We start from the raw sequence: 72,089 nt of genomic DNA, 5'->3' as shown, positions 1-72,089 counted from the left end.
CTTAAATCTGCAATTGCCTCAAACAAATTACAGTAGAAGCAGCATCTGGTGGAGTATAGCACACATGGCTGCCAACACTGTGAGGCCTTCCTTCACCACTTTGACCACACGTGGCTCCCCTATAGCTCTTCTGGCACAGAAACATAACAGTATGGCATATCACTTTTTCACATGATATATCCACCACTGTCCTCTTGCACAATCCACAAGGTCTTTATTTGGATTTGGAGTGATAGTGGGTTGATTCTAGACATAATACTCTTTCCATGAGGGTCGTGGTGGTGCACCTGTATATCTAAAACCCAGAGAATGTCAGAGCTACTGTGGTAGAAAGATGCCTTGTCTTTTCGAGTCAGAGCGAGTGTCAGTGAGTGTCTGAGACATCTCATTGCTTCGCCAAAATTGCAGAGCAGAGTTTTTCTCTCCACACGAAAACATGCCCTGTTGGTTTCATGTGATATCTGATCACAGATTATGTTCCCCAGTCATAATTAGGAAATATCTCTTTCAAACATTTTGTGCCAGCTACATTATATTATGGTTAAAAGAAAGCATTCCTGCAATGTTGAAACAGCAGCGCTGAAACAAATACGTCACTTTTAAAAAATGTGCTCAAGTGTTCTCTTGTATTGGAGGCTTGTGTTTTTTTCTATGAGCACCTAAATTAGTTTAACCAGCACTTGTCAACAGCCAAACCATCAAATAACTTAACATGCAACATATTTGAAACCAAATGTGAGAGAGCTACCACAACAACCCTAACAAAACCAAGCTCTTTGCAGGCAGGGGGCCGTAAATGAGTACAAATAATGACACAACGCCACCCATAAACAGCTGTTAGGGAATGATGGGAAAGGAAAGTGGACTGACAGAGGGGACGCACACAGGGCAGTGGGGACGCATGTGGGGTCCTTTTCATGGCTGAGGAGGAGGAACCTGTAAAAGGGCCTGCCACAGGGGAGAAAGGAGCCTCTTATGGCCCATTGTGCATGAATGCTCCAACCTCTAGACCTGTCTCTCCAGCTCCAGCGATTAGCCTCCCTCCTGACCCATTCTCATTACCCGGGCTTGCCTGCTCTCACCCAGTAGGAATGTGTGTTTATGTTTGTGTACCTCTTTAACTTTCTTTCACCTCGGTTGTGATCCTTTTGACACTTCATATCTGCAAACCTTTCCATATCACCACACATTGCTTTTTATTGGTAAAGAAAAACGTTAAATCACATGCACACAGGATAATTCCAGTTTGTCACAACGTGGGTCTTCTTATTCATGGTTTTGTCCATCATTCCTATTGATAATAATAGCATTCTACTAACTAACTGGAATTAAATGTTATTCTTCTTCTACAGCATACATACAGTATCTGCTCTATAAATCACTTGTCCTGTGTTCCCCTTTTTCTTCCTTCCTAAAAAATTTTTTTAAAATACATTTCAAACACATCCTCATACCTAAACAGTTGTGCAAAAAGTGGGTATGCGCTATATGCGGCGCATAGGGGCGCAGCACCATATACATTTTAGAGGCCTACAGGATAGACTAGGCGCCCTGTCTAATAAGATTGCATCATAGAATGTTGACATAGAAGAGGGGGGAGGGTGGAGGGGGGGGTGTGGAGCGGGTGAGCGCCGTGAGCGCAGAGCAAGCAGGTACGAGTAGTGAAGTAGAGTAGTATGGAAAAAGAAAAAGAACAAAGCAAAACAGCTGTTGGGGCTAAACATAGAAAAAGAAAGAAGGAAAAGGAGATGACATGTCAAGGGACGTGACAGCAGTTAAATAAGTGGATGGTGAGAGGCAACAGGTAGGATTTAAAGTGTGACGTCTGTGCTTGGAGGCTTGCAAACAGGGGCAGATCTAGAAAAATATTCATGGGGTAGTGAGAGGGGGGCAGGAATTTTTGAGGGGTGGCAACATATGGCAGACGTATATAAACTGAATTGTATCACAGTTTGATGAGAAATAGTATGTACACACTACAAAAGGGCACAGGCTGCCATTTACAAACTCATACAGACAAACTTAATCTCATGCAATCAATATCTTGCATTTGAGGTTTCATTTGAAACAGTTCATATTAGGAATAAGTGACCATACAATGTGATCTCACTTAATAGGAGATAGAAGTATGACAGAAGTAAGGGGCATTATCACAGGAAAGGCATTAAGGTAAGACACAGGTGATGAGTGGCAGATGTGTGAGAGGGGAAGCAAACAGTTTTTGACTGTGTCAGAGAGGCAGCGTTTCAGGTAGCATTTGTACAAGATTAGGAACTGTCATTGATTAGTTATAACCATCAGACTGTGTTAACACACACTAACATTTTAGCCTGGGAGAGTATTTTTAGGTTAATTTGTTTAATTTTTTAATTTAATCTGAGCAATAGATCTAAAATATATTCTACACAAAATATAAAAACTCATTTTCACACTGACAACTTTCCATAATTATTCATATTTAAGCACATTTTTATATTTATTTGATGTCTAAGCAATGTCTCTTACATTTTATAAAAATGTCCATCTTTGTCATTTGTTGTTCTTATTCATATGTAACTTAGTATATATGCAGCAACAGTTTCCATACCATGTGGACCAGCTCGACTGGAGATCGTTGGTGATGGCCCAGGCACTCTGCTTTCCCTTTCACTGTCTGAGCCCTGCACGTTATCTTGTCTCTCGCTTTCTCCCTCCTCATCTTGGTGATGCTCTCCCTCCATATGTTCACCGCTGTGGTGTTCTCCCGCCTCCTCCTGTCCCTGGTCACCTTGGCCTTGTATTCTAACTCTGTCACGTTTCTGTTGCCCTTTTCTCTCCACCTCGTCTTCGTCTTCTCTCTCTCCTTCCACCTCTTTTCTCTCTCCTTCCACCTCATCTTCTCCGTCTACCTTGCTCAGTTGTTCATTTTCTATTTCTCTCGCCTTTCTCTTTGGTGAGAAAAAAACTATATTCTACCTTTCCTCTTCATTTCTGTAAGATTAAAAGCAATTTTACAATGTTTTCCTTGATAGACGTTGAATCGATATTAGCTTTTGTAGCCTACTTTACACAGAACAAACGTCAGACCTACGTAACATTATATGTATAGTTAGCAAAATAATGTTCTTCAACCTGTTTTCTATCATCTCAGAATCAGCATCGCAACTATGCTAGCACTGTGCTTTCGTTATAATTTCATTTCTTGATAGATAGTTAATCCGTTTTGACCTCTTTCCTCCTGTGTCTCCTTTCCTCATGACCAGTGTTGTTGCCAACTCTTTTCCAATGAAAGTTGCTAGCACCAGCTCCAAAAGTCGCTAAAAGTCGCTAGATGACGTCATACGCTCATTTGCATATTTTTGACGTCATTACGCAATCATTTCTTTAAAGCTTAGTGGTTGTGTCAGCAAGGTAGATAGAAAGAAATAGAACTCTTTATCCAAATAATCACAAATTCAATACAGGAATTTATTTTACCTTATAATTATTACTTAGGTAGTCTATCTTTGAAGTAAAAAAAAATTAATTCTACAAAGGGAGGGAAAAAGATCGATAAAGAATTCTCAAAGAAGGCTGGCTTGCTCCCGTCGCGTCCTGCTGTTTCTCCTATCTACACCAGCACCCGCACACCCTGTCCCCCTTCTACCTGCCTGCGCACTGTGCTCAGTGCTGCTGCACATGAGAGAGGGGAGAGGCTGCTCCGCTGCTCCTCAGTCACAGAACAGAAGACTGTTTTGGCGTCTACAGGAGAGAAATACCTTGCGTGCTCGCTGGACAATACTGGTGACTTTTCTACAGAAAGTCGCCAGATTTGTCGCTAGTCACTTTTTTGAAAAAAAGTCGCTAAGGGGGTCTGAAAAGTCGCTAAATCTAGCGACAGAGTCGCTAAATTGGCAACACTGCTCACGACTCCTGGCTCCCTCGCTTTGCGCCACTCAGTTTTCCAAACAAATCAGGCTCTTGCCGCTCTGGCGTCATCTCATGCTGCATTCACCGCAGTCGGACATTAATTTTAATAATTAACGCTCATAAATTGTCAAATTGGCCATAACTTTTAATTCGTTGCTGCCAACTGGGGTGGCAGCAGGGGTGGCAAGGCTTTCTTTTAGGGTGGCATTTGCCACCCTATGCCACCCCGGTAGATCCGCCCCTGCTTGCAAATATTAATGTTAACAGACTAGCTAGCGTTTGCTAACACTGGGAATGTAGCAGCCAAATGGGGGTTTACAGCTAGCTTAGAATGTGCAAAACCGAGGTTGCTGAGCTGAAAACTGGTAAATATAAGGTAGCATGTACAATAAATGACAATAATCTGGAAAACATAACTAATGCTATAACTCTGGTTTACCATGGAATCAGGCATAGATTTGCTACCAAACTTGGAGGTTTGCAAATATCCATGTTAACAGACTGGCTAGTGTTTGCTAACTTAATGCAAACCAATGTTGCTGATAGCTACATTTAGATTTTGGTTAAACCCCATGGTACCAATCCCATGGATGACATATCTCAATTTTATTAAGGTCAAATAACAACTGGTAAATATAAGGTAGCATGCACAATAAATGACAAGAAGAAAAATAAATAAATATGAAAAAAAAATATATATATATATATATTTAAAATACAAAATGTGAATGTAATTTCAACAGCAGCACAACCTTACTGCATAATAGTTGTCTTATCTGATGCCATCACTAGGTTGATTTAAGAATTGAATTTAGGCTGCTATATTTAACAGTGAGCTCATTTCATTCAGGTGTGAGGATGGTGGATCAGGAAAGACAGGGGGAGGCAACAGGTAGGTCTAAGATTAGGTGGAAGTGTAGGGGGGGGGGCACTTGATACCAACAGATTCATTTCTTAATATTATTAATATGGAAAAACTAATTAAAAATCTATTACATAATATTTGTTTGACAATATGTCTATATCTATAAGATTAGTGGAGAAGAACACAGGCAAGGAGTCAATGAGACGGACATGAGGTCGGCGATAGCATCACGCAGAGATGAGATCAGTGATGACATCAGGTAGGAGTTCTATTAGACCACACAAAACTAAATGTCCGGTATGGTTTGAAGTCCTGTTGACCAACCTATTCACTGTATCCTTTTTTGGGGGAAAATAGTGCAGACATAGATGGAAAGCCCCTCACCACTCAAATCAACTAGGGGTTGCTGATTTTTTTGGCCAATTGTCACAATTAGGTTGCCAAGGGCAACCGGGCAACCGTTAACGTCGCTGATGTACTTTGAAAGATAAACCTTTATTATTTAAAGCCCATACATGATGATGTCTGGCACACTTTTTTTTTTTTTGGGGGGGAGGGGGCACCAAAATTGTTGCTGCATACCCCTCTGACACTGGGTAGTTGCGCTGCATGGTGGTCATTTTAAACATGTGACCATAACATGTAACCACGGTGGAAATTTGAATCATGTGACCGTTAGTTAGTTAGGGTTAGTAAAACAGCAAGGATTGGCTTAAAATTAGTCACATATAGCGTAAGTGACATCACAGACGTCGTTGCGTTACGGATTAAGGCCGTAAAATTTGGTTAATTTCTAAAAGTGAAAGTTTACTTATTATTTTGCATGGCAGCTGGATTCTCACAATATCACGAGATCACGCAAGAATCACGGGGCTACTAGCAGATACGGGCGTGGTTTAGGTGTTTGTGACGGCCGCGACTGTTTGTTCAAAACAACAATGCCGAACATGATAGACAAGTTCATATACAGTAATCACCTGTCAAGTATTTTTTTTAAAGTGCTTGCCCTTTTCCAAACAGTTTCCATTGACGGCTTATTGATGATGGTTCTGTGTAACAAACTGTCTGGCGCGTCAGGTTAGTTGACTTATGGTTTCACACAGGACACGTACCCCAGTCTCCTGAATAAAAGTCCTGCATTTGTTTGATCCATCTGCACCCCAACCTCCCTCCTTACGCGGAATTTGGTGCTCATATACTTTGTCACCTTGCGTCCTTGTTTGCTGTCATGATAATTACTACAGCCACAAGAGGTTGCCGCCTAAAAAGAAACGTACTTATGAATCATTATGAGCTGCTTAAACAATCAACCTATACAGTCGGACGGTCTAATTTTCAAACATGTTGACATTATTTTTGACGATGAAATGGGATGACTAAATGTGATTTCAGTTGGACTTTAATTGATGATATCGCTAATATCAGGTCAGTGCATCCCTATTTTTTGGGTGTGCTCAACTTCAGTTTTCAAATAAGGTGGTTTAGATAACTTTGCTAAACCGTCGTATGGTGCTTAAACAGTAACAAGTATTTGCAAATTGTAAAACACAATTCACAAATGAATACAGAGTGTATTCGTAATTTGTATTCGTAAATCTGTGTTGTATCTGTGCCTCTAATTTGTGACTTGTGAAACACAATGCAGAAATGAATGCAGAGCGAATTGTATCCGCAAATGCGTATCTGTGTCTGTGCGTCTAATTTGTAACTCGTATTTCAACATTAGTAAATGAACTTGGTGTTTTTCAATGTGAATATATTTGTAAATCTCCTATTTGTGTGAGACTGTTTTTCCGCGCCGTTGTTGTCACAACGCAATTCTTGTCTCAAGTGACGATCCCAGCACTCTCCAGTAGATGGCAGTAATGCAACACTTATGGATGCCAACCGCTGTTAAACTACATGAACAAGCCTTGTCAAATGTTTCGGAGCCGGTTGGCAGAAACTACTTAATATTTACCTCCACCATCAATTCCAAGTATTCCTTTTGGCTTGAAATTTTACATTTGCATTCGCATGAACTGGGGTAGATCCTTCATATTCATGCGCCATCTTGAAATACGTTAGCCGGTAAGGGACATACAGGACATACTGCTCCGCCTTTCGCGTAGAGACCAAAAGAGCAAGAGACCGGCTTTTTGAAGCGTGAAGGCTACCGTAGCTGTAATACGTACTTTGAACTGCGTGGTGTGAGGGAAGTTGATTGCGATATATGATCTCAACGCTAGATGGGAGAAATTCCTACACATTGGACCTTTAAGTGTTATATAACATGTTTTTCACAAAGACTGTAATTGCATTGTTTATACAGGTGATATGACTGATTTAATGAATGTAGAAGGGTCAAACACTAAGTCCATTTAACATCCTGACTATAAAAATGTAATCCTTTAAGACAGGTAATAGTGACAGTAAGCAACAAAAACAAACTCACTGCTGCTATAACAACATAAAGCAAATTGTAAATGCACTGCAACAATGATGATGAAAACATAAATGTAATGTATTTGACGACAAAGTCCTAATAATATCAACTTACCCAGAGGAACGTCAAATAGTTTCCATAGATAGTAAAATTAATGGACAAAGCGCCAAAGCACTTTTCCGGTGATGGCTGAGTGTTACTGCAAACTGAGCTTGACGACGTAAATGTGCCGTGAGCAACCTGTCTGAAAGTTGTAAGTCTTCTGGTAGCTGTGCAAGAGAAATCCCTATACATAGGTATATGTAAGGAGATAACATAGGCACAGGCTAATTATTGCTAACTAAAATGCTAGTTAACATTAGTAATTAAACGTAAACAGCTAATGTAAGTCGAAACAGCCTGCGAGCTTTTCCTGACTATACGGTGATTTGTCTACTATGCGACAGAAAGTCACGTAGTTATGACACAATCGTTAGCCTATTTTTATAAAAATGTCTGCTACGGAGCCATAACATGAGATACAAGGTAATGGAGCCTTTTATACATTGTCGTGTTTCTTTTCAGTCATGACCGAAAGAACAAGATCCAGGGTACAAGCGGCCGAAATGGGTTTCCTCAGGAGGGTAGCTGGCGTCTCCCTTAGAGATAGGGTGAGAAGCTCAGTTATCCGTGAGGAGCTCGAGTAGAGCCGCTGCTCCTTTGCGTCGAAAGGAGCCAGTTGAGGTGGTTCGGGCATCTGGTAAGGATGCCCCCTGGGCGCCTCCCCTAGGGAGGTGTTCCAGGCACGTCCAGCTGGGAGGAGGCCTCGGGGAGACCCAGGACTAGGTGGAGGGATTATATCTCTAACCTGGCCTGGGAACGCTCGGGATCCCCCAGTCGGAGCTGGTTAATGTGGCCCGGAAAGGGAAGTTTGGGGTCCCCTGCTGGAGCTGCTACCCCCGCGACCCGACCCGGATAAGCGGATGAAGATGGATGGATGGATGGATGGGTGTTTCTTTTGAAATAAACAATGGGCAAATAAAGTCTTTAAATGCTTCAGATGTAAAGTTATTTGCTGTCAAAGTGGCGCCAAAATGAATGGCAGTCAATGGAATGCTAACGGCAGGGAATGGCTGATTAGCATCAAAATGACTCCCTAGGAAGTACGCTTTGCGGAGGCTCGCTTACCCCCTTGGTAGTTTCTGCCAACCGTCTCTGAAACATTTGACAAGGCTTCTTCATGTAGTTTAACAGCGGTTGGCATCCATATGTGTTGCATTACCGTCATCTACTGGAGAGTGCTGGGATCGTCACTTGAGACACGAATTGTGTCGTGACAACAACGGCGCGGAAAAACTGTCTCAAAAGTACCCACATAAATAGGAGCTTTACAAAGATATTCACATTGAAAAATACTAAGTTCATTTACAAATGATGAAATATGAGTTACAAGTTAGACGCACGGACACAGATACGCATTTGCGGATACAAATCACTTGGCATTCATTTATGAATTGTGTTTCACAAGTCACAAATTAGAGACACAAATACAACACAGATTTACGGATACAAATCACTCTGTATTCATTTGTGAATTGTGTTTTACAAGTTGCAAATACTTATGAGACTGTTTTAGCACCATACCGTCAGCTTGTCTGGTTGTCTGACCGCTTGTGTTTCTTGCCATTTGAACAATGTCCCTGTGTTCCCAGATCTCACATTACATTCCAGAGTACAATGCAATCATATCTGACAGAAATATTGGCTAAAACTGTAAAAATAAGAACTAAGTTCTAAAAAAAATTATTTATCCTTTAAGTTAAGGTTGTGTAGTGCATGACTGCAGTGATTCACAGAGCTTAGTGAGCCACATATCGCATTGGATTGTACAGACTTGACAATCTGAAATTTAAAGTTGAGCTGAACACCAAGCTTGTGTTCCTTTGCCATTATATCAGCATGTAAAGTTAAAATGCAAAATTCTTGGATTTGAAATTACATAATATACATATGTCAATAATTCAATATCACATGGAAAACATGGAACTCTGCACTGGTTCTTTGACTGCATATGGCCACCACCTACCTATTTTATGAATCTACATTCACCAGCTTATTTCATGCAGACTCAGCTTGACAGTGATAATTGAGTCTTCCATGCCATGTCTTTATATTGCGGCTATCCAGCACTGCCATCACGGGGCCTCTAAAGTACCAAGTGTTGAGCTTGCAGATTGTTTTGCTTATACATCCAGCCTCTAATCTGCAAGATTTATACTTTGTCCCACCCCTGTAATTAACAGACTTCCTAATAACTCACCTCATACATTTATAACATTTACTATCCCCACATATCAGGACACAACGGGATCTATTGAGATGTCGGCTTTAAACTGAAAACATTAGGTGGTTGCCATAGTGACAGTCATCACTCATATTCCTCTCAAACCAGCTCTGCTTCAAGCTGTGTTCGCTGTTTATTCTTCAGCCAGATCAAAAGATCTCTCTGAGGGAACTTCAAGTGGCATATTTTAGGAAAGATAAAAGAAGAACAGCATTACTGTGGGTCACAAATCACAGTTTGTTTAGCTGTGAAGTTACTTAGCCGACTTATATAAGCTCAATCAAAAAAAGATGAATACACATGTAAAAGAAGTCCAGACATCTACTGTCAGAATCAGCCAATCCTGATGCGACAAAGCTCACCCAGAAAGTCCAGGTCATCCACACTGTCGAGTTTCATCCATGCTGTCACAACCACAGCACGTCAACCAGGAGTCTGAGGCAGGCTTTGGGGTCAACTCTCTGCCTGTGGCTCAGCATAGCAGCACAAGTGTCTGGTCAGTCCCGCTGGTCAGGCACCACACCCTGCCAACAACCACCGTCTGACAGCTGCTGTTGCTTCACCAACCTGTGCACATGGGAAAAGTCCACAGAAAGACAAACAGGCGGTTGGGACATGACAGGACAGGAGTGCCCTATCACTGACTCCATGTGGAGCAGGCAGTATTCTTAAATGATCCAAGTGATGAGAGGTGTAACTGCAGGTTGCAGGTCAAAAAACTGGCAGGAGTTAAAAATATATTTTACTGCTGCTCCAAGACAGACCTAATAGCACTTCCCAATGAGGTCTAATGCGTTTATGTATTTGGGGATTACATTTTATTACAATTCAGCTCAATAAAACAGAGAAATGTAAGGGTAGAAGTTTTCTTTGGAAGGATGATATACAGGTCCATATGCAGAAACCATGATACTCCGAATTAGAAACATATTAATTTTGCCTCTGCTTTCTGCCCAAGCCCGCTAATTGATAGAACATATCCGAATACTGGTAAGGTGATCCTAAAATGAACATACAGAGCAACTACTCTTTCAAACCACATTTCATTTCATATGTTGTGAATGGCTAATGAAAGTCATCACTGAGCAAATTCAAAGTAAGGAATTTATTTTACTAATCTTTCAGCAACATAAAACACAGATTTTGTTTTTGCTAATGTGAGAACATAAATTTGATTTGTTGTGTTTACAGAACTCAAAGAGAAAGATCTGATTAACACCATACAATGAGCCAGTTCGCTCTGTTATGCTCTTATGAGATTTACAACACATATGGCACTTCGTAGTTATGTGATAATCTCCCACCCACAGAAGTTAATTGGATAAAAAAACAAGAGTTGAAAATATTATTGAGATGAACTATAAACAATTCTAAACACCAAGTTCTAGCTTTAAGCAAAACCTGCGCCCTGTTTCTTAGAAGCAATATTGAATTAAATTCATTTGTGGTAGCACGCAACAGCATTCTGCCTCCCAAAACCATTCTGTTGTTTTGGTGCCAGTACGATTTCTGCTGAACAAGCTGACACCAGTACTGTAAATAAATGATGCTCACATTGCTAACTGCTAGGAACACATCACATTGCTAGGAACTGACTGATGGAACTTAGCTTTAAATGTGTCTTTCCAATGCAGTGCTTATGCAGTGCTCAAGCATTATTGGGACCATAGGTATATGGTCAGTTGTATAACAGTTGTAAAAGCTTTTAAAGTGTGAAGCAAACGTAAACGTTAATTCCAAATGATTGGAGTTCATTCAAATAATGTAAGAAATGCAATGTTTAAACCCTTTGCAGGGCAAAATGTTGATGTTGATATTACATTTAGTATAATAGTTGGACTTTTTGGGAAGTACAGTATGCATATTCACTTTCTAGCTGTTACTAGAAATATGTATTAGTAGGTGGACTTTATTACCTTCAGACAGAGCTAGGCTAGCCGTTTCCAGTCTTTATGTTAAGCTACATTAAGCTAACTGGCTGCTGGCTACTGGACAGATATGACAGTGGTATCGATTTATAATAAATGTATGTCACAAAATGTCTAACGGTTGCTTTCTGTTGGTTTAGCAGTATTGTTGACTTAACACATTCTCATGAACGGGTTTGTCTGATATCATACGAAAACCCATGCACAACAATTCAGATGATATCCAACGAAATTACGAGTGCCGGTTGGACAGGTGACAACCATTCTCATGAGAGTTAAGTTTAGCGATCTTTACAGTTAAATTTAGCCAAGAAAAGGTCACTGTGAGCCGGCTACAGAGCACCATAAGGCCCCAGTCATTTAAGCAGCCATTGCAGTTAAGTTTAGCTGACAAAAGGTGACTGTCATGTGGCGATGACAGTTAAGTTAGGGCAGCACAAGGACTAGTTACGTTTAGAAAAAAATTGTGGTTTGGGTTAAAACACTGGTCCCCTTAAGTAGTACTCCTGGGACACGAACACCCGTTTCCTGGGTAAAGGTTTTGTGTTTTCCCCTTGAGTTCTTCAGGATACAAACTTTGCTCCCCCGCTTTAAAGCCCTGTGTTTTATGATCCACCCATCCTCCCCGACTTCCTTCCTATGCTTATACATCAGCAGTCATTTGCTGCATACATGCAGTTATACATACGATTTCTAGTGCATTACTTTTCGTAGCTATACATATGAATGGTTCGTGAGAACAGCCTGGTTGACTGAGCAGCTAGACATGTCATTTGGAAAAAAAAGAAGCAGGTTTTCGCATAGACTACAGGCTGGATCTCCTCTCTAGATCTTCTCCCTGGTAACTCTGGTGGGGTATTAAGAGAAGGAAAGGAGCTTGGAAGAGGACTGTCAGTGCCAGAGCTTTGCCTTAAACAAAGACATGTGTTACCAAAGGGATGTCAGCCTGCCCGCTCCCCAGCACTGTGTAACTCAATCTCCCCACATTCTCATCCACTGAGGGGGGTTTTTAGGAAGAAAGGGTTAAGTATGTTGATCAAAGGCTCAATGATGGACCAAAGGACTTCTCTAGATCATCAGTGTGACCTCGGTGCATCCATCAGCCATTAGGACGTCAGGACTGCGGCGAGGCAAGGCCCAGTTGGTGTGGAGGCAGTGGGGGGGGGGGGGGTGCAGGGGGGAGCTGAGGGTCTTTTGGAGCTAGGGTGCTGACGGGCCTATGTGGTAGACAGGGAGGTGGTGGGGGGAAACAGGACCCACAGAGACAAGAAAAAGAGGGAAAAAACTGGGAGGAGGGTTTGGCGGATTAAAGCCCCAACCAGCCTTTAACTTATCCCAAACCACATGGAGCTGGTGTCCAATGCCCTACATATTCAAAGGCATGTACACTAGCCCACTTCCAGCCGGTGACACAGATGGAGACAGAAATATACAAGTGCTGGGCAACCAGTTTCTCTGATGTTGCTTTCCATGCGGTGCGCTCTGCTGACAGACTGAGTTAGCCATCAACTCTCTGAGCGGGAGATGGACAAGTTCACTTGTGTTAAGCAAACTTTGTCACCATGCTGCTCATCATTACCTGCCACAAACGCTTAAAATCTGTAGTACTTGTTGGGGTTTGACACAGCTGAAAAAGTCATTAAAAGTAGTAAGATAATTTGTTTGAACAACAGGCCCTAGTGTTTCTTGCAGCACACTAAGCTACATGTTGAGTTGGAGCTGTTTGTGTGTTGTTCCGGTGACCTTCCATCCCCATGGAAAAGCAAAGATTCAGCAGAACTTTCCATGTATATGACCCACATCATGGAACCTCTTCACCTCCACCACTGCTCTTTCCACAGGCTAGACAGGGAAGGATGATACACTGGCATTGAATCTCACTGGCACTGACTGTGTGCTGGGGTAAACTATTCCTGGACTATTCTCTGGACCTGACCCTAAACTGTCGCTCTTTAGTGGAGCAAAAGAGTGATTGACTTGTTGCTGGTACAGCTTGTTGATTTTCAGTAGCAAACTGCCTCTCGATTGGCGTAGAGATGAAGTGAAGTTGCTTGAGGTGAGTAGGTAAGTTCAATCTATTATTTGCAGCATTAAAATGAAATGCCAAACTCAATTAGCTAAATATGAATCATGGTCTAGAAAAACAAATTGCTAAGCAATTACCTGTAAAAATTCATGCTGTGTCCTTGGAAATACTGTACCTCAGTATATATTAAAAGCAACAGGCCATGGAAAATGTATTTCCAAGACATGATTTGCAATCATCTTCATGAAAATTGTTTGTCTTCTGCTTTGTCTCACAGAGGGTGAGGGGTGAAGCGCTAAGAAAAGGGCCTTTAAGGGTCTTGTAGCTTTTCGCTAGGTGGAGTCTGCTTTTAGAACCCCGACCTCACTTCATGAAAACAAAACGTGAGGAGAAAAATAACCTCAAGGAGAAGCCGTGGCCTACCCAACCACTGGACATTGAGCAGCACAAAAGCGCGTGTGGGCTGTCCTCGAACTCACTCCGCCAAATGTCTCCACGTAGAAACCCACTTCCCATAGGGATGTGTCTGTCTTACACTCAAGCAGGCAGATGCAGACACACACATACACACACAGTGCATTTCACTATCTTTGTGGGGACCCATCGTTGACATAATGCATTCCCTAGCCCCTTACCCTAATCTTAACCATCACAACTAAATGCTGAACCCTTAACCCTTACCTTAACCCTAACCATAACCTAATTCTAACCCTAATCTTACAACCACGTTTTAAACCTCAAACAGCCCTTTAAAGTTGTGGGGTCCAGCATTTTGGCCCCACAAAGCTGTCTGGACCCCACAAGTACACTGTATACCACGAATATAGTTAAACAAGAAGACACACACACACACACACACACACACACACACACACACACACACACACACACATATTGAAGTTGTATGCAGACAGAAACACATGGTAAGGTGAGCAGGCAAATAAATGCTTACAGAATGAGCTTTACACACACATGAACACAGACACAAATACAGCAGCGCCTGGGGTTAGACCCATCCCATCGTCTCAGACTGCTGATGCTGTCCTTAGTGTAGCTGTGAGGCCTGAGGGCGTCACCGCATAAGTATTAACCTCGCTCATATTTTACAAGCACCGCTTACTGCCCAAGTCCAACATAAACAGGTGTGCACGCCAAATTGGGCGTCATTACTCCCCAGGCTAATGTCTTGTCTGCTTATATATATAGTCGGAATTTTCACTTTAATATCTGTAAATCTAAAGTTATTTACAGTGTTTGTGACAGACATTTTTGAACCTGTTCAGTCAGAGCATTGGAGAGAAGCTGCTTTTGTCTTTATGCAGCTGTTTGGTTCGGGGATTCCCATCTAAACTCTTCAGTTAAAACTGTTGCATTTTGCCTATTTTTTTCTTTTCATTGACTCACTGTGTCTTTGCTATTAAGTTTGACTGTTGATTACAGTCCAGTTGCTATTTTAATATGAGACTGAAGATATTCTGAAAAATGCCTCTGAGAGCTCTACTGTGTAGAAGAGATAACACACAGTTTTTCAAAAACCATAGTATGCATCAGAAACAGAGACCAACATTGGCACATTTTTTGGACAATACAGATGGATGAAGGCAATCAGGTAGCGTTCAGAGTCCTCAGTCTGGGGTCTTGACGATCTCCACTTTTCCTTGTGGTCTATGATGTCACACAGGGCTCTGCCTTTGAATGGCCATGTGTTCCTTGCCACTAATATCAAACAGATGATGAGAAACCTCCAAATGATGGTCTTTTACTAAGACAAGCAGTCAAAACAAAGTTAAAGGAACACAGAAAAACACCAAGCGATCACATGAAAAAGAGAAAAAATATACGTTCTTAATTGCTGCAGGCTGTGTTGTGGGCAGCGTTAAACTGTATTGTGTGCTCTTCTGCTTTGTTGACAATTTTAACATTTTAAATAAGCGCATTGATGGTGCAAAGACTGATTGCATTTCTCTCCACGAGGGCTGCCAAGAGATGTTTTCAGCACAGTAGTACTTCCATGTTTTCCCAGGTTGTATCACCTTAACCAAAGCCTTCACATCCTGGAATAACAAACACGACTTAAAGGATTGCCCCAGAATAATCCATCATCCATGGGACTGTTAAACATCCCTTTCCTCAACTGAGGAGAGGTCTGTAATTGAAGTGTGGCGTCTGGAAGACAACAATCCTTTTCTTCTCAGTTGGTATCTGGCTAATCTCAAGCACCAGCTCAGAAGACCTCTGACTCCTCGATTTTTAATTTAATCCCTTCATTTGGGCAATTTATTTTTTTGCCACCCTTGCTTCTCTTCCCCCACACTTGCAGATGTGTCTTATCTCTGAGAGGCCAAGCCTCTGATCTGAACGATCCTATCTCACTTTGCCAGTTACAAATTACAAGGAGGCATAGTGTTGGAGCGAATTCAAAGGAATTTGGGAGGGCTTCTCTCACTTCACAAAACAGGGGAACAAAATAAAAAATAAAAAAAAGATTTTTGCATAAAGCAATGTTGCTATCAACAATAAAAAATATAAATTGAAATGTGTATGCCTTTGGCTATGATACATTTAATTACCTAGACAGCCATTATACATTTCCTTTAAAGCAGATAGTAAAAGGTTTTGTCAGCTAAACAAGGAAATAACTCTGCAGGATTGACCTGTTCTGAACTACTTTATTGGCTTAAAATCATTTAAGTTTAGTTCAGTTGTTTGTCTTTTATGTTCTCTTCAATTTGTGTAAATTAATAGGGACTCCTTTGCATCTTCTTCTTTCCTAAAGCACTACAGACCCTGATATGACTTGCCAGTGAACTCTGAATAGCAGGATCATAGGATACATTTGCATACAGTTAATTCATGGCTTTGGCAGACATATGCAATATCCTTTTCAGTGATGTCAGTGGTAACCTCGCGACTGCCTTTCCTCCCAACTGGGCCCTGAATTGGAAAAGTGGGTGCGTCGCTCCCAGTGTGAATTAGACCAGAAGCATTAGCTTGCAGAATATATCCCAATGAACTAATGATCCTGACACCCAAACAATAGCTGCTTTAGAAGAAAGCACACACAGCAGACTCTGTTTTTCTATCTCATATTTTTAATGACAAAATGTTTGTCAGAAACAAATGGATTTATTTTTCTCAATCCAGGGAATAGTATGGGGAGCTTATGTGGTTCCGGTCCCCAGGGCTTCAGACTACTAACAAAACACATCTTACTTCTGCTCTGCTGCCTGCCTACAATGCTTTTCACATACAGGAGGACGAGTGGGAGCGTCAGGCAAATGAATTAAATAGCATGGCTTTCTTTCACCGAGCCACTTCATAGAAAGAGCTGGATGAATGTCCAAAATGGTAATTTATGAATGATGTAAATTATCCCTCACTGCCTTAAAAAATACACTACTTTGAAGGCTAGAAAGAGTCAAAATAATGAATTAACTATCATGAAATTATTCCTAGGCTGGAAAAAAACTATTTTACCTTATCTTTTTACCATGCTTTGCACTTGGTCCCTAACTTGGTTCGACAGCTGCTCCTACTTATATAGTGTACCCACTCTTTCTCCAAACCACTCTCAATTAGCTCCTCTCCTAAATAACCACTCTTTTCACTTGCAGTTTCCGGCTACACATGCACCTCCTTGTTTCATCAAGCCATCCCATCCATCTCAAAAACACCCTCACAAAAGAACTACACTCTTGTTTGTGTGTCTAAAAACAAGAGGCACACTGAGCCACTTCCTATTCACATCAGGTAATTTGCATAGAAGTCCTCTTCCCCATTTAGTGACTCCGAATGGCTCTGCCAACACAGAAAGCATGAGGAGAGGATCAAGTGTTAAGCCAGTTATCCTGTCCGTCCTAAATCCTCAATCAGTTCATCCTGAGTATCATGAATCGTTCCACATCATGCTTTGAGAATACACTGCTAATGTCATCTGCCATTTCAACCACAACAGAAAATAAAGTGGTGAAGGAAAGAGTAGTCTGGATCAACTACGGTTCACTTACCGGATAGTTCCGACACTGCCAGACGTTCCACCGGATGTCCCTCACCTTCCACTTTTTTTTGCGTTGCTGTTCTAAACTCTGATTGCCTCGGTAAACAACAACCAGAACCTGCGAGCCAGCAAGCTAGAAGCTTGAAGAAAATTTGGATCGTGCAACAAGGCAGGCCTGCTTGGTTCTTTCAGGGAATGATTGTAAAGATTTACAAATAACATGTTTACAGCATTTACTCTAACAGGGACGTTTTGGGACCAATTGGTGGGGATTGCTATGCACAAAGTACACACAGCAGTACACTGGTAATAGCAAATTAACCATGTATCCAGCCAATTTAAATACATCACGTTACTGTATTGTGTAAACGGTTAACTTCATTTAATACTGTATGTGACGTTTTCTTTAAAACATATTCCTTTCCGAGACCATTTTCCAGATCCACCGTTTTTGCGACCGGAGATTAGCGCCGCCCATGACATTTGTGATTGGTTTCAAGAAATGCACACAATCCTGCTATCCAGGAGTGTATGTGTGGAGGGGCCAGACCTTACTTCACAGCGCTGTGGAGATAGGTCTGGCAATGCGAGACTAAGGAAAGAGTAACTGTGGGTGTCACAGGTTGCTGTGACCACCCAAGTCAGAGAGCCTCAATTGCCCTGAAGAAAGCAGCATGTGGGTTTTTCATCCCTACACAACAATTCCAACTTGATGAATTGCAGGATTATTACAAATATATTTTGTGGGGGGCAATGTTTTGTAATTTTTAATGGAAAACAACAGTTTTCCATAATCCTTCTTGCTTTTTTTTTCTTTCTCTTTCTGTGTTTCTGATCACATTTCTGCTTGACATAGACATGGAGAAGACGCTCCTTTCCATGCTGGAAGAGATAATTGACTTCTGTTCCGTGCGTGCCACAATCAAGACAGAAGACCACAGCATATTATGAAAATGCGCTGTGTACAAAATAACATCAGCAAGTCAGCACACTGCTTGATTTATTTATTTTTAATTTTTAATGGTTTATGCTACCTAATGCATTTGCCAGTGACTATATTAAGCGTGGTTGGAATGTTTGAATAACAGACTTCTACATAAAGTTTGGCTTCATACCTGGACACACTCAATGACCAGATTTAATGTGTATGTTTTACAGGGAGAGAAGTTATGAAAATAATAGCTTAGGATATTTGTTGGAACAGTCAATATGGGCAACTAATCACACTGAGTGGAACCTTTCTTGTACCAACATGCGTTGAACAATAAAATGAAGAATGTGAATTCCTTACTCAGGGTTCAAGGATAACCTTTCTTGTATGTTTCATTATACAACTCGTCATTAAATTAAAGACACATCAGCTCTTTATGTGTGGAAATGTATTTGCATCCTTGTCAAAGAAAACATGATTTTTTGAATTGCCTCCAGATTATTATTATTATTATTTTGTCATATTTCAGAAAAATATATACATTTCCAGAATTAGGCTATATGCTGTTATATTAATAAGTTACTTTAATTGAGTAAATATGCAAATCTATTCACATGACAACTGTGTTTGATCCATCTGAGTAGCCCCTCTACGGAAATAAAATAACTTAAAGACTGATGCACACAAAATTCTAATCATGCAAAGTGCAAGACTAGGCTATGTCAGTCTCTAAATCTCTATAATATGTGGGTATTATTAATGCGCAAAAGTTAATACATTCTAAACCTATCAATGAATACGTAAACCAAAAGATAAACTGGCCTGTATAGTCCGTAAACCTCACATGACCTTTAAAATATGGTATTATAGATGAAAGCTGAATAGACGGCAACAACATGAATATTTCAACAAAACAAAAAGTGGTTATAACATAAAGTGCCACAGAGCACTGCACATTCTCAGCCCAAAGCCAAGTGTTAGCATATGGTTCATTTAGCCTCTTTCACACTGCATGAATTAAAGGAATCATTTGCCATATTTAGAAATCCGCTTATTCACTTTCAGATGAGAAGATTGATACCTCTTTCATGTCTGTGTCAAGTTTGGAACTAGAGCCAGGAGGCAATAAGCCTAGCTTAGCATTGTGGAAGAGCTAGCTTGACTCTCTCTAAAATTCAATTTAATAATAATAAATGGTTCTACGGGGAGTACAATTCTGAAACAATTTCTTGGAGAACAACATCAGGGTGCACTGACTTTCTGGATTCTTATTATCACCAGCAACCAGCGGAGACGCTGCACAGAGGTAATGTTGTTCTTTAAGAAATAGTTGGAGCACCTTACTTATTTTCATAGTTTTGGCCCTCATTCCTTTCTAATAACTTTGTACTTACCAAGTAAATATCAATGATCTGGGAATACTAAGACATCACTAAAAAGTAGGTTGGCTAAAGTTTTTGTGCAAAACATTTTTTGGTTGCGGTCACTATTGTCTTTACCAGCAAAGTGGATTCGATAATCTGGGTCTGTCCGATGTCATTGTATCACTGTATTCCCAGATCTCATCAATTACTTTGGTGAGTACAAGGTTACTATAACTGAAAGAGATAATCCAAACTCCTAAAAGACCATCCTTATTGTAATAAAGTGGAATTATCCCACTAAAATAAAGTTGTAGCAGAGTAGAGCTAATCTAGCCAGGAGCAAACTTTCCCTATAGCCCTAATGAGAACAAGTGAGTGAGAATCATCACACCAAAGTTAGCCTTGTGTTAATTGAAAAATTGATACTTTAAACTATCAACGTTTGTCGGGCAGCATATCTGGCAAATAATATTAATCTCTTCTATAGTTATTGTTAACTTTGTGCTATTACATGCATGGGTGTGTAGTTCTAACTAATCACTCCACTGACCACAGCTTTATTATATTTATAAAATGTATTAATCAGTATCTCTCTTTAAATTTAAGGCAGACTGTTCAACTCCAACTCATATTTTAGCAATGAACTGCCAAACTGAGTCAAATAGGAGTTTATTTAGTTCTCATGAGTCGTATCTGAATAGCAAATATCAGTGCAGCACTCGACAACACATCCAGCAACATATCAGCGTCATGTTTAATGAATTGAGGAAGAATCTCTGCACGTAAATTAGTTTTTTTACTAACTGTATATTAATTGAAACTGCAAAAGCATCCAAATAGATGTTACTGCTTGGGGAAAAAGACTACAAACAAACTACAGTATGCTACAGTAAAATAGAACCAAGGTGTTTGAATGTGAAACACACTGTAATGATGTTGTTGTTTTTTTCCCAATGAGGTGTTGTAGGGATTGGGGGGTAATTTTCTAATAGACACACATTTTCAGTCAGAGTTTCTAAAAAGTATTTTTCTTTACACTTAGTACAAAAAAGACATCTCTACCCGTTAGTGCTTCGTTTTAAGATACTATAACATAAATAAACAATTTATTTTCAGTGTTCAGAACAGACAGTTCCAGTGTGACTGGAAAACTAACATACTCCACCATATTCCAGTTGGCAGCAGAGGGTTTAACAGAGTTCTCCACTCAGATTTTGGCGCACCCCAACGCACCATACTTACAAAATGTTCTTCATTTCTACAAACCTCCAACATAAACCCCAGCCAATTTGGGGGGTTATTCATGTCAAGATTCACTTTTTCTCCCCTTTAGTGAAAATACGACAAAACCCTTAAAAGTTTTCAATCAAAGACTTGACAAATCTCTCCCAGTCACCGCAGCTGCTGTCACTTTGATCAACTCCCAGGTTACTGTGTTTCCTCTCCATGCACGAGTCTCTTGTGAATTTAACAATTACAAATCCCAGAGTGCAAAGCACAGTTTCCACGAGAACCTCATTCATTACCTGTAGTCCCATCTTCACTGCGGATACATCAGTACATGAGCACAACCTCTATGTGACAGAAAAGTTCTGGGGAATAACCTACTGATATTTAGCATTTACTTTCTGAAAAGAAATAGATAGATAGATTCTGCTGTGCAAAACGATGCCATGAAGAGCTGATAGTGTAAATTCCATTCCTTTATTTCAAAATCTCTCATTGGTCCATGTCACACTTTTATCTCGCTTGAGTCTTCCTCATTCAGTTAGTCCTTGGCGCCTCACTTCCTGGCACTGAGTTCCTTGCGTCCTTATTTGCAGGTAAACACCTCCGTCCTCTCACTGCACGTGTTGCACTTGACAAAGCAGCACCATTGGAACTTACAATTGCACTGCCACACTTTGGTGTACTGGTGTGTATTGTAGCCCCGCCCGCAGCACATAAGGTCGCAGCCGTCTGTATGTTGCGAAGTGCGGTTGCACAGGCGTCCCTGGGTGCCCACGCTCCCCGTGGCTGCGTCCTCCTCGCAGTAGTTGGGCGACCTCTCGATGTAGACGAGGTCTGTCTCCATGGGCTTGCGGTAGCCCTGAGTCTGCTTCACCTTGAGGTGGGTGGGCTGGCGCAGTCGGCTAGCCCGGACTACCTCCACGTGCACAGCTTCGTTGTACTTGTCCTTGAGTACGTAGCCAATCTCTCGGAATTTGGGGAGTGTAGTCCAACAGGTCTTGGTGGTGCAGGAGCCCGAGACGCCGTGGCACTTGCACTCTAGCTTCATCCTTTCTTCTAGTACCTGGAGAGTAAAATAGAAAACAAGAGTTGTAGAACTGCAGCCACTATAGACATGATTATAGACAACCTCAAATTAATAAAAGGACAGAGAACAAACCCCATGTCTCTCTTAAAAGGTTGTTTCACCCAAATTACAAAAAAAAACGTTCTCAATAATCAGTGGTATCTGCAGGGCTAGATAGTTTTGGTTTTATTCATCTAGGTTTTCAGACATCCCAACACAAAGGGGGCAAGCTTACGTTTGTGTAGATTAAAAAAATGAGACAAATTCAAGAGAAATGTGTCTTTACAGACACAATGTCTCGGTTACTCTAGATAATCTATAGAACATGACGCCCACAGCAACTATCTGCATGTCTGCTGTATATATGACTAGAGGTAAGCGAAAAAAATACCATAGTGAACCAACTCAATTTCAGTTCCACTTACATTGTCCAAGATGAAATACATGTTAACATCACTCTATATATACGCTTGTATTGGTGTATGAACTGTTGAAAGCTCTCTATTCTTTATTTCTGCATTCCATAAACATTGATGAATACATTGTTTGAGTGAAGAGGACAGTAAACATTAATGAATAAACGTTTAGCTTTGTGTTGTGCCACTATGTAAGTGGAAACAAATCAAAATATTAGATTCTTTTGTGTGTAAGAACTGTATCTGCCTCCATGCTTCTAGTAAGTGGTGAATGTGCTAGTGACTTACACTGTAAGTTCAATGCATTTATGGCACAGGTACTTAAATCAAATCAAAACCTGGCTTGAGTGCAGAGCGACAGCTCTCTGTGAAGAAGACAAATCCAGACATATCTGAATTTCTAGTCATGGATGACATGCAATTGCATGTCCTGAGGGAGGGAAAATTGCACTTACTGGTAATATTCCATCCTGTAATTTTGTCTACCTTCCCTAAACCACATCAATGACGGAGAATAATAAACATGGCTCTAATAGAACTATCAATCATCTTAGATAATTTGAATCCAGATTCTTGTGTTATTGATTGTTGCACATGCAGTACAAAACAAAGACAAACTCAATTAATTGTTTACAGCTGGACAAGAGACTTTGACTACCTAAACATTGTGATAAATAGAAAAAAAGAAATGTTGACACAAGCATGAAAGTGGATCACAGTTATGTATTAAGATGCTTTTAGTCAAAGAGTCATTTCAAATGCAATAATGTCACATTTGTTTAGGTTATTCCCTTACTCAGACATGGACTTAATTTCTCTTTGAGGTTATGTCCAACATATGGTACAAAGGGCAGAATGTCTTCTCCTTGAGGCCTAATCCTGTGTGTCATCAGTATGTAAGTGTCAATCCTCGTGGGACTTAGAAACTACAAAACCTTAAAATAAAAACTGTGCCCTCTTTGGTTACTGCTAAGTTCTCAAAGGCAAAGGGACAGAGAAAAGAGAGGGTGGAGTTCAAATGGGTCATATTAACACAACAGTAATAGTCCTGTCATGACTCCTTTTACCAAATTAGGAACCCCCGACTTGCTTGAACGAAGCGTGTGTCTTTGTTGTATAAGATGTAAGTTTGGTTGGCAGGGCATTTTTCCAGTGTAGCTTTTTTCCTGGCACCTCGCCTCGCCAGAAGCACAAGTCATCATTTCTATCAGATACTTACAAAATGTACACAAGTTGTTCAATATCTCTGTCTGTCTTGTTCATGGGCTCATGTGGTCATAGTTCCACGATTTGGAACCTTTTTGAACATTTGATTAAAAAAAACATGAGCTCCATCGACTTCATAAAAGCTGGGGTCAGCTGTCAATCTCGCTTCACATGTTGATTCAGATTAAGGATTTCCAAAAATGTATAGCGCAAAACCCACAAGGAATGCCTGGCATAAGAAGTCTGACAGATGCATGGAAACATTTACTTAAACTATGTCCATCAAAGCCTCTGATCTGTTACTAATTAGTCCAATATGACCAGATTCCCATCTAAAGATCACTTGTCAAACACATAGCCCCAACGCAAGATGAAAGATCTGGTGATTTACTGGGTGTTCTTTTACATTCGGTTTTGTCACAGAATCTATTGAAATTAGAGTTTTCTGTTTCAATGATGCTTCTTCGAGATTAGAAAACACAATATCAGCTGGATCCTATTGGAGGACTTAATTCCTCATCAGAGTCAGGATAATTTATATTAGCTAATTTGTCTTGAATATATTGGTGTTGAGACTATTTTTTCTAATACAAAATTTCCTGGCACGTGCTGGCACACGATACAAGAATGAACAAACCTCACCGGCAGTGGACAGGGAAAACAAACAAGATCTACTTATATGTAAACTATTCTTCACAATAAAAATAGCCCAGCAAAAAGGGGAAGATAATCTTCTGCATGAAAACAACACTGTCAAAAAAAGTTAATTTCAAGTGTCTCGTATCCAGAAAAAATCCATGTGTCTTAATACGTAGATGTGTCTCTGTTGGCCAAATCTGATGGCAATCTGTCCAGGTTTTCCCAGGCTACATGCAATCACGGTCTAAACTCAGGTCCATTGCCTGGTGACCAGAAGCTGTTTGGTAACTGCCAAGAACGCTAAGAAGAAAAAACACTAACTTGTGCACTGTAGCAGTTTCGTTAACAGTAAGCAATAATCGCGAGCTAGCTAAGAACTATCCATGAACCAACACAAATGCATGGATGAATCACATTTACAGTATGGACTTTGAGCAAAGTTTAGAGGCTCAGACCTCTGTATCCTTTATAACCTTTTCCAGTATAAGAGAGATTTCGGCTTCTCACTGTCTCAGCAAAGAGGAAATCTGACTTTTGCACATCCTCCTAGAATCCCAGGTTTCCGAGCCCCAGAGTGAGAACAGCAACAGTGCCAACTCCAACCCTGACAGTCCAACATGCCAGCACCCTGGCATGCAGCACAGACCCTATCAGTCTGCTGTGTTAACAGCGGCATTGTCGGCTTGCTTTCACACCCTGAATAGACGCAGTCAAATGGCAGTGACATGTTTTGGTATTGTGCGGAGAACTGCAATAATATCCTGTTCCTGACTTTACACTTCATAATTCCATGAAAGGAGCTCGAAAAAGGGGATGGCAGTCCTCCATCTGGCAACCGTTGGCCAGGCCCCATTTTCCCAGTGGACACACAATGAAGCCCAAGTTATTAATTAGATCCATTTGTCAACATAACATCATCTCTCTTTTTTTTAACTGTCACACTTTTTCTTTCTCTTTCTTTCTTCCATGACTGTTCTGGGATGACTAATAGCAAACAAACATGCCCATAATAAAGTTTGCCAACACACTCTCTCAGAAATAAAAGACACCCTTTTAGAATGGAAAGATATGTCAATAATTGGCTGAAGCAAAACAGGCTGCTGAAAGGCTAACAGTGTGAATCAATCAGCAACTCGGTCAATCACAGTCCTTTGCCACATTACTGTGTGACTTTTAGTTCTTTATCTGGGACTGTTTGCTCTTTTGCAAAGGAACACATTAACACGCGCATGCATCAAGTTTGTATAGGTTGAGTCATACAATATATTGTGCCTTTAAAGGAAAATGATTTCATGTAATCTATCAAGGACTCATTTAAAGGATGACTCTGCTTTATTACAACTTGGGCCTGATTTCCGTTCTTTTGACTATCCTTTCTATCGCTATCGATAACAATGTACTCACCAAAGTAATTGCTAAGATCTGGGAGCACAGCAACATCGCTACAACAAAGTGGAGCAAGAAACATGAGCAGTAAACAATCTGCCAAGCTGTAAACAAACTTAACAGTAATGACAGATTATCTAAACCACTAGATTTTGAGATGAAAAGAAAAGTGAGCACACCCAAAATGTTGGTAATTATCCCTCATAGCACTGGAAAATCTGTAGCAAGTACAATAGGTCTAAGTTAAAGGAGAAGTGATGGATGTTTTTAACGGACAGTTTGGGTTTCATAATTTTGGCTGTTTCTTGCCCCTTCTGACATCTTTTTACCACATTCCTAGATCTCAGCAGTTAACTTGGTGTACAATTGTATTATTACTGATAGGAACGAGGGCCAAAAACAAACAAACAAAAATTAGATCCAAGTTGTAATAAATTTTAATAACTCTTTAAATCTTTATTATTTATCTTCTTCTTTCATAGAATGAGTTGCTCAATTTCATAATATCCATAAAAAAAGATTTGATTGAAAAGGGTTTTGCTGTTGCTCTCTCTGGATCACCTCTTAAAAAACATCTGATATCACAAAAAACCTTTTTACCTTTCTCCCTGCCTCATTGTTATGCAAGTTCATCAGGCGGCGTGGGGTCTTTTTAATCTCGCGGGCATCCACGAAGCGGCGAGAGAACTCAATTCCATACTTGATGTCAGCCGAGCAGCCTCCCCACTTCCATCCTTCCTCCTGATTGTAATATCCCTGCTTCTCCCGGTCGCAGCCACACTGGCTCAGGTTGCCCTGGCTGCACGCTGCAGTGATGGCATGGGCCACCCCTGCAGCTGTGATGGCGTAGGTGAACGCTGCTTCTCGACTGCCTGAAAGTGGGAAAAGAGGTCTTTTAGGAATTTAGAAATACTGGGATGAGTTGAGATATTAGCAGTTTGTAGATTCTGCCACAATGAAGCTACACAAAACTCAGTACACAGGACATGTTTAGCACCCACCAAAACCATTAAAGACTCATGTAAATATTATGTCATACGAAAATGACAGATCAGACACCCAATTACCCATTCTACCTTTGTTTTGTGAAGCCAAATACCTTTCCAGCTCATTTTGTCATGGTTTTCTAATATTGTAAAAATGTAAGTCCTTACTTGGGCTAATGCTGACCACGGTCACCTTCTGCACAGCAGAGTTTCAACACTCCACTCCAATCACATTATGAGTTGTTGATTTTGACCTTGATAAACAGCACAGCAATTCCATCGTCTTGATAAGCGACCCATTTTTCCTTCCCTCTCCTAAACAGCTTCCCTCCTGCACCTTGGTAGAAATGTGGTAACATTTCCGACCGCAAAGTCCTTTGGCCCAGCCTGCGAGAGTGCAGTGTTGGAATTTCAGTGTGGGGAGAGCTGGTCTAGGTGCTGTCCAAAGTGCTGAATTCCTCTACAGGAGCACCTTGTACTTCTGGCCACACAGCAAACAGCTGGGGTCTGCAGGTCTGGCTGACTCACTCACACACACACACACACACACACTGCTCACTGACAAGAAAGGAGACACTCTGGGGAGCAAGAGCCAGATGGTACCAAGACTGCACAAGATAAAATCAGCAGCTAACCCTAAACAGAAGATATTTTAAAACTGTTCTGTGGGTTTTCCTTTACTGTTGCTGTGTGAAAATCTTGGAAATCCAATTTAAGTTATTTAAGTTATATAAAGTTATTTCTGTGCTTTCATCTGATCATGGGATGATCAAATTTAAGTATTATGAGTTGAGAAAGTTATTTGACTGACAAAAATGCACAATTCCATGTTCAGCCAAAATAAGATGCAGTTTCTACAATGACTAATAAATGTTAAATAAATACTGTTTGAATAATTAAAGCTATAGTGCATAGTTTCTGCCGCCCCCCCCATGAGGAATTCTAAGTAATGACAACAAAACTGCTGGCGCGTCCACATGACACAAGCCTTCTGTGACCGCGCACTGCCCCCCTCCACGCAGTTGCTAGTAGCCAAGGAGGACACGGAAGATTAAAAAAACATGATGGACTCTTTATTCATCTAGGTTCTTAATTATCTTCACTCGAGTTTCTGCGCGGGAAAGTCACCGGACGCCACAATCTTCTGAACGTATTGACGAAGAGACAAATACAGAGAGAGTTGTGTGAAGCTGATAGTCTTAATTAGCTTTGTAGCAACTCATTTGGCAATGGCTTGAATGTAATGGATATTCATTATTATCAAAAAGTTATGCACTAAAGCTTTAAGTCTTGTAGAAACAAATTTGTCCTGCAACTTGTTGATTGTTGATTAATATGTTGATTCATTATTTTAATTTATTGAGTAATAGTTAAGTTTATATAAATGTCAGTGTGCCCAATGTGATGTCTTGTTTGTTGGACCAACAGTCCAAAAGCCAAACATATTCAATTAAAAATTATATAAAACTGATTAAAGATTAATTAGTTATCAAAATTGTTGTTGATTGATTTTCTGTTGATTAAATAATTGTTTCAGCGCTATGACAAATCCTGTTTTTTTATGTTATCAAACAACAATATGGAATATCAATGATGGATTTAAGATGAAATGGCAGCCAAAGGACTATGGTACACATTTAGCCAGAAGTTGGCAATAACCCTGCCATACCAATTCTTTTCTCTTTCTAAATATTCTAGAGCCCTCTACTTCTCTCCTAATGGCTACAGAGGGCTGGCTTAAAAGGCCTCCCCTGGTCTAAAACAGACTGTAGGCTATTACAACCTCGGTCTCTCTTCAACTGGCAGTAATCTGGAAGCGGCCGAGCAGCAGAAAGGCTAACCGCAGAGCAGAGAGGAATGTTTTATAAGTCTTTTGATGTATGTTGTGTAATGTACTCAGTTGCAATTATTTGACTCACTCTAGGTGAAATGCATTTTTTCTACACTTCAGAGAGCCCAAAGCTCCTTGATGATTTATTATTTCCTCAATGGCTTTCAGAGAAACAGCCAAGAAGCTTGTCAGATCAGTTTGGCAACATTACATCAGATCTAAACAACAACTCCAGTGTTCTGGACATTGTGTCTTGATGTAGCAAAGAGCAAAGGATATATCAAACCTTCTGTGGTCAGAGCCTCCTCAGAGACGGATTTATTTTTAAGTAAAGTCAAGTAAAGTAGTATTTTCTGGTTTATTATGAATATTTACCAGTCAAATTTGAAATGTATTCCATTGGACTACTTGGCTGTAACATGTTCAAACATGTCAGATGTGACAGATTTACAATATGTTTTTAAATGAATGGAGTTTAAACAAATATGCAAAACTTTCTGTGTGCAAAGGGGAGCTGCAACAGTGTTGAATCTCACGAAAAACTAAATGAAGAAGTAAGCTTTCAAACCTACAATAAATAAACTGTCAGATACTGCAGATGTAACCACTGTCGTCCTTCAAAAACAAATAATATCCTAAAATGAGCAAATGGAGGAAATGTTTACATCTGCAGCAGCAAAGCACAACAATAAAGTGGAAATTATAAGGAAATAAAACACAAAAATGCCTCAATATGGCCTATGTAATTTTGCCTGACCAAATAAACGTTTAACAATTTCAAAAGTTACTAGACGTACCATCTTTGCTTATTTTACCTGATTTAATGAGCCCAGACAGTGCGGTCAGATATAGCCAAGGCTGCTAGTGTTAGCTGGAGTCTAGCCTTGGCATGCTGCTTTGCATAAAGCAGAATAGTAACATTTACTTATCTGTTGGGGTTTATATTTGCCTATTGCCTAATTTTATGAAGCTTTTTTGTATTAGGTACTAATAAACTGCATATATGCAGTCATTTGAGGCTGTTTTTTATTTAATTTCCTTTTTCTTCTTCAGAGGGATTCTTTGCACCTCTTATTCTAGTCTCAGGGGCATTTTCTGAACTCTAACAGACGTTTTCACCCAAAGCCACTGTTAATTTCCTATCTTGGCACGGGTGCTGTAGAGCTAATACCACGGCCACAGGTTTGCCCGGTGGGGACTGACTCACAACCACTTGATTCTTTGGTTAGCAGCAGAGCTGTGCCCCACCAGCTTGTGGTAACATTCTGCTGCCCCCACCTCACACACATGCACAGATGGAGGCGCACAACCATAATGTGCATGCATTCACACGCATACATATGCACGCAAATACTCAGTAACCGGCCACATAATAAAAATACACAACACACTCACACTACCCTCCACCCTCACACACATACACTGTTAAAAACACATTTGCACATAGACGCACAAACAGAGCGTCACTGTAATGTTTAAAACAGGATAAAGGCAGTTTCCAGAGAAAGGGTGGTTCCCTGAGCCATAGATGCATGCCCATTTCTGGGCCCATTGAGTTGTGCTGCTCATGGGGAAAATGATGATGATTGGGCTTGTACTGGTTATCACCCCCTGGTGGGTCTGGCACCAGGCTCTCCCTGGCCATAATGAAAGCCAATTACACAAGCCATGGAACTGTGGTGATCAAGACCCTCTTTTTTTTCTTGGTGCAATGAACCAAAGAAGACATCGGAAATTCGATTTTTAAAATATGTTGTCTGCTGGGTATAAATATCCATGTTTATGGAGCATGCAATCTTCTGCCTCTTCAATCACATTATGTTTGACGATTCTTTAAATCAAAAACATAAAAACTACAATCAAAGTTATTCACTGCATTTAATGCAGATTTATGCTTGAAATGTAGTCAAAATTATGTTCAGGTTAGAATAAGTAAAAAGGCATGATAAATAGAGAATGCATTTTGGTGCCCCAAAGTGACTGAAATGAAAGACTCAAATGTTCTGAGTGCACTGAAGAAAACAAATATATTGATACAACCACAAGCAACAGTGCTCTGTTGTCTTGTGTTGGATGTTGTGTGTGCTACATTATGTTACTCCCATGCCCTCAGGAAAGGAAGGCCCTGCTTTGCTTAACAGCCGTGTGGTTGATGAAATGCGGAGGAGAAAACGCACCCATAACAGCAGCTGAAAGCCCTACAGAGGCTGGCCCCAGAGTCCTGACAGCCCTCCAGGAGGAACCACCCTGGGATAGCCTCGCTAGCTGCCAGTGGAAAATTGGAGTGACCAGAAAAACCTCAATGAACTTGGAAACATCCAGGAGAGAAGAATGGGGGAATATTAAACCAGATGTCTAATGGAGTTTAGTGGCAAGTGTCTGCTACACTATCCAAGAAAGTAGGGAAGAAGAAGATCAGCCTTGCTTCACTCAGAACAGGTACAAGCCTTCATAAACAGGAATAAAATATCCTGTTATATCCCGTGTCAGGGACTAAAACCAGAGATGTAGTGAAAGATACTGACTCAGTGTGCCTTGGCCTTCACATTGACTGACCACACCACTTAGGACACGGGCCCCTGTTGCAGTGCCCGTCGTGTCGTTTGACCATCTGGGACACAAAAAGAAATCTCTGGATGTAGTGGCTCGCCGCAAAAAACGGCAATATGTGTTTAGAGCCGGAGGCAGGCACACCGCTAGACAAATTTCACATGACACAGCACAGGACATTTACAACCGACGACACTATGCAGGCAGTGCTGGTGTAGTATGATGTAGTAACACTGCCGCTGACCTCAACGGGCCTTTCTTTCTTTACTGCTCACAGGCTATGGTTAGGCTATGTTGCTGACAAGAGAAGAAAGGGAGAAGATATACTGAAAGGACTTGGACACGGGGCTGTGGAGGCCACTGCTGTATCCAAAAACCAACCCAAGGTCAATTTGGTTGTGTGCCTATCCCACAAGACAAAGGGTTGAAATCTAAAATGGGCAACAAACAGCACCATGTTACATCTTATGCCTCACTTTCTGAATACAATTTTCTATTTCTATTTTCTTACTATGATGACTAAACTCACCTGCACAGAGTAGCTACTGTACATGTTGTGCTTGTTTAGCTTTTTAAAATCGTGTTAGCTGTATGTTAATGTTTAGATCCTGGCACTGAGAAAGCTACTGACAACCAGATTCAAATTAATTGTTTGTGTCAGCATAATTGGCCACAATACTGGATTCAAAGGTGAGGAGGACCGGATATAGTAAGAGGATACGGGAAGACATTAGCAGATGAAAAGGGCTGGAGAGAAGTAGTTTAGGCTGAAACACTGGTGGGGTTCTTGCCAAGCAACAGGACAACATCCACATGCACAAACACACAGACCGGCAAAGCCCAGCAGTGCAGTTGAATGGCCTCTCCACACAAGCCAAGCCTGTTGGTGGAGCAGTGAAGGGGAAAGCTTTTTAAAGGCCCCCTCATCCCCGACATGCACTCACACCCCAGGGACAGAGGAGGATTGGATTGCATAAGAAATTACATCGCAACAACACAACGATACTCTGGACTTTTAGAGCTATATATCCATTAAGCACAAGGACATCCTGTCACGGACAAATGGCAGTACAGTGAACAAAGGGAAAAGTGTCACCTGCTGGTGGCCAGGGGTCTTTACACTGTGGTGAAGTTGACTGACAGTATATTACAAACAGGACAGGACACAGCAGTTCCCAAAACTCGACACCAGTTTGCCTCAATTACACAACTATATTTTTAAGGTGGACCAGGATATAACCAAAGTAGTTAAGATTACTGTTTGTGGAACCGCATGTAGATTTACAGAATTTTAAACTAAATACTGTTAAAAGTTTCCCCCTACTCTCTCTGTCTTTCTGCACACCCACTCTCTAAATAAAATGAAATACCTTAAGCCGAGAAAGTCCCTAATTTTCATTTAATAAAGCAAAAACTAAAGTTTATGAAGCAAGATAAATTCAAATAATTACAACATACCAGCTAACACGCAAAAGAGTGACTCAAATAGAAATTGAGATACTTTTAATATTGGGGGTTTTAGCATTGATTGTATGTTTAAGCTCATATACATTAAACAAGATATTTTTCCACACTGTACATATATAATAAAGTTATGACACCCAAAACACTGAAAACAAGCTCTAACCGATGCTTTGCCGGCGCTGGAACTGTGTCTCCAGGGCCCCATGGAAGGGGAAGAAAGTTGGAGGAAAACCCCTTGCTTTGTATACCAATCACTGAACTGACTAATGCGCTCTCTACTACTGTTTTCCGTTCCGCTTTATGTACTGTTGCTATGAACATATGCTTCCAGCAAATTATAGACAAAGTTGTGGTCTGTGAGGTTTGCAGCTTGAGGAATTAGCACAGCCGTGTTCCTGTACAATAAAATAATATTGTTTTACCAGAACTAGGCTCCACATTCTCAATGTACTCACATCATGGAGCTGGGGAAGTGACACGCTTTGGCACAGCCGCTCACTGTAGGGTCCCGAGTTTGATTCGTATAATAAGGAGGGCTTTGAGCAGTAAAGCTAAAACAATTATGAGGGTATTTAACGTTGCCGGTATTAAATGCTGAGAATCTAAGTAAGCTGCCTCCCAGGCATAGAAAATTGGGCTTGCAGAAAACATCTCAAAAGCATCCTTTTTCTTTCCTGATCTCCCTGAGGTGGAGATAAAGCTTTTTGAATGAATTCCGAGACTTGCTAAAACAGGCACAAATCCATCTTCCTACCCTTTCATCCTAATAATGAGACCGAATCAGGACCTCACCTGCTCAGATCTGGAAATGTAGATCTGTATGTGCTGAACACGGTAATCATCAAGTTCATTTGAGGACAGTGTTGAGGATTTTCCTCAATTTCAATCCCATTTGACTTTGTTTCATCTTCAATGGAAACATATTTACTGAGATATATATCAATCCCACATCATATCATTGAAGATATCATTATCATCATCACTATAATCATCGAGTCAAATACGCCACTGATGACATGTTTCCTTTCTGATTACAAAAGAACCTTCCAGACATAACATTTCCATATTTGTTAATATCCATCAAACCCTCAAACAAAGCTCCAGGTCTCTTCACATCCTCTCCCTCCTACCAGTGTCTCTTTGCCTCAAACCCACTAACTCTCGCTCTCTCTGAGCTCTCACCTAAGTGGGCCAGTAGCGGTGTGATTGTTGGCACATGTAAATGTCCAGTGCCGGCCCTGCGTGTAGAGAATACAGTGATCGGCCTGGGATTGTGTGGAACAAAGCGCACTGTGAGATTACAGTTGATCCTCTCGCATCCTGTTTCCTCCTGCGTCTAGCGTCACTGGCAGACACAGACAGACGCAGATCCCACCGATAACACAGCGCTGTGGGGAGGGGAGGGGCGAACGACTCTCTCACACACACACACACACACACACACACACACACACACACACACACACACACACACACACACAGGGGCCTGAGGGCCAGGGCCCAGAACGACCCTGGGCCACGTCAGCAGACAGACAGTGGGTGGGCAGCAGAGAGAGAGAGAGAGTGAGAGAGGGGTGAGGGAAAGGAGAGGGACCCCAGCTCCCGACACACCCACACAGTCTGAGACAGAGACAGAGCTGATGAATGAACAAGGGGCCTGGCGATGATAGCACTGTTTGGTCGCGTAGGACGAGAGGCCCCACCCTAGATACAGACACATGTTGTGGGCAGGGGATGTGAGGCGAAAAATTGGGAGAAAAAGAGTAACTGATGACCTTTACCAAGCCATGATGACCACAGCCCACACACTGTAGAACAACAACACATCAGACTCCCCTATCTGATAAAAGTTAAGGGAAACATCCTACACATTGGGACACACACACACACACACACACACACACACACACAAACATATATGACTGCTCTGTTTCTCTGGACTCCCATAGAGGAGGGCAGAGAGGATTACGGCTACCCACATGATGATGGGCTGAAAAATAGGCCTTTTATCAAACACCGTTCCACCATGACACAATGCACGCATCATTTCCATGCTGTTATCCGCATAGCTTCAAGTACTTGGCTGCCTCAGAGTGAATCTGCAGTTTTGCTGGTAGCTCGGCACTACGATGCATCAGAGATATTTACTTTTTTTGCGATAGCTGCCTCGATATATTATCCTTGCATAACGAGATAACAGAATGGGTGAATGATTACATATATGAGTCGATTACATAATATATGAGTGGATAACCACAATGTGCCTGAAGGATGTACAACCGACAAAAACTAATCCCCAAAAGGGAACAGCCTCGGCGGCAATGAGATGATTGATGGTACTTATAAAGAGTTCACCAGTGTCAAAGTACCTTATTGTGTTCTCTTGTCTTCATTACACTAGTTCTGGTTATAACACTCACAGCCAACTCACTAAGCTCATATGTCAAACAGGGTATGGTCATAGTTTTTTCAAGGAAGAATTGTGAAGAACTGTGAAGACTCTCTTCCTAATGATAACAGCCTTTAGAACATAAGAAGCAAAGCAATCTGTTGAGTTTATAGATTCATTATTTCTTCTTTAAATTTTGAATAAGCAATGTAGGTGGCTACAGTTTACTATACAGCTGACTTATTTGCTTCCAAGGAAATAATGCTTATCCTGTAGTTGATATTTAACTTGAATGCCTGTTTTTAAGGCGGCATTACATGATTTGAAAGGAGTTTGTTGAAAAAGATCAGCTGGTCGAAATTAATATTTCAACTTGCATTTCCTCTTACTTTGTCAGAACGAGGAAACAAAGCACGAATGGAACCACATGGTCATTTGAATAGATTTTCTCGCTTGTTCATTATTAGCCCTAGGTTGGACTGTGATGTTGTACTTGCATTCTGCGGGGATATGATTTCACCACAAATGACCATCAACTGATTCCGAGAAGGGGAAGGAGCTCCGCCAATGCATTTATAATCTGCAAGTATTTTGTTGTCCTCAAACCAGAAGCTTGTAGAGCAGTCTCTGAGAGAAGAAATGCTGGATATGTGGGGGAAAAGAAAATGAATAGCTATTTTAGGCCTTCAACAATGAATAAAATGTGAGGAAACAAATGATTAACTACCACTGCTACTGTAATTTAGTTTACACTTATTTTATGTATCCAATCATTATGATTAGTTTTTTCTTATGAAAGCTCCTGTGGGTCCATTGTATTCTGTTAAAACATTAGTTAAAGTGGTCTGAAATGCCCAAGAACTGTCTTAAGTAACTGCTGAGAGAAATGGAAAAATTTGATTTGATACCACAATGATTCTTAAATAAGAGCCAAAGCCATCACCGATTTATTTTAAGAATGTGGGGTGGTATCAACTACAGTTGTATAACAAAATAAAAAAACAATATGCACAGATTTTTTTCCATACAAGTTTAACACATAAAAAAACCTAAATCCTGTGCAGCGATTGTCTCTGACATACTGCATCCAAGCTTTCTTTTAAAGTGTGTGGAACGTAAAACACTAAACCAAGATCTAAAAACTTCTATCAACCGCATCGTCTTTGCACTTATCCTTCTCCACTGTGTAAACTGGGGGTACAAAAACCGGCCTCAGCCCTGAGTTTTGTCTGGCTCTGTCTGTCTGTAAGTGACCTTTCCCCTCCTCTGAGAGGGAGCTATGCTCAAAGGAGTCCTGCATCTCCAGCTCCTGATCAAGTACAAGCCTGTCCAGGAGTTCTTTCCACACAAGTGGTTTTCAATGAACCTGCTGACTTAAACATCCTTTATCTGACTAGACGCTGGTTTGGCCCCTGCAGCCCTGCAGTCCTGGCAGGTGGATTGCCTACTGCCTTCAGCACACTCTGCGCTTCCAAGGGGAGATGGGGGAATGAGAGAGGGAGGAGGGAGGGACTGACTGGGAGGTGATACTATAAAGGAGCATGAGAAAATACAGACATGAACTCACCCTCTAGTCTCCAACCTCCCTTCAGCTGAAGCCTCCATATTTGATCAGACTTGCATTTGTATTGCTAACTATTCAAATAGACATTTCTTATCCAGTTTTTCTGTTTTCATCCTGAGAGTTTCTAGTCATGATGCACAACTTGGGGCAACAACTCAGTGCCTATCTGAGGTAAATAAGAGAGAGAGGGAGTGAGAGAAGGAGAGAGAGAGAGAGAGAGAGAGAGAGAGAGAGAGAGAGAGAGAGAGAGGGGGAGAGAAAGAAGGAGACAGAGAGGTATGATGTAGGTCACAGAGCAAAACAGACGTTTCCTTGCATCTTTTCTGAAAAGCTTTTTTGTTTCAAAGTAAGACTAATGAAACAATATATTCCCTGCAATTCTACTGAAGCATGTAAATCAGGTCTTCTTAAAACAACAGATGTGAACTTTTGGGCACTGCTAAATAAACAACACTGCTGTATTCCCTCTGCAGCAAAAGGCTCACCTGCTCAAGTGCTGGATCTATTCTTGTGCAATGGGCCAGAGGCAGAATGATTGAACTTTTGTAATATTTCACTGCTGGGACAACAAGAAACCTCTTTCAGATGAAAACCATGAATCAGGACGGTGACAAACTGGCTAGAAAGTCAAACAGAGAGTAACCAGAGCAGGCCATTTTATGACAAGGGGGCCAGTGTTGGCCTTTGATGCTGAGTGTAGTCGTTGAAAGGTGTCCATTTTCAAGCTCTAATCGCCGACATCAAGTGCATTGCAATCTGAACAGAGCTGTAAGGTGTTCATAAGCAGGTCTTTTAAGTGAAGGGCATCTCCATTACAGGTGGTTAACCAAAGGAATGTCTGATGGTACAAGATGAGGCTTTTTTTCAGGGGATTCAAAACATAACATTAAAGAAGGTAAAAAAGTACAAATATACAGTAATAGATGAATTTATCACCAAATCCTGAATCGTCACGGTTGAGCAAAAGAATAAATGCGACAGGAAAATAAAGCGTGGTCACATGATACTGTTTGTGTTTAAATGTTGAGGTATGGTGCACAGATCACTGGCTGGATCTAAGACACATCAACCTATTATGTGAGATGTGTAACAGAAACCACATGGGGCTTTCGATGCACTTCACGTGTGGGTGAACACACTTAAATACGCATAATAAAACAGCATCAACAAATCACAGCCCTGGGATCAGTCTTGACAGGAATATTTAAAATAGAATGATTCATCCAGAAACCAGGCCAAGGATTATGATTGGAGGATTGACCATGTTTGCCATTCATATCCTGAAACGCAATCCTTTCCTTCTGACTCGCTGATGGATTTGTCTATAATTTCATTATTACTTCTTAATAGACTGCAACAAGCCACTCAATAACACCCATTTCTGTTAGCACAGGATAATTAATTCCACATTTTTACAGACTGAAAGTACCATCTCATGCCAACACCATAGCAGGGCACAAGAAGAGGACTGCTAAATCTGCTTTTGCAGAGGAAACAGACACACTTAAATTACCAGTTTCAAATCTCACCGCGAGTTTATGGTGTTGTTCTCCAATTTGTCAGTTAGAGCATAATAAGGGAGCCAACGCTCTTTGCAAAACAGAGAAACTGGTGAGGGATAGAACTGCAACAAGAATGGGGATGCTTTCATTTTTCCATCAATCCATCTACCCTCAAGTCTTGTGTTCAGCAGAGTGTCATGCACCAGTAAAGGTGCCAGAAGAAGCCATCTTCTGAACTGAATACACTTTTTTTCTGTTTACAGTAGAAGAGAAATAAATATCAAATGACCAGCCTTTGAAACTGAATCACCTCTGCTGAATGTAGATATCTCAGGTTTTGTAATGCTCTATTAATGCTGTGCTGTAATGCTCTATTAATGTGTGCTCTCTTGGAAAGCAAATGTAATACCATGGAGAAGCTCCAGAACAGAAATACTGCCTCCAAGAGCAGGCAACACAGAGAGAATGCATTAGACTTGCGGTTGGCTGATCTTCAGTTTTTGAAAAAATGCCGACATCTCCTCCCACCAGTCCAAAACTAAGACTGGATCACAGAGCGGGGGGAAAGGTTTAGTGTTCATAATTTGGGGGATTTGAATGAAAAACTTAAATAGGAGCGGAACGGGAATAGCTTTTCCCCTGTACTTGATTATGATTATGTGGGAATTTGCAGATTCGGAGAAGGGATTGGAACATTTTGTTGAAGGGGTGTATTCCATGATTTCATATGCCATGCTAAAGAATTCCATAATACATACAGACATGGTCAGAAAGCATGGTTACATCTTCAATCATGAGCAACAAACACTGGAAACTATCACATCTGAGAATGTCATGTGCGAGCTGATGGCAGTTTGACAATAAGGTGCTGAGAGAAATCGCCCACTTTTGGCAGCGGAGTTCTGCAGTAGCTGTGGCTTCTGTGGTCTCCCACGATGACCTAGTGGGACACTGCTAAACTGAACGAGCACTGTCAGATCCCAACCAACAGCATTCCCACCTACAGCAGTGGAGATCTTCATCCCACTTTTTAGTTAAACTTGGACAATTAAGTATCTCTGTGCTAACATAATACATCATTTTTAATGTACAGAGAGGAAAAGGCTTAAACATCAACCAATGGTTAAGTAGTGAATCTGTGAACGAGTGGAAATCTCTAGGAATGCTAATACAGCCATAATTTTAAGGAACTGCACATAGAAAAGTCTGTATATTACTGCAAGATTATGTAAATCGAGAACAGGGTCACAATATGTAACCATTGTTCTGTTTCACACAGGATTCAAGCTCCAAGGGGCAAAACTCACTGACTACACCCCTGCTGTGACACTAACACAAAAACATATGGTTAATATGAGTAACTGGGCACATCAGAGGACACTGCCACTCTTAATATAACGAGACTGCTTACAGTGCTGGTCATATAATTAGAATATCATGAAAAAGTTGATTTATGTCAGTAATTCCATTCAAAAAGGGAAATTTGTATATTATATTCATTCATCACACACACAGTGATATATTTCAAATGTTAATTTCTTTTAATTGTGATGATTATAACTGACAACTAATGAAAATCACAAATTCTGTATCTCCGAAAATTAGAATATTACTTAAGACCAATACAAAAAAGGATTTTTAGAAATGTTGGCCAACTGAAAAGTATGAACATGAAAAGTATGAGCATGTACAGCACTCAATACTTAGTTGGGGCTCCTTTTGCCTGAATTACTGCAGCAATGCGGCGTGGCATGGAGTCGATCAGTCTGTGGCACTGCTCAAGTGTTATGAGAGCCCAGGTTGCTCTGATAGTGGCCTTCAGCTCTTCTGCATTGTTGGGTCTGGCGCATCGCATCATCCTCTTCACAATACCCCATCGATTTTCTATAGGGTTAAGGTCAGGCGAGTCTGCTGGCCAATTAAGAACAGGGATACTATGGTCCTTAAACCAGGTACTGGTAGCTTTGGCACTGTGTGCAGGTGCCAAGTCCTGTTGGAAAATGAAATCTGCATCTCCATAAAGTTGGTCAGCAGCAGGAAGCATGAAGTGCTCTAAAACTTCCTGGTAGACGGCTGCGTTGACCCTGGACCTCAGAAAACACAGTGGACCAACACCAGCAGATGACATGGCACCCCAAACCATCACTGACTGTGGAAATCATCAGAGAACATAACTTTGGACCACTCAGCAGCAGTCCAGTCCTTTTTGTCTTTAGCCCAGGTGAGACGCTTCTAACGCTGTGTCTTGTTCAAGAGTGGCTTGACACAAGGAATGCGACAGCTGAAACCCACGTCTTGCTTACGTCTGTGCGTGGTGGTTCTTGAAGCACTGACTCCAGCTGCAGTCCACTCTTTGTGAATCCCCCCCACATTTTTGAATGGGTTTTGTTTCACAATCCTCTCCAGGGTGCGGTTATCCCTATTGCTTGTACACTTTCTTCTACCACATCTTTTCCTTCCCTTCGCCTCTCTATTAATGTGCTTGGACACAAAGCTCTGTGAACAGCCAGCCTCTTTAGCAATGACCTTTTGTGTCTTGCCCTCCTTGTGCAAGGTGTCAATGGTCATCTTTTGGACAGCTGTCAAGTCAGCAGTCTTCCCCATGATTGTGTAGCCTAGAGAACTAGACTGAGAGACCATTTAAAGGCCTTTGCAGGTGTTTTGAGTTAATTAGCTGATTAGAGTTTGGCACCAGGTGTCTTCAATATTGAACCTGGTCACAATATACTAATTTTCTGAGATACTGAATTTGGGGTTTTCATTAGTTGTCAGTTCTAATCATCAAAATTAAAAGAAATAAACACTTGAAATATATCAGTCTGTGTGGAATGAATGTATACATTATACAAGTTTCACTTTTTGAAATTTTTTGGAATTACTGAAATAAATCAACTTTTTCATGATATTTTAATTATATGACCAGCACCTGTATGTGCTGTTTGACACAAGCCTGTTTGACTATAGATCATTGTAGAAAGTCAAGTATTGTCGCCACACTTCATTTCTGGTAAGCATAGATGGTAACGGTGGGTGGCACAGCTGACCCCAGGCTGGTTTTAATAGTGCAACATACTGTATCTCTCACACCCACAGTTCTCTATTAGGTGCTGAGCACATTTGTTTTATCCTCTGACTGCTCATATTATCCCTAATGTGCTCCTAACATCAATCAAATATAATAATAATCTATAGTAATGATGAAAATATAAAAAATGAAGACCTATGTGCTATCACAGTGATAAAGAGCTTTGAAGCTTTGTCTGTATGGTGTCCTTCCAAATCAACGATCAGATCAGTAATTCATTTTCACTACTTTAAATGTGCAATATCAAACAACAAACCTCATAATTCACTCATCAGGTAACATTAACATATCTGTGCAATTTGTCATATTTCATGTCTCCAGGATGACGCAATGCCAAGTGGTAAGAGGATTTTTCTTAAAATCAAAGTCAATTTGATACAACTTTATTTTCTGTGCAACTAATGTTCCAGTCACTGAGAGAATTTATTGTTCATCTCTGAACTTTTGACTTGTTTTTTACCGCAGTTTATCAAAAACACATTTCTTAAACAATAATATTTGTGTGAATGGGTTTGTGTTCTTGTTTCAATCTGTCACTTGCCAGTGCAGTTATTGACAGAACAGATTCATTTAAAATGTGAAACATGTACTTAAACTTTGTTTTTTACAGTTACTGATGCTTTTAGCACTTGAAGCTCTATAGGAATATAGTGTTAACTTCTAGAATCATGAACTCACATCCAGATCACAAAACCAGAGCACAAGCCTCTGTTTAGACCCGACGGACACAGTGCTGCTGTGTGCGCCTAAGTACAGCCATGGGTTCCACATAATATGCCAATAGTGTCAAGAACACAATGCGTCATTTTCTCCCTTTTGCCCCCATGGAGTAGAAAGAGAGAGGATGAACCAGGCTCTCCTGCATCCCTGTTACAGTTTTTTCCAAACAGAGCTACAGAGTGAGATAACAGGGTGCCAATAGAATATTACAATTTGTAGTCCAAAACTGTATTTCAGAAAGTTTAGGTTCCGCTGCCAAATGTATTCTTTCTATTTATCATATAAACATAAAAAACATTTTACAAGAACCTGTACATTATAGCTTTTAACTAGCTATTTACTGTACATAACCTATGTATGTGATTAAAATATGACAAGAGAGAGGAACATTTGTGGTGATTATCATGACGAACAAAAATAACCAAAAAAAAGCAGAAAAATAAGTCTTTTGTTCGCTGATTACTTTCTTTATTCAACAAAAACCTAAATCAATAATGTCTTTGTAAATCTGTCATGGGATCCCGGGCAAAATCAAGTTCCACATTGGTCTAAAAGAAGACGTCATTGTTGGAAGACTTTATTGAGAAGGCCACCAAGTCCCATCATTATTGGACAATCATGGCAGGCCCAGTAGTCATCGCTCTCTGACCAGAACGGACACCAACAGTCATGTGCTCAGCGCGGGCGTATGACACATTTATTTATGCAGATATACTATGGAAACCAAACAAAGGCGAGCATGAAATTCAGACGACGCCACTATGGGATGTAGATGTCGCATTACTGATGAAAAGTGGAAGAGCACCCATAGGGTTGAAGGGCCTCAACCTCACTGAGCACAAACTGTACATGTAAATTTGCATGTGCATCAAATACACAAAGATGAGTGACAATGCTTACTCGTGCCCATTAGAGAACTGTGTGAATAAGAATTGATAAATGTAGATTTTTATCCTACAAAGTGCTTTAGGTAAACAGTATAATATGTAAAAACACAAACATTAGTCATACAAAAATGCAGAGTAGACAGAGATTCTTCTGATGAACCAGTGCCTAATATAATTCCTAAATCTCTATTCCCTTCAAAAGGGCATAAAAGAACAGATCAAAAGGAGGAGGAAAGGGGATGTTGAGTGTTGAGGAAAAGAACATGAGCTCCATTACAAAAGAAAGTGCCACATTCACAACAAAGAAAAAATGCTTTTGGAGAGGGAGCTGGAGCTAATTTAGCTACTCCTTAAGAGGAGTGATTGTTAACAGAGCCACTGGATTAAATGCACAACCCAACCGCAACGTAATGGCAACAAAGCATCTTCTAAATGAAAGGAAATATATAAAAGTCCCTGTAAAACAAAAACGATGCAAAAGAGATTTGCGGAGAGCCAAGTCTCTTAAACAAAAGCATCGTAAATGTAAATGTTTGTCTGCTTAAGGTCTTTTTCTGCATGTATATACACAGCCAGGCCTGGACACAACCAATTTAACCCAATCAACAACAGATGTGTCCATCTATTTTGGTTCGACAAGCGTTTTCTGCAATAACACCATTAGTTGTCTCCTCATTTGCGATATCATTTTTCAACCATACGTTTTCCCCATTAGGGCTCCAGTGCCTTTCGGTAGCTTTTCCATAACTTTGGCATAGCTAGCAATGGTCGGCATGCTGCTAACCAACAGTCTCATTGCAGAACCTAGATCAACAGAAACCAGAGCGTGCTGGAGAAATATAACATTGTCAATTGAAAAGAGGACAACTAAGATGGGCTGGAATCAGCAGTATATGAAGTCCTCATGAGCAATGCCAACGTGAATGGTTATAGAATAGCGAGTCAAAGAGACTGTGTGTCGCTGGTTTGAGTTTTGACTGTGTGATGTGTGCAGCTTGGGTTTGGCTTGTGAAGAACCATATTTCATATGGGGCTCAGAGGGTCGGGAGCTGGTACCACATTTTTGATACTCCTCTTGTACTGTTTCTCAAAACTGAGACAATAGGATGGCTTGAAACACACATTATGTAACTTCTGTTCCCTCATAAAGAGGAAAGCCACTGGTACTATCATTGTGGGCTTCATTATCATTATCAAATGACAGTCTGTGACCACAGGCAGCTAACAAAAGTTATCTTTCCTCTGCTTTGCATACAGACAACATGCAAGTTGTAATCCATTTTTGTAATAGTTTTTTAGTGTTCAATTATTAATTTAATGATCCGCTGTGACAAAGCACACATACACTTGTGAAAATCTATTGCTGGTAATATGCCTTACTCTCAAGTAATGAACTTATCCTTACACGACATTTCAAACCTTAACCTCATGAACCTTGATATTCCCCTGACCCCTTAAGCTGCTTCAGAATTACAAAAACTGTACATACTGTACAACAATGTCTCATATGGCATATATGCTGGTGGCGGTTTGTTCCAATGCATAATTGAAGCAGTATTTCGCTCAAACGGAAGATATTTTCAAATCCAAGATGCCATTTTTATAGCTGCAACATCAAATGTATCAAAATACTTATTATTTCAGATGCATGTACCTTTAATTCAGCCTGACATTTTAGGGATTTCTGGAAGATTTGGGACATTTTTTGGTGTTGTGGTTGATTGCAAATGTGTCTGAGAATATGCACAACTAAAGTATAATATCAATCGAGACGGGTCCTTTATTAATACATATTTTTGTGGCCCTTCCTTGTGTCAAAATCAAATGTTATTATTATTTTGTGCTATTCCTAAATAGACCTATGTTTAATTAAATTATCAACAACCTAATTAACACACAGAAACGAGGCTAACCCTGAGAGATTACAAAGCTCTGCTATATAACATGCCAGACATAACACAAGAGAGTCCTGCAGGGTAGAAGAAGTTAAGTTTAAATCAAAGAATGAACTAAAAACCATCCTTAGAATGTACATAAACCTAAATTAAATCCTAGTTCTAACTAAAAAAGGTTTGACACTAAAGGAAACTTGCAATTTTGTAAAAAATGTCCCCACTCAAGACATAAAAATTTTTTCTCATGGGAACAGCCATATTGGAGCACACAAACAAATCCACAGACAAGCACACACTGTGCCCTTTCCCATTTGTTATAGAACCCAGACTGACCTACTCGCAGCTCCTGACCGAAGACTGTCCTTTCTCCCAGCGCCGAACAGTTCCAGCGTCCATATCGGAACTGGTACTGACACTCATTGATGCCCATCTGGGCACCTTCGCCCACAACAATGATGGCGTCCGGGCGGCTCTGGCAGATGGCCCGCTGGCGAGGTGCCAGCCCGGGAATCTTGTTGCAGATGATGTTGGCACCCAGCGCCACCACCGAGGACAGGGCCCTGCCAAAGTAAGAGAAACACACCACACACACACACACACATGTGCATTCGTACACACATAAATTCACACACACACACACACACACACACACACACACACACACACACACACACACACACACACACACACACACACACACACACACTCAGTTAGAACTTCTAGAGGATAGGTTAGACTGACTCATTTATGTGAGACTCTCCAGAACAGGATTCAATACAACCAGTGATTGATGCATGTTCCGTAGTGAAGTGAAAGCTGTACTGCATGAAAGTATTACAGTTTAATGGATTAGAGGTCAATCATAAAACTGAAAACTTAATACAACATAAAAAATTAAATAAAAAAAACATACAGGGAAACTTGCAAAAACAGCCCAGCAAGTGAAAACAAGATGCTTATTTGACTATTGACAATGCCATTCCACATTGGTTTGGATGGTGGGAGTTTGAGTAATGAGTTGGGGTTTTTGTGTTAATTGTTAGGTAACATAGTGGCGTGAATAGTTGCCAGACTTGACTCTTACGCAAGTACAGTATATACACTTGCTCCGTGTCTTGTGATGTAGATGCAGGGTTCAAATTTTAACCAAACGTCACACAAAATATTATTCTTCATGATTTGTGTGATTATGTGTTTGATAGTTATTCAGGGTGTAAAGTGCTGCCTATAAATTTCATGAGAGACTGCTTTCACTTTAGCCACATCCTAAGATTGGTTTGCATGGAAAATATGTAAGGTTTTCAACACGAGTCGCCTTAATTCGTAGGGTACTAATGTGCTGTATAGTAAATGACACATTCAGTTCTCCTCTGGGAGACGTCATCGGATCACTCAATGTGATAATATCAAAACATATGTTAAAGATGGCTTTGCAACCACTGAGAAAGCCAAAATAGATTATAACTAAACAAAGCGCTGACTTTCTCCACAACTCTGTTTATAACCCTCGAAACCATGTAGATACATACTTTTCAAACATGTCAGGGACGGGGAGCCATAAACGAGGGTGAAGGCAAATGCTAGCTTTGAAGTATGACGTCGACCTCCAAAGGCTTCACCACAAACAGGGCAAACTAACGCAGGCAAGTTGTGTGTCAGTGAAAAGCAACAGCGGCGTTAGAAGATTGAAGTGGAAGAACGGGTGAGGGGGAGAGACACCGAGAATTTCTGTGGATTCTGGTTCAAAGTGATCTTAGTAGCAGACCCCTGACTAAGAACAAAGATATGATCGTTGATTAGAATTCGGTCTCGGACAATCATGCTCCTTTTCTGCTGGTTTCTTGAGTTTCTCCACAAAGACAGAAAAACACAAATTTCAAAACACATAAGTTCAAATAAATCCTGACTGCATTCACATGACACATTCTCTTGGTCTTCTCATTGCAGTCAGGGGAATGCACAACAGTATATAAAAGGAAAAGTGCCATTGTGCATACTGTTGATTTTGCAAACCCTGCTCTAAAAGTTACCCCAAAAGCTAACTGAAGATTTTTTTTCAGTTACAGTAAACATGCTAAGATGTGTATTTCTTTAAAAAAGAGAGAGAACCAGAAGCAAGATGTAAATGAGACAAAATAAGTAATTTTGCTCTGTAAAACGTGTGGATCACTACACTGTCAACTGACGGCTGTCACTTACAACATTCAGAAATTCACCAGGTGCATTGAGTGTCTGCAGTAAAGACGCAGGCCTGCTGCTTTTTTAAATCCTCTCTTCACTTTCTCTGCTGTTAAACAGGCTTGAACCCCTCTGACCCTCTGTGACCCTCTGCTGTATATGTGGTTGTTCATGGCAACGATGACATGTAGCAAAAGGTCATGCTCATTAAGACAAGTAATGTACAACTGGAGAAATTCACTGTCTTGCATAATTAATGTACCAGGTGAATTGAACTGGTTTGTTTATGTAAATCCAAAGGCAATAAAATACATTTGAGTCTGATTTTTCAGTGCACTGCTTAAAGGCTTATACAACAGCACATTGATATATTCTTGCAACTCCTAATAACGCCTGCTCTTGGGTCTTTCTCATGTCATTCAGCTGCTAATTCACAGAATCCCAATCTACCATGGGCAACCCAAACCATCAGACAACACCAAACAGAGCTAAGCTTTTAAATCCCTGAAATCATCAAAGTGCACAAATGCGATTCTGTTTGCTTAGCATATACACTGTGTGTACGCCAGCGGCGTGGGGACAGCTCACCTACGATCACAGATCTACCATCAGATAGATTGCCAACGGCAACTCTAAAGTATGACTTCATGTATCAGGTATTACAGTAATGATCTAATGCATAAATTGATGCAACATGTGCAGTGTTTGATTGATCACTGGTGTCATTAACACAGCTGTGATAGAGATGAAGTACCGTAGTTTTTTTTATTTTTTATTTCTAAGCAACAGGTGGCATAAATGTTTGCCAAGTTTGAGCCTTGCACAGATACTGTAAAGTGCATATCCAAAATTGTATGTACTAAAAGCTCTGAGATTTAGAAGCCATATTAGTGTTGTTAATATGTTCTTTCAAAGTGTGATGTTGTTGGATTGATTGAAGATCAATAATCTGGTTGTGCACAAGGGCTCTGACACCTATACAGGTGACAAATATTATCCTTAATAATTTGAGATTAGATTATTTTGACAAAACATGGGGTTACTGCATGTTATATTAATCAGAAAATGTGTGATGTGATATGACTAATAGAAAAAGACATCACACTAAACATCCAACATTAAATATCAGAGAAACTGAGGCCAGTGTCACCTGACAATAAAAATAATTTCTTCGGAAAAATGTGATTGAAAAAAATCTAACCAGTACCAGTGTGAGCGGTGAGGAGCTTACAGATTCCATCACAGGGTAGTTTGGCCTTAAGAGAAACTGCAGTCTATGTCATGGCATACAGCGTGCTCACAGCCACCTACTCCATCGCATAGAAGACTTTGAACCTAACTGACACACTATTAAGCTCCCAGGCATGCATCTTCTACCGAGGAATGTACTCTCAAAAATGCCTGAGAAACAACTTAACTAAGTCAAGTGAATAAATTATCTTCTTTTTCCAAGAGCAGGAAATTAACTGTTAATTTAGAACTGAATATGATTTTGCTGCATATTTACAAATAAGATGATCAGCACACTGAAGGTGATTAATTCATAACAAAATCATATTTACATCTGTAAACTATAGCATATCAAGTCACACACTGGTTAGGCAAGTGTGATATTAACAAAACAGAGTGAAAATGGTTAGGTTATTGCCATTGGAACATTTAGTGTGAAATTCCTGGATATTGGAGTATGAGGGGTGCAATAGCCCCAATGCTCTACATGGTCAGATCCTTTTGCTGACGGCTCATTTGCCACCCACAGCTCTACATATTTTACAGTTTAACAAGCCAAAAAAATAGTTCTGTAGCTTTGAGGAAGGGGCATTGCATTATTTTGAATCAATATAAATGTTTTCCTCAAAACGTATTTTGTGGTTAATGCTCAACAGAAAACTAATCGAAACAAACAATGGTAGGCTACGTAGTTTGAATGCGCAAGCCATTACTATATTTAGCAGTGTAGCCCACTTTGAACAGAAAACCAAAACTACATCTATTTCAGCATCAGGTTTGGGGTCTCCTGGCAGCAGAAGAAGGAGCGAGGGAGCATGGGTGAGTAATTATTTTGGAAGCTTTAAGAAAGCCAGTGTTCTCTGCAAGAGTAGTTTTCGTTTAATTCAAAGCCGCAACGCATTACAGTGTCAATCACTTGCATGTTACAGGCATATATTCTAAGATGTGGGTTCAAATGATAACATCAAAATACTGAGATTGAATCAGAGATGAGGTAATGCACACAGATAATCTTGCACACGCTCTGACAGGTTAACGGCGTTCACATGCGTAAAAAGTGCCCATATTGTGTTAAATTCTCCTCACAGGAAAAAAAAGACAGAATCTCAGCATCCGATTGTCTTGAACATCTCTGCCACTCTGTGGCCAAAATGAATCCATGTAGCAGTTACCATAATGTTTTCTGATGTTGTAAAATATTTGCAATACGACAGCTAGATACAAACCATCACTGCTTACTCACAATACATGCTCATCCGTCTGCAGACGGCACATTAGCGCGTTCAGGCTTTCAACTAATCCCACGTGGATCACTTTCCCAACGTTTCCACTGATGAGTATTCTCTACTGAATTTACGCCTGTATAACATTAGGAAGTGTGTGAAAAATATCCTAGAATTAAATCACATTTACTGCTTAAGCTGCACTTTTGCTGCTCCCCGTGCCGTTGCAGTCGAAAGAATATAAACAATTTAAAATTGATCTCCAGTCCGTGGATACGGAGAACTAAAGATTTCACCTCAGAACTGGCGTTTAAAGATTAGAAATACCGTTGTCCGCGGTAGGAAAGCTGCATGAGAGCAAAACCAAACCCGTGCGTCTTTGTGTTGCTGAGGGTGAGCGCGCGCACTCTCTGAAGTTAATTAAGGACCCCGTTAATTGACTCAAACTTACAGGTAGCTGCCACTCGTCAGGATCAGGAAGATCTGTGGATAATAGACTGACAGCAGTACACTGCGCGACGAGAAGATGATCATGATGACATTGAGCAAATGGCCACGTTCGGATTGAGTGAGACGACGCAGACAGGATGAAAAAACTCCCTTAATTCCCGGTTTTAGGTCCCTTTTGGCCAAAATCAAAAAGAGGTGCTGTGCGTCTCCTTGTCTGTGGTGCGCTCTACGCAGCTCCAAGCTCCCAGGGCCGTGTGTGCGCTGAGATTGGCTCTGTCATCTCTCAGCGGCGGAGGCTGTTACACAGTACTGTGGGTTCCCGATCCAGAATGATGATGGTTTTAGGGATTTTGCATGGCAGAAAAGTGCCTCTCTCCACTCTCATGAGAGTCGTGCCTGCCATTGGGCAGGGAGAGACACTGCTATCCGCCCACTTTGCCACAACGGGACAATAGGGTGACACTGATCCGATCCCCGTTGGACGTGCAGGAGGTTTCATTCATCATCACTACCCCCACACCTCCTCCACCACCCCACCTCACCATCCAGCCAAAAATAAACAAACAGACGCTAGCTGTTTGAGCCTCACACCATCATCACAGCTCAATGTTCAAAAAATCAGCACATTTCTTTGGACGGATGTGTCATTCTGAATCAACAAGTTGGTGTCGCAATAAAGCCCTTATAATATGACAGATATTATTCTCATAGCCTAATAGTTCTGTACGAGTGTCTATGTGAGAGTGAGCATAAGCGTCATTATCCTGCTGAGAAGAAATGTCCTTACCCCCTATGATATTCCTATAATATTGTTATAATGTTCTTAGGGCCAATACAGTGTTATGTCCTCCTGTAACAAGTTTTCCTAAAATATTGCTTTAGAAACATAAAATAAAGCATTTTTGTGGTACTCAAATATGAGTTTCAGTGACATTATTATTTCCTGTGGTAACACTATAATATTCATAGGCGTCTATATTCGGCTGTCTGGTGCGCTCTAATGGTATTTGGTGACCCTATAATATTCAAATATTAATTTTGCTGCTGTCAAATTTAATAATAATCTCCTCAGATTGAAGGATTGCAAGGTGAAGGTAAAAAATATATAGCACTCTTGTTGCCCGAGATTGCATCTGCGCAGATAAATAAAATACTTGGGGAGATTTTGTCGCAGAGCTTAGTGAGTGGAGGGCTTTTATCGCCTCAGCATCGTGCCTCTCACTCAACACCTGCAGGCTCCAGTCATTGTAAATGAAGAGGGTATCATGAAAGATTTGGTAAAAGGATGGAAGGAATGAGCTAACTGCTCGGGCTCAGTGAACACGGAGATGGGTGACTTTCCCTCCATAGGGAGCTACTGTTATGTGATATGAGCATCTGTGGAACTTGAAGTCATTTACACGCTTCACTCCACATGAGGTTCTTCCAGGGAGGGCTGGCACTTTTTTTGTTTGCTTCATTGTGGCGACCGGCATTGTGTAACTCCGAAAATACTATGAAATCAGGAAAATAGCCTTAAAGTTGTATAATTAGTCTATTGATGTGGCAGCTTATATTTCAGTTAATAACAATGATTTCAGTTTACTATAACAATTGGTTACAATGCAATAGGGTTAGACAAATGAAAATAACATTGGTTTGGTCGACTGCATCATATGTGTACTAGCCTATAGGTTACATTTAAACCGTATAACTTATTATAAGTTAAGTACATAATATCTAGGCTAATCATAAGTTATAGTTTGAGTTCAAGTTTCAAGGTGGTTACCATCATGTTATTTCACTATTCAGAATATCATGCTTTTCGTAAGTGGAGAACCAGTAACCGTCCAATGCATGCACACCATATACAAAAACTCCCCAGATGGATTTTCATAAGACATAGCCCAATTCGTCATGATTCTAATGTGTGGGGGTCCTAATGTGATCATGCTTGAGAAACACTGCGGTAGGCGCAGTATATTAGGAATAGATAGAAGTGCTTCTGTGTTTATGCATCAATGTGAGGTATTGCAAAACAGGTAAAAACTTCGTCTGACCAATGGAATGTGGAAATACAACTCAGGCTGCCGCTATTAACGAAGGTATGCAGGGTGAGCTAGATCTGGAGCAATGACAGCGGCTCAAATTATCTTGTGCGACAAAAGAGCAGCAGGAGTCTCATGAGGTGAACTAAATAGCTCTTTGATAGCGAATATGAATCGATCATATTGTCTGTTGGCATGATACCTGATCTGCCACTTTTACGCACGACACATTCCCCAGGTGCAGGCGATTGGATATAGGACTAAATATATATATATATATATATATATATATATATATATATATATATATATATATATATATATAAATATATATATATATTTTATTTTTTTTATTTTTTTAAATACACCTGCTGAAAACGGATTTTTCACATCATGCTAAAGTCTGAGGTCAGAGGGCAGCCGAAGCTTTCCTGTAAAGTGTTTAATAATCAGAGTGTCGCAATGAATTTGATATTCAGGTTTGAGCATGTGAAGAAAACAGTCTACGCATGTAATCACAGGTAATGGAAACTCACCCAAGTCTGAGGTATATGATGCCAAAACACAGGAACACGTAGAGACTCCGCTTTCGGAGGGGTTTGTGCATGATCGTTACCACTTTTTCCGGAGGCCATGCACTGTAACATAAAGTGGTCACGGTTTCCTTTCACATTGGCAGGTTTCCTAACCCTTCCAGATGCACGTATACCGCCTATTTTCCGCGATATGAAGCTGAGGCGCCTTTGAAATCTTCGACCGTGTGAAATCCATGGTCCAGCAGTACAGGTGAGATGCTGATGACGACCTGAAAGGTGGCTAAGAACTCCAAAATGAAACTTGAGAGAGGGTCGGACTTGAAAGGTGAATGAGTTCTTGGAGGAAGTGCCTCCTATTCGTCCTTACTTTCACGGTAGAGCCTAATTAACGATTCCCATTTGCTGCGCCATGCAGGTAGAAATGCCAATCCTGTGGATTTTGTTTTGAGTCAAGCTTTTGTACATCGCTCGCTGTTTCTACTCTCTGAAGACATCTTAAACGCAGTCCATGTTACTAACTTGAAACAGCCAGGTACTCTAATACAGGTAACAAAAGGGCTACACGCCTTCTCCTCCTCCTCCGGCATGGATATGCAGTGAATGGGACGGGCTTCCAGTCTGAGGTCAACACGTGTAGTTGTTGTACAGAAAACTAAAAGAACCGAAGTAAAATGGCCTTTTATAGGCCTGTGGCCCAGGCTAGGCTGGCTTTGTCGCTTGCAACATTGGGCATTGCCCCACCAGTGTGGGCTCCCTGGATTGGCTCCACCACAACAGTAAACCCCATAAAATCAAACAGACGAGGAATGGCTTTCCAGCTGCATGAATAAAATTTACTATTGTATGACTAATAATGACCAATAATAATAAACTGGCGTCATGATAAATATGTGTCAGTAAGGTTCTGTCAGTCACTTTGATAACAGTGCAATGCATGAACAAAACAACATAAACAGAACATCAATATTCCCATGACTTGGGCTTGAGTCAGGATGATGTGGATTTTGAACAGATGTTCAGAATACAGAGTCAACTCCTTTGGGAGCTATTATTTGTTTAAGAAGACTCCCTCTGGTGGCAACAAGACACTGCTGAACTGATCTGGTTAAATATACAATAAAAACATCCTCTGCCGTGGACTCCTGCATGGCAGTACTTTCAAAACAAAAAAAGACAAACTAACATCAGAACTAGATAATAAAATGGAATTAAAGGATTTGTTTGACACTTTGAATTTAAAAACACACCCACTTCATGTGAGGGCCTCAAATGTTAAGTGTTATTGTGGGACTTCTGCAGAAAGTTCACAGAAAGTGCCATTTAACTAAATATCAACTTATCACATTTTTTTCAAAATCAAAATTTCAGTAAATGTGTCGTTAGTGAGAAGAAAATCTAATACGAGGATACGTGAAGAATAAAATAAAGGTGATGTTATTTTGACAAGACCACTCTGGTCTGGTCTTAGATTTTCACCTCACCCCTTTTTTATCGACACTACTTTAATCAGAAAAATTCATTTTTCTGCAGCAAACACTCATCCGGATAGTTTTCTCATCTTCCTGGCTATAGTTTAAAATCTAAGGAACCCCATTCTCGCCTCTCTAAATGTTATGGTCTTAGTTCAGTTTCTTAAAAGAACACATAAACCATCAATTCAGTATATTTCCAAGAAACTGCATGAAAAATGGCTAACGTGTTGTAATAATGATGGCATAAACTAAAATTACAGACATGAGCTATCTGAGCACAGAGACTGCTGGGCTGTTGTTGACCACGAGAAACAGACAAAACCGCAGAGACCTTTGTTTCAAGACATCCCTGCATTGTGGTTTCAAGGCCTTTTCCTTCAAAACATGCCCATCAAAATTCCAGATGGATTTTAGAAATAATGAAAGTCAACATGCGGGCCCAGGGTGACATAAAAAAGACATGTATTTGATGTCTGCTCTGTAACAGATGGTCTTGTTTGTCTTCAAATGTACATAGCTCATCATCAAGGCCTGGGTGGGGATGGTCCTGTTTAGTTTAATTAAAATGTTCAAAGAGCCAACACTTTTTTATTAAAGCAGGATCAAGACCAGGGACAGTGTGCGTCAGCGTTATTTGTCACCCGCCATTGTCATTACAGACATGTCACACACATCCATGCTCGCTCCTTGGTAGCGCACACATTCCTGTGCACGCTAACACGCATTATCTGTCTCTCTGTGTCCACACATACAGTAAGTATGCATACAGACTCACAAATCAAAAAACGTAGACACAAGCACTGCGGACACACAGGGAGTCTCTCACACACACTGCAGCACTTGGGTGGTATGTGGAAGATCTAGTGACACGCTGTTTATTTAACTTCAAAAAGCTGAGGCAGGGATGAGAGCATTTGGGTCAGCGAGGACATATCAATCTGAGTAAGTCATACGCCACATCACTGCTGGTGCTTTATGCTGCATTACAGGCCATTGTATTTAAAACATTTCCTCTCATAGACTCCTAAAAGGCGGTCACTGTCCTCCTTGCTCCGTACTTACCCTCTTCTCAGTCTGCTCTATTACTTTAATAACTGTCAGCCAAACTTTTTTTAAGATTGCACCATTGTGTATCTGTTCATTTTCATCTGCGTGCACTCTTCACAAACTGTAGAGTGGAAAATGTTGGTGAGAAAGGGGGGGAAAGAAGGGGATCATATTTTGGCAAGCATGGGATGATATGTCGCACTGTCTTTTTGAATATTATTAAGTACTTTTGACCGACAACTAAATAAGAAAACCCACCGGTTGCCCATGTGTTTGCATGGGAGCTGGTTCAGCTGGAAACAGTGAGAGGGCTGAAATGCAGAGTGTGCCAAACCATGGAGTGGCGTCTGGGGCTGGGTCCACCACATCTACACTGGGCCCCAGGCAAGAGGGGGGAAACGGCTATTATACACTCGCAAAGTCCCCCTCTCCATCTCCATCGGCCATCTCCCTCTAACTCTCTATTCTTCTTGATCTTAACACTTTCGTCAATTAGCCAAGCTCAGATTTAGTCTGAGAACATGACACAGTGAGAGGAAGCAGCCCCAGAGGAAGACGATTCACAGAGGTACGCTGAGAGAAAATGACCTTTTAGACCTGGATGTCAGATGTCTCCTCGTACATTTAACTGTGAGGTCAGAGGCTAAACCAACTTTCCCAGTCCTCCCATGCTGACCAATGGGTTCAACCTTTTCCTCTCTCCTGTTCAGTCACAGCTGTAGATAGGGAAGCAGGGTGTGATCTGATTCATTCCTCCCCATGTAAGTTGATATATCAGGTCCTTGGTGGCTCATTTGTGCATATGTGTGTGCGCACACGCACACAAGCAGATCTGCCAGGCTGGGTCCACATGTATCCCAGCCTGCGTCTTACTGGCTGATTAGCTCAGGCTGAAATGCTGCGCCATGGCTTCCCGATGGAAAGCAGGTTTTCTGACGGTTGGCCTCACTACTGTCCGATACCACTCGGAGAACTTGAAGTTTAAACTGAAACTCAAAGGGAGAGCGGTGTTTTTCTCATGCTTAAACCTTCAAACACTAATTTGCAATCTTGCTATATTAAATAGGGCTCACTTTTTAGCAAGGCCGCTAGCCAAACTGTCATTGGTGTTTTCCTGATCAGGCCAGGGCTCCGAGACAGAGCAGGGAGGCAGGATCAATTTACACAAATCTGACAGTTTGGGACAACACGCCAAAGCTTTAGCCTCTATTCAAGATCACACTCAGGAAAATGAATGAAATGGCTTAGAGGAAAGAAAAGAGTCCAGTTTCTAGTTGGAGAAGCCTGAGAATGACTGAGATTAGGATTTGTTGCTACTGTGCCATGTGTCTAGACCTGGCTCATGAGTATATCAGTGTGACTGTAGTTGGGTATGTATGTTTCACAGAAGTAATATAATATACACCTAATAATTATTGAGTGTGATAGTTCTGCAGGATTATGTTAGAACAGATCCTAGTGCCACCATCAGCAATATTATATGCAAGACAACAAAATTGATGGTTTATTTTTCCAACTTTATCTTTTATGCTCAAACACTTTGATGCAGGCCAATATTTGCTCTTGAGCCAGAAACACAATGAAGTGCAGTCGGAAAACATATGTCTGTACTCTTAAATTACAATTATATATAATCCATTGTTAATTTATGATTTTTCAAAAGCATGTGTTGATTCATCTTTTTAGCTTTTCCTTCCTAAATGTCAGAAACAATAGACTAAAAAAACAGAATAGTTAGTTGGCACTGTCTGGGGTATTGAACAAAAGTTATATTATTTCCAGAGATCATAATATCATCAATGGCTGGACCCAATCCAGACATAAAACGGACGATAAATTATAGTTAATACACACCATAATATATACAGCCACACACCGCACATCCACTTAATCCCTTACACTTAAAGTGTTATAGCATCAGTGCTGCCATTTCATTCTCCAGAACCATTTGACTGGCCTGACTGCTCTGAAGACGTGATTTGTATGCAGGTGCTTGAGTTGAAATCAGATGGACTTGTCAGTTTGCAGATGGGCTTGTCACAAAGGGGGATTTGTGTTGTGTTTGACGGTGGAGTGCATTAAGGGGGTTAGTTACTGCAGTTTGACTTAATCAAAAATTTGAAGCAAAGCTGAGGACAGGGATCACTAAATGGAGGAACAATGAATTTCATCACAAAAACAAAAACAAACAAAAAAAACAACAAAACAGAGTGATGTTACAATAAATTGTTCAGTCTCCTTGGTCAGAGAATGGAACCCAGGCATTTACATTCACAATAAAATCTGACAGACATATGGCTTGTGTCTGTAGTAAAGGCCCCAGACCTTGTGTGCAGTGGAGCGAATACAAGCAATACTCTCTGTTGGCCCCTAATAAGCCCAAGGAAATGAGAAAAGGTCTGAGAACAGACAGAGTCCTCGTCAATTTGGCACTTTGGACGGGGTTTCATCTGAAATATTGATATCATGACATGTTCCCTATGTCCAGAAGCAACAATTCAACTGGATAATTGCTGTTTTGTTTTCGAAATGGCCGCTTGACTATGAAAAAAAGGCATTAATAAAGAATAAGTGACATAAAACAGTACGTTTGGGGTTCGTTTTATGACATTTAGAGGGCTCTTAGCACTCCAATATGGCCTATAGTTCTTGAAAAAATATCTTGCATCATTGATTCCAACGCATGTTGGTCTCATTGGCTAAGAGCTATTAGTGAATGTTCTGAGCATGTTTTGCCTCAATAGGCAGGAATATGGATGAGATAACATTGCAAAACTGAATTAGATATTAACTTTCCTCCCCTTTTGGGTAAACTTTGCGGATACATCAAGTGCATGCTTTGGCGTTGAAGTTTACATACCTGTGAACATTAAACAGAGAGCATTGACATAAGGTGTGGCCCCATGTTTGTATCTGACCGCAACTATGGACGGGCACAAGTGCATGGACACGTGCACACGCGCACACACACACATGCAAACCTCACTCTGAACAGCTGGGAGTGTTTGCAGTGTGAGTGGGTCCTTCGTTCTCTTCTCTGTCTCGCACAATGACCCATGCACTGTCTGTGTTTGCACTGCACCTAGCTCAAACAGCGTTTGTTTCCGTCCCTTTGCCATTCAAGCACACTCTGAGGCTCGCTTTTGTGAAGAGACACACACACACTGGGAAGGCTTGGCCTCAGGTCGCACTCGAAAAACAGAGCCCAAGTTCATTGAGAAATCAACCAGAATCTCAGAAATGCACCTGATACATTTCGCCCCGTGTTTCTCCTCCAGCAATTGATAATGTTTCGGCATTCCAGTCAGGGTCACAGAGATATTAGTCGTGCACTATTTCATTTCCTTAACAATGGCAGCCACAAAGACAAACCTGCTGTCGGGAAGAAGCTGGTACACCAAGTTCACAAAGCCAGTGGGAGATTGTTGTCCTCGCTTTCACTCTCTTCTCAGTTATAAAGAGGTTAATAAAAACAAAACGTGGATAAACAATGAACTCCAGATTGTCTTTGCAAAATCACAATGGCATTTTCATGTCTCTGCAGCTTTTTTTCAAAAGATCAATATCTTTTATTGTCTTAAATCACATTATACATGTGCAATTATTTTATTTTTTTTTAAAGTCAGATCAGATTAAAAAAGAGCAGGCCCTACTATTACTTGCTTTTCATTTTCTAAAAAGGTTGATAAACCTAACATAAATCACTCTGGATGAGTGCATCAGCTAAACATTCAAAACTCTTTTTTCTCCTTCTATTTTTTGGGGTGCGGGGGGGGGGGTTGGCTATTCTCAATGTCCTCCATCTCTGCATATGCCATTCTCCTCAATCCATCCATGCTGTTTATCTTCAGCATTGCATTTGGCAGATTGAGGTTTCTATACCAATGACCTGATATGTTTGGATATAAGAATGTGGTTTTCCTGTTTTGGCACTGGCAGTGTGTCTTTTCATATACCATCCTGACATCAAACACTGGGTATGCAATATGTAAAGGCCATCTGTGGCGTTTACTCCTGCTCACTGATGGCTTGGCAGCTGTATAGTGAGGCCTAATAATACTGGCCTGATAGGCTGCGGTATAAAGAAATGGCACAAAAATGTTTCCTTACAGTACTGCCTTTTTCAGGAAGGCTGTTGTGAAATGATATTCAAGCTAGATTTGCTGTTGATATAAGGGAGCAATTAGCTCGACCAATCATCCTTCAAATCGCAGTGTGGCGCATGCCAAGATTTTGTGTTATGCAATGGTTATATTTCTCCCTGCAGGTTTTGAAGCACATGGTTATTACATGGTTACATGGTTAACAACTGGTTATTTTTGTAACTTGGTTGTAACGTTTACCAATTACACAATACAGCTGAAGATGTTATTACTTTTCTTTACATTTTATTTTATTGCAGCAATTAAGCATCGTCCTGTTACACTTATTAGTTTGAAAATAAATCACATGTTTACAGGTGATATGTGTGAGAGATTGTAACCCCCTGAAAACATGTTGCAGTGTCCATCCACTGATATGTGGTATGCACAGCGTTTTGCAACTGTCTGCTGTAAATGAGGTTGCTGTCATGTTAGAAGTAGAGTAGTATGTAGAGTACATGTAGCAGACGATAAAGTAACATTTGTGAAACTGAGTTACTGTCCACAAATGATTAACCATAACAGTAAGTGAACCTTGAGTAAGACTTTTTTTTGTCAAACTACTTTCAAGATCAAGAACTCATCAATTGTGAAATTATATTTATATTATCTTCATCTTATACAGTATCTACATTTTGGGTAACATGGTATCTTATCATCCATACATTTTATTATATCACCAAAAATAATGCCCCCAAGTCCCAAGTTAAAAGATCAAAAGAAAACAAATAGGAGCTCATATTCTATACGGTGACACATCGGACATCTCCACTGTTTCCAGACTGACTTATCGTTCATTTTCAGCATTAAGTGGTAAAATACCAGATCAAATTCTCATATTTTATAATTCCAACAGTGTTGTTTTACCTCAAATGTCATTAGCCCACTTCTCTTTATTCTCAGCAGACATTACTTTTCTTTTAATTATTTGAAAATACGTCACTGAACACATTCGTTTATTTATCCCAAATGAATATCCCTGCAGTGACAATGAGATACTAACTACATAAGAGAGATAACACAAAATGTGTCACAAGATCCAAATTAGAAAGCAAATGGATGCCAGTGATCACTTGTGAATACATTCAGAATTATCTGTTATCTGTGTGTATGTCCGTGTCGTGTCCATGAGCTGGACGCCCAGCCTCAGGTAGGTTCAGAGTGTCCCGGGCTTCTCTGGCAGCCTCGGGTTGGGCCTGGCTTTGAGCTGCTTGACAAACACAGGTTCCCTTTGTTGTGTCAGCTACACACTGAACCTTGCAGGGGCCTCACATACACAAAGGAATGTTTAGATGGATCTGTTACACAGACACACACACTGCTTGTTTGCCTGTTTGACTCCACAACAGTAATCTGACATCTAAATTGGGTCAGGAAGGTTCTTGTAGCGCTTAGAGGCCGGACAGTGGATAAGGAGGCAGCCAGAGAAGAAAGAGGAAATGCAAGAGAGACAGTTAAATTGTCCTGGGTCAGGAGGGTCAGAGTCAGAATCACTTAAATTGTCAAGAACAATAAATGTACAAGACGTCATCGTGGTGACATTGGTGTAAAGACACTGATAGCTTACCGCCAGCTGTTTGCATACCAATACATGTGTTGCAAAGGGCAAACAGACCTCACAGAGACTAGTATGAGCTTTGTTTTTGTTTTGTTTTTTAAATAGAAATGAACTCCTTATGCATCGCTATATGAGGCCATGTGTCTATTAAGATTGTTTACTTCAACTTCATCTCTTTCCAAGCTGCTTCAAGTATATGAATTCCACACAATTTGCATATACAGTCAACACACACTCTATTTCAACTCTCATTCTGCTCCTGGCCTCCGGTTAACCCCACACTTTTCTTCCTGTGTGTTTTGTCTGTAAAAGCCCACTTTGTTGTGTCTGAGCAGTGAAGCATCCCAGTGAGCAACGACTTCCTGTGAGAAGTGACTGCTATTTCAACTCCAGAGCGCTGGGCTGCCTGTGGTTTGTCTGTCTGTCGGTCTGAGTGTCTGCCCTCAAGCTTCCCCATGGCGCTTTGAGGAAGAAGACATTTCCGTGGAGACAGAAGAGTGACAGCCAGTGTTGCCAAACCCTGCCGGCAGGAACAACTCCAATAGAACTGCAAACAGAAAGCATTCTGGGTTGTTTGACAGGTCAAAGGGCACTTTAGCGTTCCATTGGATTTGGACTGTGGCCGCTCTGAGGGGATCCTCCTTTCTTCTTCTTCTTCCTCTGCATGTCTTCCTCTCATCGCACTCAGTTCCTCCTTCTGTCTGGTGTCAGGGTTTTAAGTGAGATGACGACAATGGCTGGCGAACACAGAAAGGGAGCCATCCTCCACACTGAGGCCGTAGCCATTACCTCAGCCACCACCAGCATGACAATGATATTTTCAGTCATAGCGTAAACCCCGTTGTAAACTAAAGCTGCAGAGACATGAAAGGCCTCCCATTTGGTTTTATTTTGCTGCGGTGCAACACTTTTTTTACTACATGCATTCCCTTCAGAGAACTAAAAGAACTTTGTTTGGACTGCTATATAACAATTAGGCCAAGTGCAAGAGTAAAAGTCATGATCAGCTTCTGATGAGAGGCTGTTGTATGTGTGGAATGGCAGTTTAATGTAAAAGGCATTTATGTGGAAGATGTTAGCATGACTCTAAAGAATTCCCAGATCACATTGTAAATTGTGTTTGTGATTAGTTAATAAACAAATTTAAATGCATCAGTACCTAGAAGTTTGCAGTTATTTTAGGCTAATCGGAGGGGAATAACTGGGCCCACATCTTCATAGCAGCATTTTCTAGTCTCTGAATTCAGTCGTAACAAACCAAAAGTGACTGTAAGAAAACAGAGACCAAAATGTTCCTCCGCTCCCCACATGCTGTTCTTCTGAGTATTTATTTTATTCTGTACAGAATTTATTTGTTTTTGGTCAAATCGGCCACCTCCATATCTCCTGGAGCCAATATTACACTCGAGGGTGGTTGGCCTATGAGTGGATTAGGACTTTTCCATTGACCAGCGGTTTGCAGAGGTTATAATCTTGCACCCCAAAGACAGATTTCCCGTTAAGCCCAGGAAAGTTGTCTGACACCACTTACTGGAATCTAGTGGAATTTGCAGCAAACGCTTGCTGGCAGAGACACAGGCGCACAGAAAGCTTACAGAAAGTGGCAGATAGCAAATGTGGACAATGCAATTCCTCTTTCTTTCGACCAATGGTGCACTAGGGCAATACTTTGTCTTTCCTTTATCTTCATTTAGCTTGAACAGAATAATGGCTCCCAAACGTGCACAGGGCTGGCGCCGCATGCTGTCGCACAGATAAATCATTCATAACCAAGCGATTAAATATATTGAGGGATATATTGGTGGTTAATGGGTGGTTGGATCCTGGCACTCCTGTATGAAATTCAGATTTGACCGCTGTCATCAGGAAGCCATCCGAATGATGATGTCTTTGGGAATCACTGCCCATCTGTGTGTGGTATAATAAATTAGAGCAATATGTCAAAGAAGAAGAAAGTGTGTGTATATATACTGTATGTAATCTATTTGTGATAATGTATCTGAAACATTCTGTTTGAAAAGGTTTCTTTGTGATGTGATCTGTACATATGACGTACATCTGCACAGTAGAGTCATGTACAAATCACTTTTCTGTTTTTACATGCAATATGCTGCCAAGTGCAATATTCCTAAATATTGCCAACAATATCAGCAAAACCTAATGTGACCGAAATCTGATTTTCTAGTGTCTTGTTATATCCACAAGGCATCAAATATCCATGCCTTTGTGAACGTTATTAGCTGCCATTGAAATAGGCTGTAATAAACAAAGTGACAACTGATTCTTCCCAGTAGATGGAGACAAAGTATGCAGCACAAAGTACTACACAATGAGCTTGTACCATTTAGAGTCAGTCTATTTTCTGTCTCCCTCGGTTGACGTTCACATTAAAACATGCGATGGGAAATGCATAAATTTAGAAGTTTAGTTAATTTTTTTTAATAGATTTTTAAGTGATTTTCAATGATTACAGACATAGATTTTATGACAGACTAAAACAGAAAAATGCATGCTAGAAAGAGGCGCTGATCATGCACTTACTCTCTTTCTATGCATAAAACCTTTTAGAGGTCTGATAAAACTGAGCAATGTGGACAGCCAGCAGAGGGAGCTGTTGGACAAGCATTGAGGCAGCAGTGGGAAGGAGGTCCCTACTTTCAACAGCCCCTAGTAGTGGAGTAGTGGAGCCAGTGGATGCGGCCACATGGAGCTGGGGTCTGACTGCCCCCCCCCAGTCCCTCCGCCATCTTAATTGCTGCCATCTTTGCAGGAGTGACTCACGGCTCAAAATTACCGCTATGATAAAATAGCCAGTCTGTGATCAGGTGAACAGTAGTGAAACAGTACATTTGTCAGTACATATCTGTTAATCATCCTGTATTAGAAAGTGTGTCTGCCATGATAGTTTTTGGATCATTGCTTTCACTTGTTTAAACAAAAGGAATTAATTAAAAATATAATAATTAAAAGTGTTAACAGTCCAAACAGCCTTCTACTGTAATTAAAGTGTGTTGCAGGAGACATTTCCCCTTATGCTGAAGTGGCCATTTAATTTCACTATTTGCTTGTATCATGTGTTTGTCTGCAGTATCTCTCTGCTCATTTTAACAATGCCAAAGCTCAGAGGCTCGAAAGTTTCCTCTCTTTTCTTTCCCACTTTATTAATCATCATGAACTAAAGTTGAGACATATCTACCAGCTGGAGGCCCACTCTCTGCTTGCACGCCAGACACACATGAATGCACACATGAATATCATTAATATCTTAATTAGCACTTCCTGACTACAGCCAACACTACAGTGGATTAGATTGCCAACTGGATTGTGTATGTGTGTGTGTGTGTGTGTGTGTGTGTGTGTGTGTGTGTGTGTGTGTGTGTGTGTGTGTGTGTGTGTGTGTGTGTGTGTGTGCAAGTAAGTGTGTAAGTGTAAGTGTATGTGTCTGTGTGTGGAGGGGGGGGGGACTCTTGACTCTTGATTGCACACCACGTTTTAGATTCAGAGGAACACATCTCCTCCAATTGCAGCCTTGCCGTGTGATTGAAACAGTGTCTGGCTCCCCACGCTCCTAGTCCCACCAGGCGTATCACTGTACAGTAACAGTACCCTTATTAAGATTCAAAAAGAGCTTGATCAAAGATAGACATTGTGCCCACTGCTTTGAGTCAAAGTGCATTATAGCACCATGTTCTGTTTTAGCATGTCACACAAAGCACTTAAACATCAAACATATGTAAATACTCTGTTTAATTGTATTTAATTAATTTCAAGCCGATCTCGACCGGAATGAATCGTCAAAACTGTCTCCTCTCATAGTGCGTGGATTGACGGGAAAAATCTGGAATACAAAGTTGTGTGCGCTACTTACACAAACTGAATCATAATTGCAAATGCACTGAGCGATCTGATTATTCCCCTGTGAGGAAATGTCATTCATGTCCATGATTGCGTGGAGGAAACTTTTTAAACCTTGCAAAGGGGCATAGTTTGTATCAGTACCCTGCATACGTTTAGGGACCTCATCAGTACAACCACAGTATGTTGGTCACCAGACTTCTTCTTAGGAACATTAGCTGTATCTCACCCTTTAAAGACAGAGTGGTTTTATTTCCCTGTCAGATTTCTTCAGCCACTGTCAATGAATAAGACTGGTGATTCTATATTAAATTCAATATATTTCTATATTGTCAACTATTTTCATTTAAAGACCAAAACCAACAATGAATTGATCCTACTCACAAGTATTGCCTTTGTAGTCTGATATATATATATATATATTTCTATAGATCTAATTTGTTATACAATTAAAAACACATCAATGAGCTACACTGCCTTGCCTTGCCTTCATTATGATAAACATAATTAACATTTAGATTATTTTGAGACTATGACACATACACTAAACCTGCTGCTGTAAATACTCACTGGTCAACACATTCTCACTCCCAACTTGTGCACTGAATCCTCAGATGGAAAAAATCCCCAACAAATAGACATTTTACTCCTGTTTAACTAACGTTAGCTAAAAAGTACAGTGCCCAGTTTTTTTTAGGACATTATTTTAAATATGAGGGTGTATATTCATGAACATTTCTTTAATTTTTGAAGTATGTTTTAGTAAGAATAAATGGGCTTAGAGCTGAGTGCTATACAGGCAGGATAGAGAAGTCAGAAAGTATTGGGAGCTGGACCAACACATTGTTGGTTTTGGCCTTTTCGTCGGATTTGTTGACAATTACAAAAATATTGTGACCATATGGTGAGGGATTATTACATTTCGGCTGTGCTCAATTTTAGTTTTACCTGCAAAAGAAGGTAATCTGGTTACACTGGTGGCTTGTTGGCTTGTTTGCAACCCGTCTAATTATCTGACCACTTGTATTACTTGCCCCAGTGGACTTCACAGTAGCTATGTCGTTACCTTCCCAGATCTCTGCAAATAGGTTGATGAGTACCAAGTTATTGCTGATTTAAATAATGGCCAAAAATACGACCAAAGTTGTAGTAGACTAGAATTATCCTTTAATATGGTAAAAAAAATTAGAAGGTATTTGCTTTCACTGGGTTTTATATACTACTCTCTTGTTGTAAAAGTTTAGATTTCTCCATCTGATATTTCTGCATGTCAGCAGGCACCCTGTTGCAAACTACTAGAACATATACTACTACAAATTATATTATCTTTTCCCCAAATGCTTCAAAGATTTAGAGAAAGATAGAAATCAAGATCCAGTGACCCGGTAAATTATACTGACTGAGTGTTCACCAGATTTCCTACCCGTATACAATCAATCTTTGCTGCGTCCAGACCAATTCGCACATTTTAACAGAGCAGACCCCAGAGCCAGAAACTGCTCAATTCTGTCACTCACTGCACGTGTAAACTCCGCTGCTCAAGCTCCCTTTTAATCATACGGGTCAGATAGAAGTTTAGCACATGTGTGCCAATTTACACTGATCTCCTTCCTTTGCTTCATGTTTAGTTATCATGCATGATTAGAATTCACTCTTTGACCATGTATTTCATCATGACAAATACTCTGTGGTTTTTACACAGAAAAAGTGAATACAGATGTCTTTTAAATGTTAAAATGAGAACAAGAGCCAAAACAACATTACAGAGAAGCTCCATGAGCTCTTTTTGATTTATTATGCCTGTTTCCCCTTAAATCTCTGTTGAGCAAAACTTTTTTTTTTCTAGTCGGTGATTCTTTCACTTGAGCCATCTCGGCTGTTTCAAATTCATTTCCCGCCCACCCGGCCCCTTCTGGCTCTGTCATTGGGGGAAATGGCTCCCCGTCGGTGATGCATGGGCCGGCTCACACCAAAGCCAATGTGTGGTGATGCCATGGTGAAGCAACAAAAAATTACCTTATGTCTTTTCCTGAACACTTTTCCTTGATTTCCATGGAAAACAACATGAGGTCAAGGAAAGATGTCAAGGAGAATTCGTAAGGACTTAGGGAAAGACAACCGCTAGGAGAATCCAACACTCGGCTACATAATTATGCCATGGCAGATGTTATTGACGTGGGTCTGCCGTGGTAAAGCTACAGTGTTCCGAAGATGGACTACAAAAAGCGCATCTTTTGATTTAGAGAATAAGACCTTTAGAGCTCTTTCATGGTTACTACAAAACGTACTTAGAAACCTTCCTAAGCAAGAAAGACTATTCGACCGCAGCCCCCTATGTGCTGATTCAGCCTGTGTGGAGAAGGAAGGGTGAAAGGAACGAAGGAGTGCCGCAAGAGGGACAAAACTGTCTCCATATAGCAGCCAAAATATCATCAGCACAGCTCTGTGACAAGGGGAAGGCTTTGTCTGAACAGGCTCACCAGATTTGTGAGCATTTTAGATGCAGAAACAAAATAGAGGTACACAAGTAGGAGGCTTGGTTTTCAACTGGTTGTAATGGGTTTACAGTTACTATTTTCCTTTCCACACATACCGTGTGTCCTTTTATTTTTTGTTATAGTCATCCAGTTCTTAAAGATCCTTGACCTTGTCGACCCTTGAGCATTCCACCACAAAGGAAGTGATTGTTCTGGCCCTGGACAAGGACAATGCATGTTTGTCATCTCTGAGAGCAGAGCGGGGGTGTAAGAGATATACAGTAATCGTATTGTGCAGACACCAGCGTTGACTGCTGCATGCTGTAACTTCATTGAGGTCACTTACTGTAAGGGAAAAGAGTATGTTGGTCCGTGATAAATCCACAAGTCTGACCATTAATTACACTAATGCCTTTCCTGTTGTTTTTTAACAGCTCTAGCATGTAGTAAAGAATGTTGTATTTCATTGACTTTGCAAAGAAAACGTCCTTTGAATTATGGCACCGCATGCCCACAAAACAGATTTTGCAAGTGAAGAGCAGTCAACTGTGGATTATAATAGTGGTTTGAAGTGTGAGGCCAATGTGATCGTTTCATAAACAGTAAAGCAGCATTTGTCATGGCTGCATTTGACAGCTCATGACAATATGTGATGAATAACAAACACATGCCGTGTTGAGTAAGAGAATCGCAGGGGCAAAGATCCTCTGGGTCAGCTGGAGGGATAAAACCCTCAAATGGAGATGATCCAAGAGCACTGACAGGGATCAGATGCGGTAATGCCCGGACAAATGACAGGGCCAGGCCACATGAGGTAAACATTAGATGCCACATGCAAAGATCACTTGTTCACTGACCACACCGCACAGAGAAAAAAATGCACAATGTAAAATACACATGTACATGTGCATTAGCCACAGTTTTATTCATGCTGCATGTATTTGTAAGAATATAGTTGCAAAAAAAAATCCCTGCAATAGTTTGATTTTTGAATCTGCAGCCAACTGTTTTTCATTTGCACTGGCTGGGGTGAGCGGGTTCATGAAGTCCCATGACTGAAGATAGGCAGCTCATCTGAGTGTTATCAAGGCCTGCCCACATCTTGTTCAGGCATGTCTGCCAGCCAATCTACAGTAAGCCTATCACTGCGCTTCGAGGGAAAACAAACAAGACCCACATACACGCATCTGCAAAAACACTTGGCAGCATGGCTGACTTGTCCTTAAAAAGCAGGTCACAGGTACATTGAGGGGAGTCCCATGCCTTGTTTGTGCCACAGCATTTTTGGCCTTGTGTTAGTTTCAGGCTGACTTTCTTGCAGAACACAGAAAATGGGCCAGCTTTTCTCAACAATAATAGGATGAAGTGCCAGACCTGAAGTGCCAGGAGAGCCCACGTGATCGCTTTACCTGAGATGACCCTTCTCCACATGAATGTGACTCACGCAACGGGTGTTGCTGCGGTTTTTACGCCTCCTATTATAATGTAACCTGACCTGCAGTGCACCTTAGACTAAACCACCAGTTGAATGGTTTGCACTGGAGCTTGTAAATATGGTTACTAGTTGTGCTCTATTTATTTGAAGTTGTCATGGAATGGGATCTTTACCTGAGATATTCGAATAATTTTTGTCAAAGAAAAGAAGTGCACATTTAATTAAAAAATTCTCCTTTATGTGGGTACACTTCACAAGCTGTTAACTGCATTGGTATGGTATGGTATGGTATGGTCAGTGTTGGGGAGTAGGCCTAACTAGTTACATGTAAAGGCGTTACATAATTTAATTACAAAATAAAGGTAACTGTAATCCATAAGAGTTACTGGGAAAAAATGTGTAATTAAATTACAGTTACTTATGAAAATGTTCATGATTACATTGGGGGTTACATCTGAATATTTTCTGTAAGCTAGGCTATATGTTGAATAAAATTAATGTTGTTGCTTTGCATGTTTTTCATGTGCACAATGTCTTCTTTGCCAATTCCAGCCACAGCTGTTTAGTAAAGTTTGATGCTATTCTGATGCTTTTGATTGGTTCTCCTGTTTGAATTTGCAGAGCCACCCATCTGACAGTTAAATTGCCTTTCGAACTGTCTGAGAGTTGCCACTATGGCTATGGATAAAAACACGTTCCAGTGCTGGAAATATCAAAATACATTTCATACAAAAATCTGAGAAGGGTTTGAACATAACCGTGCCATGCAAAGAATGTTTGGCAGCGGTCAAAATGCTATTGACGTTGAAAATGTCTAACCTCAGGAAACATCTGCAGGTATGTAACAGTGTTAATTTTGACAGCAAATTCTGATTTAGTCTTGGTCTTAGTCTTTTGAATAACACACCATTTAGTTTTAGTCTTATTTTAGTCATCTGAAATCTTTTAGTCTTAGTCTAGTTTTAGTCGACTAAATATCATAAGAGTTTTAGTCTTAGTCTAGTCTTAAGTCTTTTAGTCTTAGTCTAGTTTTAGTAGACCAAATATTAGCAGATTTTAGTCGACTAAATCTACAGTGGATTTAGTTGACTAAATGTTTCTCCAGAATTTTTGGTCATTGGAAGTATCCATCAGTCTGTTATGGAATGGTATTAAGGTTTGAATATGCAATACAGACACAGATTTAACGGTTTGTCCTAGACCTAGCTCTGACATTTCTGTTGTTCGTGAGACATGTCATTGCCCTCGGACCGGGTGCACTGCAAAACGTTAGCATGTTGCTAACGAGCGAAGTCAACTGAAATCAGCCAAAGCTGTGTAACTAAGACTGTGCAACTAAACACAACTAAGTATAATGTAAACAACCTTACTGTTGTGAAAACGTCCTTGTAACTGTGCAAAGTTCTGCAAACTCATCCTCCTGTGTCCTCCTGTGTAACTGCTGCTGCGTTTGTTCAGCTGTTGCACCTGCATTTGCCGCGGCTTTTTAAAATGGCTCTGCTGCTTCAACATAAATCAACCTACCCTCAAAGATTTGTTCTGATTGGATTTCTTCCCAACTTGTCCCACAAAAAAGAGTGGTTCTGATTGGATCTCTTCTCCATTCGTCCCTCCGTAACATTTTCGTCTCATTTGTATTTGTTGACTAAAGTGTTTGTTATATTTCGTCACAGTCTTCGTCATCATATCTGACTTTTTATTTAGTTTTCGTCCGTGAAAAAGGTTCGTCGACGAATATTTTTTGTCACAGTCTTCGTCAACGAAATTAACACTGGTATGTAAGTTAAGTTAGCTTACAGTACAGTCTACAGTCATATTAAATAAAGTATGGAAGACATGCCTACCTTTCGTGTGACACACCGGGCTTCTCATGTGTATTGAAAACGTATTTTAGCACTATATTTTGCTAGATGCATATCCAGTAATTTACATCGCCATACATAAGAAGTTAGCTATGCTAGCTAGCTAGCTAAAGACGTCTTTTGCACAGCCACACTTCCACCTCTGAAACCATTGACAAAATGTACAGCTAAAGTTCTTCCTCCTTGAATAAGGATAGTATGTGCGATCTGATATTAGCACTCGCGACTTTAAACCAAGTTTGACAGTAGTCAGTGTTAAGTAGGCTACTGCTGTAAGGTTAACACTGCCAGGTTTAAACATTTGAAAATGGTTAACAGTTGAAAACATTCTGACATTTTGAAAAGTAATCAAAAAGTAAATAAAATAAATAAGTTACATTAGTTTGATAAAGTAATTGAAATAGTTACACTACTATTACATTTTAAATAGGGTAACTTGTAATCACATAATACATTTCCAAAGTAACCTTCCCAGCACTGGGTATGGTATGGTCCTGATACCTTAAACTATAACCAGCATAAATATTGTCAACCATCAACGCTGCTGTAGAACAATAGAGATGATGCTGTTCGACTTAATATAATACTGTATAATTATGCAATATCAGTAAGTTTTGAAAATCAGTGTCAGTGTTGAAAATTCTTCATGTTCGAATAATTATAAGAATAAAGTTTATACAAGGCTAAAGTCAATGCAGTGGTGCAGCGTTAAAGCTTTAGTGCGTAACTTTTTGATAATAATGAATATCTGTTATATTCTAAACATTGCCAAATGAGTTGCTACAAAGTTAATTAAGACTATCAGCTCCACACAACTCTCTGTATTTCTCAGTATGGCTATGTTCAGAAGATTGTGTCACTGGCGATTTTCCCACGCAGAAACTCAAGTGAAGACATTTACCTCCTCTGAAGAGTCCATCATGTTTTTTTAATCCTCCGTGTCCTCCTTGGCTACTAGCAACTGCGTGGAGGAGGGGGGCGGGGGCAGTGTGCGGTCATGAAAGGCTTGTATCATGCGGACTTGCCGACAGTTTTGTTGTCATTACTTAGAATTCCTCATGGGGGCAGCAAAAACTATGCACTATAGCTTGAAACAACAAATAATTCCTTTATGTTCTACGTGCTATGATTTGGTTTTGAGATGATGCTGGTTTATGCTGAGCCTCTATTTTCTTTTCTTTTTTAAAGATTGTTTTTGGGCTTTACCGCAGCTAGGTGAGAGAGAGGGAAGACATGCAGGAAATTGTCACAGGTTGGATTTGAACCCCAGACCTCTGCGTCGAGGTATAAACCTCCAAGTATATGTGCGCCTGCTCTACCCACATGAGCCTCCATTTTCAAAGGATGTGTGAGACGATTTCCAGGTTTCTTAGACATTTTGTTGGTGAATTCCCATGGAAAACAAGCTGATCATCAAGAGACTGAGAAGTGGCTGAGGGGTTCATTTCACAACCCCTTGTCCAACATATCTAGCTGAAAATTGGCCGTTTGAGCAGATTAGATATCTTTCGCTCTGACAAGATGGAGTTGATCCCTATCATATTATTTTTACGTACCAAAATGCCTTATATTTCCTCACAGTTTAACAGCCTAATGCCAAATTAGACCGTTATGAGTGACATTAAGTATGATAGCTAATACTTTCCAACATCATCTCAAGCAATGTTGAAGCAGTGAGAACTGGTTCAACAAAATATTGTGTTCCTCTCCAAACACTGCTGTTCATTCAATACAGACCCAGTTTTATTTTAACATGCATACCCCCATAACTTGAGATGCCTGATGAAAGATAAACTATTAAAATGGAAATGTTTTTGGAGCTCAGGGTATTGCAGAATATTTGCAGTATTAATATATTAACAAATATCAGACTGGGCTGATAACATGAGTGGATAACAATTTAACTAGCTGATAAAGTAGGGAAATAGCACTATATTTTCATATTTGAATCTCAAATATAATATAAATATAATAAAATATAATTTCTAATTTGCTGAAAATAAATTCGTAATATATGCATTAGATATGATCCTA

General features: G+C 40.5%; 1 protein-coding gene across 2 annotated transcripts; it reads right to left on the bottom strand.

Moving 5' to 3' along the window:
- Positions 1-20,482: 20,482 nt before the first annotated feature.
- On the bottom strand, positions 20,483-52,823 carry wnt7bb (wingless-type MMTV integration site family, member 7Bb). 2 transcript variants are annotated; one of them, XM_078257438.1, is made up of 4 exons: positions 52,208-52,823; positions 44,897-45,123; positions 26,291-26,562; positions 20,483-22,040 (listed from the first exon to the last, which is right to left on the bottom strand). In XM_078257438.1, exons 1-4 carry the CDS (start codon positions 52,276-52,278, stop codon positions 21,561-21,563), a joined length of 1,050 nt encoding a protein of 349 aa, XP_078113564.1. In that variant the 5' UTR covers positions 52,279-52,823; the 3' UTR covers positions 20,483-21,560. The 2 variants fall into 2 exon arrangements, with proteins under 2 accessions (XP_078113564.1, XP_078113565.1); XM_078257439.1 differs by lacking the exon at positions 52,208-52,823 and adding an exon at positions 49,646-49,822.
- Between the last annotated feature and the right edge of the window lie 19,266 nt (positions 52,824-72,089).

The sequence above is a fragment of the Sander vitreus genome, chromosome 8 (genome assembly GCF_031162955.1).
Source record: "Sander vitreus isolate 19-12246 chromosome 8, sanVit1, whole genome shotgun sequence".
Lineage (NCBI taxonomy): Eukaryota > Metazoa > Chordata > Actinopteri > Perciformes > Percidae > Sander > Sander vitreus.
The sequence above is the reverse complement of the archived record's forward strand: the minus strand, read 5'-3'. Positions and strand labels throughout refer to the sequence as shown.

Coding starts and splice junctions, on each gene's coding strand:
- wnt7bb (XM_078257439.1), bottom strand. CDS start 49,728: ATGATCATCTTCTCGTCGCGCAGTGTACTGCTGTCAGTCTATTATCCA. Junction 26,563..44,896: donor CGGTCAGGAGCTGCGAGTAG/GTCAGTCTGGGT, acceptor TCCCACTTTCAG/GCAGTCGAGAAGCAGCGTTC. Junction 22,041..26,290: donor ACAATGAGGCAGGGAGAAAG/GTAAAAAGGTTT, acceptor TTTACTCTCCAG/GTACTAGAAGAAAGGATGAA.